General features: G+C 38.5%; 3 protein-coding genes and 2 non-coding genes across 6 annotated transcripts; 3 read left to right on the top strand and 2 right to left on the bottom strand.

The window, feature by feature from the left end:
• The first annotated feature begins 13,601 nt into the window (after positions 1-13,601).
• Positions 13,602-19,260, top strand: LOC130962159 (uncharacterized). 2 transcript variants are annotated; one of them, XM_057888272.1, is made up of 5 exons: positions 13,602-13,852; positions 14,497-14,585; positions 14,825-16,783; positions 17,159-17,345; positions 18,237-19,260. In XM_057888272.1, the coding sequence occupies exons 1-5, from the start codon at positions 13,780-13,782 to the stop codon at positions 18,854-18,856; spliced, it is 2,928 nt and encodes a 975-aa protein (XP_057744255.1). In that variant the 5' UTR covers positions 13,602-13,779; the 3' UTR covers positions 18,857-19,260. The 2 variants fall into 2 exon arrangements, with proteins under 2 accessions (XP_057744255.1, XP_057744257.1); XM_057888274.1 differs by lacking the exon at positions 13,602-13,852 and having other exon boundaries at positions 14,504-14,595.
• A 3,842-nt stretch (positions 19,261-23,102) lies between these two features.
• Positions 23,103-23,831, bottom strand: LOC130962787 (protein MAIN-LIKE 1-like). Its single transcript, XM_057888953.1, has one exon. It carries the CDS (start codon positions 23,829-23,831, stop codon positions 23,103-23,105), a length of 729 nt encoding a protein of 242 aa, XP_057744936.1.
• Positions 23,832-28,016: 4,185 nt separating this feature from the next.
• On the top strand, positions 28,017-29,462 carry LOC130962786 (uncharacterized). The gene has a single exon (XM_057888952.1). The coding sequence runs from the start codon at positions 28,017-28,019 to the stop codon at positions 29,460-29,462; it is 1,446 nt and encodes a 481-aa protein (XP_057744935.1).
• A 24,141-nt stretch (positions 29,463-53,603) lies between these two features.
• Positions 53,604-53,707, bottom strand: LOC130963817 (small nucleolar RNA R71). Its single transcript, XR_009079936.1, has one exon. It is a non-coding gene; the product is annotated as a small nucleolar RNA R71 (small nucleolar RNA).
• An 8,321-nt stretch (positions 53,708-62,028) lies between these two features.
• On the top strand, positions 62,029-62,132 carry LOC130964581 (small nucleolar RNA R71). Its single transcript, XR_009080669.1, has one exon. It is a non-coding gene; the product is annotated as a small nucleolar RNA R71 (small nucleolar RNA).
• The last annotated feature ends 9,957 nt before the right edge of the window (positions 62,133-72,089 follow it).

Raw genomic sequence — 72,089 nt, 5'->3', positions numbered from 1 at the left:
AATGGACAATTTATGGTCACAATTGAGGAGGATAACTAGGATAGGACTTCTAGTTCTCATATCTTGCCAAGAGCTTTGTTAGTTGTTAGTTAATTTTTTTTGCCATTTATATTTCTTGTCTAAAATCTCAAAAACCCCAAAATAACTCATAACAAATAACAAGACACTTTATTGTAATTCCTAGCGAGAACGACCCGAGGTTCAATACTTCGGTTTATAAATTTAGGGGTTTGTTTTAGTGACAAACAATCTTTTGTATGAAAGGATTATTGTTGGTTTAGAAACTATACTTTACAACGAGATTTCATTAGTGAAATTCTAAACCGTCAAAAATCCAATCATCAGACACCCGCGAGCATCCGACCTCTAAATCAACACAAAGATACCTCACAACTCCCAAATCCACGAGGTAATTAATCCAGTCGACGATTGTTCCGGACCTGGTCCCCAAGTCCCCTAAACGACCAAGCACTTCACATCACTGCCAGAGGATTTGGACGGCTCTCTGTCCTTCGTACCAGGCCCACGGCCATACGGTAAAGTGAACTCTCCAGCGATGAGAATAAGCAAACATACTCTCTCGCTCCGGGGGCAACTGTTCCGGATTCGATTCTTGGGTTCATATTGGAGCAACAACAACCTGATTATCCGGACCACCACGGTGGTCCAAACTGACCTAGGGATCTCAAATTCCTAACCCATATTCAAATTCAATTACTTTTCTTATCTTATCTTAACCAACAAGATAAGATAAGATAACGATTGCAAACTATATAAAAGGAGTCAAGGACTCTGTCAGGCACATGACTCACTCATAACTTTAACTTTTACTTCTTAAATTCATTCTAACTTAAACGTCGCAGTATCTTTATAGATACCTTTATTGTCGCTCTAAAAATCCAATCTTGTTATCACCAAATCCGACTAATCCCTGATTCATCTCAACTCGTATTAGCAAAATCTTGTACAACATTTATGTTATTCTAAACAAGCAAAAATATTAAAATAATATATAAGAAGCTTAACATCATAACATGCATATTCATTAAATAATTGAGAATAATAAAAAGAATATTATTAGACTAAGTACAATTTTTTTAAGGTTACATATGATGCAATAATACTTGATATTTAATGTCAATGTTTATAAATTGAATCAAGAGGTATATTAACTCATTATTGCCTCGGTTTATTAAATTTTCAGTATATAAATCGAATTGCACTTAGATAAATATTGGAACATTGAAGTGAGAATGTAAATATTTTTTTATTTTTACGATATTTTTTTATGTAATACTGAATTCTATTTAAGAATTTTTGGCTAGCTAATAAGTTAGTGCATGCAAAATTTAAATTTCTGATACTTATTTAAATAAATTAATGAATTAATTACTATACCAACCAATTTAGTTAATAAAAATGTAAATATGAAGGTACACTAATATTATGAGCATATTTGAGTCATTATTGGAGCCAAGAATTAAGTGAAATGATTATTTGTTATTTTGTTTAAATAATATTTATAAGGATGAAATATATTTTTTTATTTTTAAAATTTTTTAAAAATTTTAAAAATATTCTTAAAATTTAATTTGTTTTAGAAGTTTTTTATTTGTATTAAATATACTTCTCACTTACAGTTAATTTTTTAAAAAAGTTAGAATCAATTCATCAATAATTTTACAAGAATAATCTTTAACATAAGTTAATTAGACATAGTTATCATGTATTATTATTAGATTGATTCTAAAATTTTTAAAAATTTAACTATTAAAAATATATTTGATATAAATTAAAAATTTTAGAGATAAAATTAAAATAAAATAAAATTTAAAAATATTTTAAAAATTTTTAACAAATTTTACAGACAAAAAATATATTTTATCCCATTTATAAATTTGCCTCATCAATGGCTTTAGCTCTTGGTTGATTTTGCTTAGTAAAGATTATCCTTGCCGCATATTCCTTTCGAAAATTTTACGTTCAATCTGTCATTAACATTCAAATTTATCAATCTTAAATATAAATTACTCAAAGTATAAAAACCATATAGAATAAAACAACATAAAATTTAAGTCAAAGTACACCTATTACTTTAAGCCCAATGCATCCCCAATTTTCATTGTGGTGATAGAAATAGTTTCACCAAATAGGGTTGTGAATCAGACATTATATCTACTGGATTTTATTTTCTAATCCAATCAAATTTAAACTATTGTATTTTAGATGAATATAATATGTTTATCCGATTTTAAAAAAATATCATTTAGAAGTTGGATTGAATCAAGAAATCAATACAAATGGATACAAAACAAATCACAATCGCTTGAATTTGATCTCGGATGAAAACTAAAATTAAAACAATACAATTCAAATTACAACAAATTATATGGATTTTACTTTTAAAATTGATTCAAATTGTATTGTAAACGACTTTTTTTTCTCTATGTTATCTAGTTTTATCTCACATTGCGATGGAAGTTCGATTGAATAGCACCATGTTTATTAGTGAAATAAAAGTGTTTTTATATCAGTGAAACAAGAGCAGGTAATGGCGTTTAAATCCGCCAAAATCACTAAAACACTACCGCTTTCTATGAGTAAATTATGGCAGCTGCATAAACCGCCTAAAGTTATGAATATAACGACGGTTTTATTAAACCGCCATTATGTTGATGCCATTTTATACCCATTTTTTTGTAGTGGTACAAATGAGATATTTATAATTATTCATTTATATTTATCTCATTTACATTATAAAAATATTTGTTTTTTTTTTTCATTTTTGGTGCAAATGAAATTAATCGAAATAAAACGTAAATTTCTCCATAAATGTATATATGTGTGCATGTAATATGTATTTTTTTTATTTATTTAAAAAATCCTTGCACATTTACATCATTTTTGGGCCATATGTAAATCTTTTACTCTCATGTTTCTATGTAACATTTATTATTAAATTATCAAATTTCTCATACTTTATCAGGGATTTGAAAATCATTTTACTATTTTCTACTCTTAATTCAATTTTTCTTAATCATTATGTATGTGTTAGAATATTATTAGGATCAATTAGGATCAATTAGTATTATTTAGTACATCTGAATATTTATTATAGGAGATTACGTCCTTATTATTACGATTCTCTTAGTACTTATAAATATCCTTTCATATTGTATCATTCTAGACAATTTTGAATAGACATACAAATCCTTTCTCCAGTTTTGTCTCTTGTTTCTAACATGGTATCAGAGCCATGGTATCCTCCTTGAAGAGGATAGGTTGTTTTTCTTTCGGTGAAATCATCGTAATTTTTATTTTTTTTCTCTATGCCATTCTTCTTTCCCTTTTGTCACTCCTGTGTGCTGTTTTTTCACCTCACCGACTAGCCTATTTTCTTTGTTTTGTGTTTTTTTTCGAGTCGAATGATCAAACACCATTGTCACCTGCTGTTTACCTATTCTCATGAAGAAATCATATAGTTTTCGCTCTCTTTTGGCAGTTCCGTCTGCGTTCTCTTGTGGCAGTTCCGTCTGTGTTTTCTCGTGGCAGTTCCGTCTGCCTTCTCTCGTGGCAGTTTCGTCTGCATTCTCTCGTGGCAGTTCCATCTACGTTCTCTCATGGCAGTCCCGTCAGCGTTTTCTCGTGGCAGTTCCATCTGCCTTCTCTCGTGGCAGTTTCGTCTGCGTTTCGTCTGTGTTTCCTTGTGGCAGTTTCGTCTGCGTTTCTTTCCGGCAGTTCTGTCTGTATTTCCCTCAGATAGCGGCAGTTCCGTCTGCGCTTCCTTCAGACAAGCGGCAGTTCCGTCTGCGCTTCCTTCAGACAAGCGCCAGTTCCGTCTGCGCTTCCTTCCGGCAGTTCCGTCTGCACCTGTTTTATCAATTTATGCAATTTTTTCCCTTTTTTCGTTGTTTTAAATAAGTTTCAAACTCATGTTGTCACTTGAGTTTGAGGGGGGATGTTAGAATATTATTAGGATCAATTAGGATCAATTAGTATTATTTAGTACATCTGAATATTTATTATAGAAGATTACGTCCTTATTATTACGATTCTCTTAGTACCTATAAATATCCTTTCATATTGTATCATTCTAGACAATTTTAAATAGACATACAAATTCTTTCTCGAGTTTTGTCTCTTGTTTCTAACAGTATGTATTTAGTTAAATATCAAATAAGAATAAAAATATTTTATAGTCAATATTCTTTTTCTTACCATATTATTATGTCATGTTAATTATTAAGGTGGGGTTTATGATAGCAATACTTAAAAAACGTTGCTAAAATTAATGTCATACTTTTTTTATTTTACAACATATTTTATTTTCATTTTCATTTTTAAATTAAAGAGTATTTTTAAATATTAAAAATATTTCCTTAATTTTGAACTCTCTTTTAAATATTGTCAAAGTTGTATAATTACCATAATCACTATAATAATAACTAAAAAAAATAATATTATCACTTCTATTTTCGATAATGCTACTTCATGTGATCACACATCATTTTTTTTACCTTATATCCTTTTAAGAATTTGTAAAAAAATGATATTATAGAAAAAGAAATGATAATATTCATTTCCAAATAGTTATTTTAGCATTCACCTATTATAAGTAAACTACTAAAATTATACTTTAAAATTTATATTGTTGTCAAAAATAACAAAAAAGATACAAACAAAAAATAAGTTTCTAATAATTTAAAATTATCACACAAAAAAAAAACTAGAAATATCAAATTTTTTGAAAAGTGAAAAACGATTTTGGTATTTAGCAAGTAATTTGTCCATTTGATTCGAATTTTTTGTGTAAAAATATTTAGATAACTATTTAGAAGAGGCATACAAAAAGTGGAAGCAAAATTCAATTTCTATACCTTATTTAATTTTTTCTTAAAATTCAATCTTCCAAAAAAAACTTTAAAAATATTCACTTGATATAAAATCATCATATTTTAAGAATAAAAGTATCACATTTTTTTAATAATACTTGCAAAATTATTATATTAAAATATGATCTTTACAACATTTTTGATAATATTTTTTAGGTTTAATTACTTTATTAGTCTCTATAGTTTTACCAAATTTTTAATTAGATCCATTATATATATATATATATATATATATATATATATATATATATATATATATATATATATATATATACTTTTTTTCTTTCAATTAGGTTTTAAATCATTTTTTTTAATTACGTCCCTACCGTAACAAAAATATTTAGGTTAATAGAATATTTCATTCCCAAATTGAAGATACCCTAACTTTTTCCTAAATCCCTAATTGTCTCTCTCTTTCTATTTTCATAAAGATAAAATTAACCCTCTCCTCTCTCAAGTCATTCTCACATTTAGACGAAAACTTTTCTCCTTCACTCCCTCATTCCTTTCTTCGTTGTGCACATTGTCAACAGCCAAAATCAACTCCGCCACTAGAACATGACTCGATACTATCACTTTTCTATTGTGACCACCACCATTAAAGGTGTTTCCCTTCTCCTTCACTAAAATGTTTGTTTTTTACATTTGATATTTTGCTCAATTCTTTATTGGAATTTTTTTTTCCAAAAATACTTGAATAAAAATTTATTTTATTGTATTTTTTCTTTATTCATGTAGTTATGAGAAATTCGGATTTTATCATTGAGGTCTACCACGATGAAAAATTTGTTAATACAGGACAAGGGTTAGAGTATTTAGGTAGAATAGTTATGAAAGATTTACATTTTGATGTTGATGAATAATCTTAGTGAGAGATTGTGAATGAGATAAAATAAGTAAGATATAAAGGATATACCAAGTTATAGTACAAGAAACTAGGGATAAATTTAAAGTAAGATTTTAAAGAGATGAAATTTGATGAGGATGTAATGATAATGACTAAGTCATTAGTGTCAAGTTCTATGTAACATTGTGAAGTATATGCTGTTGATGGATTTAGAGAAGGCAATGGAATTCAAATTACTTCTAGTGATATTGATTATGTGCTAGCGGAAGGTGAGAACAATGTCAATGAATTTAAAGGTTAAAGTGGATGCTGAGTCAGACCTTTCTATTGAAAAAGAGGTATTTGATAATAGTGCGTTGATGATGGTAATAGTGAGAATCACTTTGATTTTAAAGTGGAGGCTAATAATCCACAATCAAATACCTTTGAGAAATTCAATAGCTCACTTAATGAAGAAAGAATTGCAGCTAGTATTGATCAAGATAATAAAGATTTAGAGGAGGTTAATTAGTAATTTGGAAACATTTCCGATGAACTAGAGAAAATTGGTGATTTAGAGCTGCAAGGCATCAATTACTTTTAGAATTCGCTTCAAGTATTACATTATAGTTGTGCCATGTTTTTTTATGGTCTTCAATTCAAATTTGAGTTGTTTGATTTTGATCTTTGATGTCTTGAAAAAATGTTCATGGATGTGTTTCGAAAAGAGATATCCATAGAGATAAAGAGACAAGATATCAAAAAATAAAGGGATAAGTATTGTTTTGGTCCCTAAGATTTAGGGTCAAAATCAAATTCGTTCCAACGTTATTTTGGATTTAAAATCATTCCCAATGTTTTATTTGATATTAAAATAATCTTTTTTAATAAAATTTTTAATTTTATTACTAAATTACTCCTAATAAAAAATTATAAAATAAAAAAAAAGAAAGAACGCGAGGGGAAGGAAGGAGAAAGGAAGAGGGAAAAGGAAGAGAGGGAAGGGGCAACGGAAAATGAGGAAAAAGAAGAAGAGGGGGAAGGAGGGACGGCGCCGGCGAAGTTTGGAGACACCGTCGCTGTCGGAAATCAGAACCAGAGGGAGAGAGAGCTCGCGAGGGAGATAGGAGACGCGAGCTAGGGAGAGAAGAGATGTGAGCTCCGCAACTTTGCGTCCTCGCGCATCGCGCTCCGCTACTGCTACCGCTGCTACTAACCTTGTTGCCACTTTACGTCCTCGCCCTGCTTTTGATTATGCTTCTGCTTCTGCTTTTGATTCTGCTTTTGCTTCTATTTTTGTTTCTGCTTTTACTTTTGCTTCTACGTCTGCTTCTACTTCTGATTCTGATTGTGCTTCTGTATTGAACTATTGATTTTGTTGTTGAATTTGATGTTGTTGTTTCTAAATTTGAATAATGTGTTATTTTTTGTGTTGAATAATGTGTTCTTGAAACTGATTATTAGTATTTGGTGGGAGTAAGGGAGGTCGTGGTGGTGGTGGTAAAGGTGATGGTGGTGGAGAGTATTTTTGTTTGTAAAAAGTCAAAAGGACAATTTTAATACCAAATGAAACATTGAGGATGATTTTAAATCCAAAATAATGTTGGGGACGAATTTGATTTAGACCCTAAATCTTAGGGACCAAAATAGTACTTAGGGCTTGTTTGGACGCCATTTTCGAAAAAGATATTTTTTAAAAGATCTTTTACAAAAGTAAAAGTGATTTTATGTTTGTATATCTCATGTAAAAAGATTTTTTTATCTATCAATTATGTTTAGGTAAAATAAGATAAAAGTACTTTTTTGTTCATTTATTATGTGAAAAATATTTTAAAAAAAATCTTTTAAAAAAAGATATAAATTATAACTTCTCAAAATAGATATTTTTTATTTTTCTAGTATTTTTATTTTTATTATTAAAAATTTATCAAACATATTAAAAAATAAAAAATTCTTTTTATTAAAAAAATATCTTTTTTATCGATTTAATAATGGTATCTAAACATACACTTATTCCAAAAATAAATGATCTTGAGTCTTCTGTCTTAAATGGCTCTTACTCAATCTCTAGTAGAATTTTGTCTTTGAGAAGATGGTCACTCAATAATTGTTGGCATTGATGAGATGGAGAGTAAGTGCTGTCAAGATTTGTATGAACAAGATGAATATTAGAATTAAAAGAATATTAAAGTTAAAATCTTTTAATTAGGTTCTTCTGCTATTTTAAATTTTATGATTAAATTTTTACCATATTAAAAATATTAGAATTAAAAAAATTCTGAAAATGAGATTATATTCTTAGAGATTTAAACTTTAATTTAAGCTAAGTATGAGTATTTTTAATTTGAATAAAAATATTTTTTAACTCTAGCAATGTAATTGATATAGCAATGATTAAATTATAAAATTTAAAATAAAATATAACCATAATTAAAATTTTTAATTTATAGATATTTAATTATAAATTTGATAAAATTTTAAAGACACAGAATAATTTAATCTTCTTTTAAACAAGGAGGAGAACTAACAAAGCTTATATCTGAACATAGTATCGGAAAATCCCTATGCATAAGATACAAATATACTGTCTCCAAATCATAATATGAGAATGTTTTTCATTAAACAAAAAGATGCTGCTTTTATTATTTTATTATTGGAGCTTTTTAACCCATATTTGGACATCATAAGTTGTTCAGTTATTATTATGTTTTTTTAGGTTAGTATGTAAGATTTGAAAATGGATTTTCTTAATTTTTTAATAATCAATTAATATTATTAAATATAATTTTTAAATACTCGTTATAAAGTATGATTTTTTATTAGAAAATTTAAAAGATAAAATATTATATAATAAAAAATTACACTTCACAATTATATTCATTTCCGTAAGAATCTTATAGATCAATTATTTACCATCTTTATTGATTGATATATATGCACTGTTAGTGTTTCATGTTTAATATTAAAAATAATTGATAAAGGACCAAAAAGAAAAAATAATATATATATTATGGAAAAATATTGTTTTTATTATTTTTATGAATACTTTTTAACAATTATAAAAACAATATTTTTCCATAACAGATGATAAATAGTTGACAGATTATATATCCTCACGATATACGAATCAGTGCTTGCTTTGCCACATGAAATTCGTTGTAGATGTGGCATCCTATGTAGGTCACATGTGTAAAGAGGTGGAAAATTGCAAGTGTTATAAATTCAATTCTTTGTTGGACAAATATTTATTATTTAGGGACAACAATATTCTCTTCCTCCATTATGTATATGTATATCTACTATTCAATACGTTTTTCTTCTCTTTCCATATGAAGAGCCAACATGTTTTATGAAAGACATTTCTGTTTTTCTTCTTTCGGATCATCAGGAAAGAATGGCTCTACAATATAGCAATATAGCAATATAGGTAAAGTCTTACTTGCATTATTGTGCATTAAATTTCCTTTATTTTTAACGAGTTATTGTTTTCATTTTCCATAAACTATAAACTGTTAATTAAATTATTTTCTATGCTTAGAAAATTTTTTATTTGTTTCGTTCTTGGACACTGTCTCGTTACCCAAAAAGGAAAAAAAAATCTTAAATAATATCACAAAGAAGAAGATTTTCAACGATTAATTTTTCATTTTTTGAATTTAACCACATAATATTTCGGTAAAACGTAAAACTCCAATTTGGTTATGACCGCTTCTATATTGCTACTTCAATTTGTAGGGTGTATTTCAATATGAATCCTTACAAAAAATTACAATAATCTTATACAGTTATACGTGGGTGAAAAGAAAACCAAATAACTTTGTAAATAATTTTAATAAGAGATTTATAGATCTCTAGCTAGCAGCATAAGATAAAAAATGAAAACGGTAGGAGATGTCTCTGGTAAGGGTTGAGAAATGGATTAGGAATTTGTGGGTCAAGACGGATGTTGGATTATTTGACTGAAGTAATGGGGGATGGTACCTATAAAGACACTCCAACGTACAAGTCAGAATGCATCTAAGAGATATAGGATGTGTGGAGTGAATGGCGTACCTGAGGGGGTCTGGGGCTCCCCTTTATATAGGTGATGGTAATTATCTTATCTTATCTTATTTGGTTAAGATAAGGGAGGTATTTGAATTTGATTGTTGGTTAGAAATTCTAGTGGGCCAATTTCGGACCTTCTAGAAGGGCGAATCGGGCCGGATCCGGGTAACCGACTTCGGAGACCGTTCCGGGTATGGAATCTGTGGGTCAGATTTGTAACAGTTGCCACTGGAGCGAGAGAGTGAGGGTGCTCGGTCTCATCGCTGTAGGAACCTTTTCCTCGCCGTTGTGGTTTGGCAAGGAGATTGTTGTTTGGTTTTTCCGGTCGAGGTTGAGGATTCGGGAAGTTCCTGGCCGTTTCATGGTCAGGCGAGGAGCGCGTTGTTTGAGCGTCTCATCACATGCCGGGTTTGATGACCGTTCTGAGGAAGGGCCCGGAGATCAAGTTTGGAACAGTTGTTCTCGGAGCATGAGAGTATGCTTTCTTATTCTCAATGCTAATTTGTTGGAGAGTCTGATTCTCTGTAGTTCGGGAGACTGTGAGGGGCCTGGAAAGGGCGTGACGTCATCCTACACCGATTGGGAGGATGTTAGTCAGTCTGGTTTTCCGTGAGTTGGAAGGCCGTCAGCTCATGCTTGTTTTGTGTGGCCTTTTTTGGGCCGTTATTGTGAACTTATTTTAGGCCTCTTGGTGGGCCGATTTCAAGACTTTGTTTATTTAGCTTATTTGGATTTTCGTTTTGTTGGCTTTGCAGGTGATCGATTCACGAGTTACTACTTTTGTTATTTGGATATCCGTTTTATTGGTTTCGGAGTGATCGATTCCCAGGTAGCCGTTTACTTATTTGGATATTCGTTTTATTATTTGGATATCCGTTTTATTGGCTTCGGGGTGATTGATTCCCGGATAGCCGTTTACTTATTTGGATATCCGTTTTATCATTTAGATATCCGTTTTGTTGGCCTCGGGGTGATCGATCCCTGGGTAGCCGTTTACTTATTTGGATATCCGTTTTGTTATTTGGATATCCGTTTTGTTGGCCTCGGGGTGATCGATCCCTGGTTAGCCATTTACTTATTTGGATATCCGTTCTATTGGCCTTGGGGTGATCGATCCTCGGACCATCATTTTTTGTTATTTGGATACCTATTTTGTTATTTGAATATCCGTTTTGTTGGCCTAGGGGTGATCAATTTCCGGGTAGCCGTTTACCTATTTGGATATCCATTTTGTTGGCCTCGGGTTATCAATCCCCGGGCCGCCATTTTTTGTGGTTTGGATATCCATTTTGTTATTTGGATATCCGTTTTATTGGCCACGGGGTGATTGATTCCCAGGTAGCCGTTTACCTATTTGGATATCCGTTTTATTGGCCTCGGGGTGATCGATCCCCCGAGGTAGCCGCATTTAGCTCGTGCCATCGGACGAGGCAATGCTTTTGAAAAAATGAATTTCATTTTTGGTTTGGGCCTCATTAAAACCTCTCGATGTGGGTAGGAAAGAGTGCGCAGTAAGAAAATATACGATTAAATAACTTAAGCAATAAATGAAAGTGAAAAAGGCAAAATATAAAGGGTAAAAAGATCATCTTGAATGGCCTCGATCTTGTTGCTTTGGGAGGATGTTTCTATGTATAGTAGTGCCATAAGTTGGTGGAATTTCAGGATCTTGGGAGCTTGGTCCCATCTAGTCTTTCGAGCCTGTAGGCTCTTGTTCCGGTTACTGTCTTGATTTAGTAGGGACCCTCCCAGTTGGGCGTGAGCTTTCCTTCTTCGGGAGTGGGTGGACCGATGTCATTTTGTCGTAAGGCGAGGTCTCTTAGTCCGAAGTCTCGTCGTACCGTGCTGCCATTGTACCTTAGGCTTATTCTCTATTTTAGGGCTAGTTCCCGTAGGTGTGCTTTACTCCTGACCTTGTCTGCAAGATCTCACTTTGCTTCTTTGTTGTTTCCTCCCACGGTTCTGCGCGGACTTTGGTCTTGGTGTGTATCGAGGTCGGCGAGGATGATGCCTGCCGCGTTTCGGGATCTCTTGCGGAGGGCCGAACTGGTGTTCTCACACTCTACCGTGACTTTCTGGTCTCTGTGTATTGTGCCGATAGTGCAGTCGTCGGCTTGGAACTTCATGAGTAAGAATTTGGTCAAGATGACCGTCGAGAGTTCGTTAATGGTCTTTCTCCCGAGGATGATGTTGTAGACGGTGGAGTCCTTGAGGACGACAAATTCGGAGAGGATGGTCTTTCTTTGGTTCCTGGCTCCGATGGTGAGGGGAAGTGTGATGGAGCCGTCCGATTGAAGGAAGTTATCCCCGAGCCTGGTTACCCCATTACGGTGGGTTTGTAGGTTTTCGTTTCAGAGCCCGAGTTTGTCGAAGGCTCCCTTGAAGAGGATGTTAGAATCTGCTCCGATGTCAGCCAATATCCTTTTGACCAGCCCTGTCCCGACCTTTGCCGAGATGATGAACGGGACATCTTCTGCTGAGGTGCTGTGTTGGCAGTTTTCGGGGAAAAACGTGATTGCTTCTGCAGTGGAGGGGGTCGGGGCTTGGTTCTTGACGGACAAGATTTTTAGGTCCTTCTTCAACGCTGATTTCGATTTTCTTGCGACGTCTTTTCTGGTGATAACATTTACGACTATGGTGGGATCCGTTTCTGGACTCTCCCAGGGTGTTTGTTGTTGCATCCTTAGGTTACGTCCTTCGCGTTCTGGTGATCTGTCCCTTTCTGTACGTTTAGGCTCTGATGATTTTGACGAACTCGGGGAGTTTGCCGTCTCGGATGGCTTGTTTGAGGACGTCCTTTCGGTTGAAATAGTCTTTGAGTTTTATGTTTGTATCCTCGGTGATAGTCGTAGTACAGGCTCCTGTTGCCGCCCGTTCGCTCCTTTAGTTGTCGAGCCTTCGAGATGATGCCCCACTCGGCTATTTGGTGGTAGATTTCTGGAATAGGAACTGACAGAGAGGTGCAGTTCGAGAATTTTCTGATCCTGGGTGGTATTTGTTGTATTTTTAAATTATTCAAAAATTATTTTGTCGATAATATTTTTTAAATTTTTTTTGTTATAGTCTAAAATTTTTTACATACTTAAATCTTTATAAATCTATTTAAATGTTTTATTTTCTAAAAGTTTGAATATAAAAAAGGCTAATTACTGTCATATTTAAAAAGAGCGGTCGAACTTATAAAAAAATTTAAAAATTAATATTTAATTTAAAAAATATAAAATAATATTTTTTAAATATTTAAAATTTACAATAAAAAATGAATTAGACAAAATTAGAGGGCAAATACTATAGAATTGGCGAAAAAGAAGTTTGGGTGTATGTAGTACAGTAGTAGCTAGTTGGAGGGGGCTAGGGGCGTTGAATGATGGAGTGTGCAGTTGCCCGCGCAAAGGGTAAGTGTGGTGTGCCAGCGTTACGGCATTCAAAAGTTCAAAATACTCCCTCAACTCACTCACTTACTCACACTCCCACCTCCCTCTCCCTCACGCTCACGCACTCTCTCTCTCTCTCTCTCTCTCTCTCTCTCTCTCTCTCTCTCTCTCTCTCTCTCACTTCCCACCCCCCCTCTCCCACGCTCTTAACGGACCTCCATTAATGCTTTCCCTCTCTCTCTTCTAACTTCTCTCTTTCCTTCCCACTTTCTTTCTTTCGCTCTCTACTACCTCAAAAATCAAACCCCCTTCCTTCAATAATCTCATTTCCATCTTCTTCTCTCTCTCTCTTACCTCACTTTTTTCCTTCCCTCTTTTCTGCGCCTATCACGCACTTTCTTTTTTCCCTTTCCTTTCCTTTCCTTTTTTTTGTTGTTTCTAGATTTGTTTGAATTTTAGCTCAGCATCCTAGGGGTTTTGTTTTTTTTTTCTTTCACTATTGTTTTTCCCTGCCCTAGTTCCTTCCTTCCTCAACCACCTTCTTCTTCTTCTTCTTCTTTCTACTAATTGAGTATCTCTTCTCGTCCGTACTCTCTCGATCTGCATGTTCTCCCCGGTTTCTCGTGTATGACTCGTCCACATGGAGAACTCTCGCCACCGCAGGTCCCCCGTTGCTTCCAGGAACCAACCGCACACTCTTGTTCTTCCTCAAGGTCTCTCTCTCTCTTTCAAATATTGTTTTCTCTCTCTAAATATGAAGTTGAAGCTTGGTTCATCTCAGAAGCAAGAACTTCAGCTCTTTCTTTACCATTTTCCCCCTTTTGACTCGAGCATTTACAGCATAAGCATAAGAACTGCTAGTTTTGGTGGGAAAAAAGGGGAAGATTTGAAATGAAGCGTTTCGAAGGCTGAAGAGTCTTAATTAGACCTTATTTTTTTTTAAAATTATTTTTGGGTTTATACAGGACTCATGAACTGGTTTTTTGTATTGTTCCTGGCGTGCTCTTGGTATAATTGCGTACACTTATTTATTTATTTATTTAAAATGAATTTGAGATTGTAATGATGCCTTTTGATCACAGTGCTTAATTTATTTACTGTTCAACTCCATGCTTCAATTATGCTTCTCGCAGTGTTAAGTTGACGGCAAAATATTGCATTATTTTTTTTAATTTTTATTTTGATTCTCAGTGAGAAGTTTGCTGATTCTTATTCTTGCCTTGATTATATTTCAGTAGTTTTGAACATTTTTTTTGTCGTCATTATTCTTATTTATTTCGTAATTGTTAAATTGTTAACTGCCGCTGACATCTGAATTTTCATTTCATACTAACTTTTGCTGTATAATTCATTTCAGGGAGTAAGCAAGTTCATAGGCAGCGACAAGTTCCCGATTTGTCTCCTGATTCTGTTTCTTGCGGTGGTGGGGTTGCAGACAAAGATTCCGTAAGTGTGTGTATGTATATATATTTTAATAATGATTTATGTCAGTGCACATTCATGAATGAAGAAGATCTAACTTTTGCAGTGTAAATTAATGGCTTTTTAAATTCGTGTGTTGATTGAATTTACACTGTTCTAATTTATGCGTAGTTATTTGTTATAGTTATATATATATATATATATATATATATATATAAGTAACAAAATCTAACTGTTATTACCAAATTTGCTGATTGTTGCAGTTCTCGTTCAAATTTGGGTGGAGATCTTCAAAACAACTATTCGGAACTCCAATTAAGAAGTTACTAGCTGATGAGATGTCGCAAGAAACCGAGTCAAAAAGAAGAAATCCAGGTGTTATTGCCCGTTTGATGGGTCTGGATGGCCTGCCTACTAACAAGCAGCAAAAGGATTCATCAGAAAATCCTGTAGAGAAAGTGCGAAACAGAGGAACATCATACGATGGTCGGTCCTCTAGGAGGAGCTCAAAGGATCAACAAGAATTTAAGGATGTGTTTGAGGTCTCAGAGATCCCAATGGTAGAGAGCAGCAGGTATTCATCACACGTGTCTGCAAATGACCTGAGGAATGCCAACGAAGAGATGTCATTCATTGAGCAGAAGTTTATGGATGCCAAACGCCTTGCAACTTATCAGGATTTACAGTCATCGAGGGATTTCCATGATACACTTGAGGTGCTTGACTCTAACAAGGAACTTCTTCTGAAGTACTTTAAGCGGCCAGATTCTTTGTTTAAAAAGCATCTAAGTGATCTTCAAGCTGATCCTTTCGAATCACATTTGGGTCACACAGAAGCTATGCAATTACCTGAAATTGAGAAGTATGGAAATGAGTTTGACTGGAGATTAGATACCGACACAGCACTGTTGAGTTATGATAAATCTCATCAAAGGCAACATGATGGATATCCTCGGCAATTCAACAGAAGACATGTGATGCATAGTTCACCGCGATATTCAAAGCTTCAGTCAAAGGGAAAACATGAGCAAGGTGCTTCCCCTACAAAGATAGTTGTCCTAAAGCCTAATCTTGGGAAATCCCAGAGTGCTGCCAGGAATGTTTCATCTCCTTGTTCTCCACATCTTTTTCAGTCTGAGCATGCAAATGATACTGAATTTTCAGATATCCGATATAGGGACTCCAAAATGTATCCGCAAAAGATTAATTTGCCTGATACTGCCCGGCCATTGAGGCACAACTCTTTGGAATCTAGAGAAATTGCTAAGGAAATCACTCGTCAAATGAAAAATAGTTTGAACAATGGTGGTTGCGTGATGTTGCCATCTTCCAGACTTAGAGGATATGCTGGGGATGATAGTTCTTGCAGTGTATCTGGAAATGAATCTACTGAGGAATCAGTTGGAACTCCTGCTACTTGGGGAAACTCTTCTGATCTTAATAATTGTAGCAGGAGGTCATCACATTCTGGTGAATCATCTGTGAGTAGGGAGGCAAAGAAGAGATTATCAGAAAGGTGGAAAATGGCGCACAAGTCTCAAGAGATACAAATTATCAGCAAGAGCAGCACACTTGCAGAAATGCTTGCTATCACTGATAAGGATGTCAAGACCACAAATTTTGATGGAAGGTTTACTGAGGAACGGCACCGTAATAAACCTGCTGGGTGGGTTGAACCATTGGGTATCAGCAGCAGGGATGGTTGGAAGGATGGATGTATTGGAAGTTTGCCAAGGTCAAGATCTCTACCTGCTTCTTCTAATGTCTTTGGAAGTCCTAGAACAATCATGCGCAATGAAGTGCTTCGTGATGATCGATTTAGGATGCCAAAGGAAGCCATTAGACGGGAGAGGAGAAGAGGAAGGAGTCATGATCAGAGGCATGGTGTAAATAGTAGAAGCACAAGATCTGGTCACAAGAAATCTTGGTCTATGCTTTCGTCTGAGTTGGAAGGTAATGAGTTTTCACCAAGCTTTAGTGCCATTGAGAATAAAATGGAAATCAATCTTGAAGAAGGTTCACCTAAACTAGATGTTCCGACCACTGAATCTCTTGCTGTGACCCTCAAAGATACAAGTGTGCTTCCTGATACTATTGTGAGTGTGGCAAATGAAGATGCAGACAGGTCTTGTGAACCTTCTGATAAAGTACTGCCTGAAACATCTCTTGTTTTGATCAAAGGTGACAACAGGATTGCTGACAAAGATAACTCAATTCAGCAGGTTAAGTTTCTAATATCCTCCATTGGTATTTTGATGTTTTATACAGTTTCTGCAAAATTTTCTTTCTTATCTCTTTTGTTTGCTTCAGCCTAACTCTCCTTGCACTTTGCAAATATTTTCATAGGTATTTCATCATTATTTTCGGACTTATGCACTAAATTGAGATGTGGAAAGCCTTGAAACTTGTTAATTTCTTAGAAATTGTGTTAAGTGCTTGCACAGCTAATTTTCCACTGTAATAGATGCTTCAATAAACTTTTTGTTGTCAGAGGATAGTTTTATTTTCTCATGATCTGATGGGGTGGCCTGCAATTATTAATAAAAAAATTGTAAACTTCTTCCTGTTCCATACTTGATGTGTTGTAATATTTTCAGGAACTATCTGCTGGGTCTTCTGATGGAACTTCAGACTGCTTTCAACCACCTGTACCTGGACTTGAATCATCATGTGGTAAAGATACTGATCAACCCAGTCCAGTCTCAGTCCTGGAACCTTCTTTTACAGATGATCTGTCATCATCATGTTCCGAGTGTTTTGAAAGTCTCAGTGCTGACCTGCAAGGTAATTGAACTGGGGATGTATTTCTATTTTTGCATATTGTGTTTAATACGCCATTTTCATGTCTAGCTCAATATTTAATTTCCTTTAGCCACTCAAACCTCATGCCATATGTTTATCACAATTACATCAACAATAAACAGGAAGAGTTAACTATGTTGATTCAACATCAGAGGCTTTTTTCAATTTTATATTTTTTGTTTTATTTCATAAGAAACAATCATGCAGATAGTTTGAGTTCCATCATCTATTAACCTTTGTTGTTTGCACGTTGGGCTGACAATATCTTTCCATCAGTATGGATTGTACACAATTTAGAAAATGGAGATCAATTAGTATTGTTCCATATTATTTGTTTGGTGTATCTATTTTGTAACAGTAGCATCCTAGTTTTGGAATAATAAGATGCAAAATGTAAATGCATTTCTAGGTCTATATCCTTTTTTTGGGGTTGATGGCTTACTTTTAAATTTTCGGTCAATTTGTCTATTAAATGTTACAAGTTAAATTTGATTATTTAATCATAACTATATCCTGAATCGCTATTACTTCATAAGTCATAATTACATTGACTACATTTAATTTAATAATAATTTGACTAAATCATCTATGACTTCATAATTACCACATCATTCTCCTGCCAATTTTGTTGATGGTTTTGAGCTTATATATCATAACAATCTCTTGCTAATCTTGTATGTGTGATCAAACTGATAATTGTGATTTGAATAAAATAGCTTTTTGACATGACAAATCACCAGCATATATATATGAATCTGATGCTCTCATACTCCTGGCTGTTGTGCTTGACTGAAGGAAATTATTCTAATCTTTTGTTGAGACTTTTATCTTTCACTCCATTCCATTGTTCTAATGAAACATTATTATTTACAGGGCTCCGAATGCAGCTCCAGTTGCTGAAGTTGGAATCCGAAGGATATGCGGAGGGATCTGTGCTAATTTCAAGCGATGAAGAGTGTGGGGAAGGATCTACTAGATTGTCATTGTCAGAAGACAATCGATTATGCAGAACTGAAGATAGCTGGGAGTCTTCCTACATTATTGATGTGTTGTCTGAATCTGGCATCGATGGCGCTCAACCTGATCCAAATTTTGAATTTTGGCATTCTCTGGAATCCCCTCTAAGTCTCTCAGTGTTTAATGAACTTGAAAAGAGGTACTGTGATTGGACCACTTGTTCAAGGTCTGAAAGACGGTTGCTTTTTGACCGCATAAATTCCGGAATTGTCAAGATCCACAATCAATCCATGAACTTGCAGCCATGGGTGAGCCGTGCAACAACAAATGTTGGTTCTAAACTGATCGAAAATCGGATCCAAGATGGTCTTTTCAGGTTGCTGGGAAGCCAGGGAAAAGTGAAGGATGATGCTTTGGGGAAGGTGTTGGTTAAGGAACCACAGTGGTTGGACTTAGGAGATGAAATTGATGTAATAGGTAGGGAAATTGAGAGATTGTTGTTAGAAGAACTAGTAGCAGAGATAGCTGGTGCATAGAAAATTTTGTACCGGGGCCATTATTTGTTCTTAGGAAGTTTCCCTATATTGTAAATCAAAGTTTCACAATGTTAAATTTCATCAGAAGATGAATAAAGGGATCATAATGTTTCTTCCCAAACCCATTAGGCATTAGATGAATGATTATGACTATCTGAGAATGTGGACAAGTTTACATGGCCCATTCATGGTGCATGTGGATTTCAAGGTTGCATTTAAGGCACTACGTGATAGACATAAAAGCCAGAATTTTTGTAGCTACATTAAGGGGTAGGGACTAGGGGTAGCAGCATATAACGACAATATTCAAATAACAACGCAATTCAAGGTGAATCAAATTATAAAATCATGCCAACGGTGTAATCTGCAAGAATTGATGGCGATTGACAAAGTTTCTTTCTACATATACTTCGGCCCTTCCAGGTACTGTCACTATCACTATTTATAGGTCATCATCTCGTAACGCTTCTAAAAGTGTAGTGTAACTAGTACTGTACAAAAATACATCAAAGAAATCTGACTTGAGGTTTCCTCTCCTTTGGTGCGGACTTGATGACAATAGAAAATAGATGAACTCACTCCACTTGTGTTGGTTTAGTAGTTAGCTTAGTTTGTTTAAACAAGTGTCAGAAATTCAAATTTCGTTTAAACAAGTGTCAGAAATTCAAATTTCGTTTTATACATGCAGAAGTTTATTGGCAACGACAAATTTTTAGGAATACCGTGGGAAAAAGATAAACAAAAGGGAGAAAATAGATGAATTTGCTTACTACTGAACCTATACAATGTTATAAACCATTCTAAGTTGCCGGAGTTATTCTATTTTCCATTTACCCATTAGTGCCATGCATAAATAATTAAATACCATTTAGAAAGTTTGTTTTTTTCTGCCTTCATATTTTATAGCAATGTTGACGGTCACATGGAGTTGTTTTTCTTTTCACCAAATATGTAGCATTCCTTAGTTGATGAGAGAAACGGATAAGTAGTCCCAACGGAAAAGTAGCACAAGTGGGAGAAATGTGCACTCACACACAGTTAAGTCTGAGGGTACAATTGCTGGTCCAAATTTTTGGACCATTGTTGTTATGGTCATGGACCTAACGTCTCAAGTAAGATGGCTGCTATCTCCAAATAAAAGGTGAATTTTGCTGCTATTTTCTGTGTAAATAATCAATTCAATTATGTTTGATGATCTTCTAGTAGTGATTCTTTTGTAAACACAAGTTAACTGCTTCAGTGCTTTATTTATCTATACGTGTTATAATGTAAATACACTTTTGTAACTGCTTGTTTTTAGTATTTTCAATTCTTTCTTCCAATTAGGTCTTATTTTAAGTGTGATATCAAATTTAAGATTGTCATTGATTACAAAAAAAGTATACACACCTCATTAGGAGAATTATTGATTACAAAAAAAGTACATTGTTATAAAATATCCTTTTCTGCCAACTTCGAAGCATATACAACAGAGAAATAATTCATACACACTGTAGTAAACTTAAAATTTCAAAAACAACTTCATTTAGTTTGTGTGTTGTTGGAAAAATAGCCACTAGCGACTTGATAGGGTTAACTTCACCGGACAAGGTTGAAGCTTGCATCCTTTGCCACATACAACAATTGCCCATAACTTACGGTTGCAGAATAAGCACCATCTGAATTAACTTTCCATTTCGATCTGTCGGTATTTGTGCCAAGGTTAGGTCTCTGCATTGTTTGAAGTTGATTGCCAATTTCGTGTGGGATCTACGAAAAGAGCCTTTGCATTTTCCAATTATCCAGATCCCAGATATCATTGACATTCATACAAGAAAAAGTCTGGAACCAATTCCACTATGAGCTAACTTGAACAACATTTAAAAAAAATTTATTTTAAAATTTCAAAAATTAGGATTAGGTTTATAAACCAACGCAGGGGTGGGCATGGGGACTGGGGAGAGAAGGGGAGTGCGGCTTCACTGCTTCAGTTGCTTTTGTTTTACTTAAGTGTGAATTAGTCAAAGATAAAATTAGGGTTAGATTTAAGTAAATGGAATGAAATGTTTTTTACTTTTTTTTCCCCCTTTAGTGGGTCTTAAAATACAGTCCAAATAGAAGTTGGAGAAAGCAGGTTGGACCCTATTTGCTTACCTAACGAAGATGTTCACAGAAATATATGTATATGCAAAATGCAATATGAATAAAAGAAACTTTTTGTGACTACAAACTAGACATTGACCGGTTACAATGCCAAAGAGGAGAAAAGTCATCATAAAGGCAAGTAAGACATTTTTTTTTTTAAATATGAAGAGAATAAAAAATACCGAAAATGAAAGAGTATGTCAAACAGTTGTACATGTGTGTATATTATAGGGTCTTGAAGGTGGTTGCCAATGTTCCATTGCTTTTATGGTGTAACGGTTATCCTATCCGAACTTTTGAATTTAGATCCCATGTGCAATCCCTTCACGAGTCACCATCAACAAACTGGTGCGTGTGTGTACTACATTCAGTGTACTACATTCATTGCTAACAAGTAACAACAATTCTAGCATTCCTTCATTCATTAGTTTAATTGTTAATTGTTATTAAGTTTGCATTTTTTTGGCTTTAGGTTTCATACTTTGTTGCTACCTATATGGAGATTATTACATGCATTATTGCTCGGTGACTGTAAAAGAAGAACGAACTATCTAATCCCTTTATTTCGATCTAGTTTCTTAATGTTGTTGGCAACTCAATATTAGATTATTAATATATTTTTTTTCTTCTAATGTGTACATAAAGATTCATGATCTTACAGGGATATGTGCTTATCATACCTAAGTTATTGTTAAAAAATAATATGTTTAGATTAATTACCTTTCTACTATATTAAACATTTTCTAACTTGTCCTGAAGTTGAGGTTCCAGCAAGTTTATTTTAATATAATAAATATATTTTTTTTTATTGTTTAGAGTATCTCCGAACTCGATAAGCTAATAACTAACTTGTTGCGGATCTAAACTTTATTTAAGAGTCATTGGCCAATAAATTACTGCACATACAAAATATGATTCAAATCTGTGATACTTACTTAAGCTGAACGGATCACTCGATCAACCAAATTAATTTTAATATAATAAATATATTACCTTGTATTATCCTTACTAAATACTAATCTCTTCATAATAAGTCTACTTTCAGGAAATTTCCACTAACTTCTAAATATGAAAGTTCATCTTTAGACTACAGGGAAACATATAATCGCCTGGTTGAATATATATATAATGCCAAAGTTCTTTTTTGTTTTTTGGCATACTATGCCAAAGTTCTTGTGTTTTTCTCATTTTTTGGTTTGATTGTTTGTTTTTTCTTAATGCACAGCAAAATTGTTGGGTATGTGAATATGAGAATGGGCCTCAGCTATTTATAGACTAGGCCTAACTCTATAATTTGATATTCATATCTTGGCTGATAAAAGACAAAACATGGAACCTCCAATGAAAATTAGTTTAGCCGAAATCGGCTAAATTTTGGGTGAACTTTACTATTCATATCTCGTTCTATTTTAACAAAATATTCTCTCTTTTATTTATTATATTTTACAAAAATATTAAGAGGTCAATATAATAAATAGCCAATACGTAAAGTCAATGTTTTATTTTTATATTATTAGAATTTAAAATTTAAAATTTAAAATTTAGCATTTAAAATTTAGTATTGATCAAATATTAATAAAAAATATAAATTTTAGGGTAAAAAACCATAATAAGCCAACTGACTCCAAAAATTACGTAAATAAGCCAAAGCAAAAATCGTTTCAGCAATAAGCCAGATCGTATTTTTATATAATTCGAACCAGGTTGGTTCGAACTGTATTTGTGAGTAAATCGAACTAGGTGAGTTCGAATTAGATGTTTTGGGTTGGTAATAAATCGAACCAGCTTGGTTCGAATTACGAATGAATGTAATTCGAACTAGGTTGGTTCGAATTATAGAGAGAGACGCTTCCGGTGTAATTCGAACCGGGCTGGTTCGAATTACACAAATCATAGTTCGAACCAGACCGGTTCGAATTAGTTTGAGACTGAGCTGTATATATATGGTTCTAAACGTGAGTTAGTCTCATTAGAGGGAGTAAGATGGCTAGTGAGGAGAGTTTTGTGGTTTTGGTGCACCACAGAGGATCTGTTAATAGAAAAACTCGTTCCGGAGTAAAGTTCACAGATAAGAATCCTCTATGTATTATCGTAACTTCTACGACGACTTATAATGACCTTGTTAGCGCTGTACTAATGAAGCTCGGTCTGGAAGGTGCGAAGCGGGCCCAGGAAAGCGAGGAAAGCGCCAAAAGATCCATGACTGAAGTAGCTGAAGCGGGCCCACTAACTTGACGACATGTCTGTTCGCCACTCGGCACATGCACCGGTACAACCAAGCCAGTGCGGCAGAACCCCAGCTGTAGGTACCCAGCTCCTCCAGCCTCGCTACATACGGAAGCCATCTGATGTGAATCCGCTTCCCTGACTTGTCCGCAAACAGCTGCGTGCCCAACAACATCATGATGTACGCACGGGCATATCGGCGCACAGTGTCATCATCAGCATCCTCAGGGCACTCACCGAAAGTCTCCTGAAACCAGCTGCAGTTCACTGCGTACTTCTGAACCTGACTGGGAGGAGGTATAACTCCGAGCAACTCCTGGAACCAGACCCAGGCTGGACGGCCACCCTCGATGTATATATGGAACTCTGACAAGCACCCGCTCACGTAACGGCCGTCCACTGGCAAACCCAGCTGGTATGCCACGTCCTGGAGTGTGATCGTGCACTCTCCGAACGGCATATGGAACGTGTGCGTCTCGGGACGCCATCGCTCCACGAATGCACTGACAAGGGCCTCGTCTAGCCGGAACCATCGGTCGTTCAGCCTTGCAAGATGGTATAGACCTGCCATCTGCAAGTACGGAACGTATCTGTCATCAAGTCGCATGCCCTGCTGCCGCCGCATGCTCCTAATGCATCGCTGGGGCTGCGCACAAAATGAACCGCATAGTTAGAACCAGCATAAAAACCAACCACAACCGTAAGCAGCACGATAAATCATCAACAAACCATTCTGCTAAATAAAACCACATACCCTAAACCACTCGCAAAAACCGCTAACATAAGCCACCAACATAAACCACCAACATAAACCACCAACAGAAACCACTAACTTAAACCACTAACATAAACCACTAACATAAACCACTTCCCTAAACCACAAACCTAAACCACTAGCATAAACCACTAACTTAAACCGCTAACTTAAACCACTAACATAAACTACTACCCTAAACCACAAACCTAAACCACTAGCATAAACCACTAACTTAAACCGCTAACTTAAACCACTAACATAAACCACCTACATAAACCACTAACATAAACCACCATCTAACCCACATGCAAAACCACTAAGGCACAAATACTGCTAGAATAAAAAATAGTTCCGTACTAACCTCCTCGTTGATGACCCGGCTATATGAACGACTCCGTCCAAGCGATATAACCGTGCCGGATCGTCCCCCATGAGCAGAGTATTCCGTTCAAGTCTTCCTCGGAGAGAATCTGGGTCGTTTTCTCTGAGATTTTGTGGGGTAGGGGGGAGGAATAATAGTTCGAATGAGGGTGATTCGAACTCCTTATATAGCCGAATCACCCCTAATTCGAACCACCTTGGTTCGAATTATGAAGGAGCACGTCAAGGGTAATTCGAACCAGGTTGGTTCGAATTACATGGTTTGGTTGCAAATGAATAATTCGAACTAGGCCAGTTCGAATTACGTGCATGAGGAGTTCGAACCACCTTGGTTCGAATTACGTTCAAACTTCCTCTCCCCTAATTCGAACCACCTTGGTTCGAATTATGAAGGAGCACGTCAAGGGTAATTCGAACCAGGTTGGTTCGAATTACATGGTTTGGTTGCGAATGAATAATTCGAACTAGGCCAGTTCGAATTATGTGCATGAGGAGTTCGAACCACCTTGGTTCGAATTACGTTCAAACTTCCTCTCCCCTAATTCGAACCACCCTGGTTCGATTTACTAAGGTTTGTAGTTCGAACCACCTTGGTTCGAATTACATAAAGATAGTGTTTGGCTTATTGCTGAAACGATTTTCGGTTTGGCATATTTACGTTACACACTTCTTACCTTGGCTTATTATGGTTTTTTACCCTAAATTTTATTAGTTATGTAGTATTATTTTATATTTTAAATCAACGATTATATAATCAGATTTAGAATTTAAGATTTAAAATTTAAATTCTATAGTATTTTATTTTTTTTACGATTTTGACTCTTTATTATATTTTATATTCGATAATGTTATACGTATACAACACAAAAATTTTTGTACATAGTAAAACTTTTATTGATATAGTAAAAAATTTTTTACATATAACAAATAAATTTTTATTGCGAATATATTTTGTTAATTAGGTGAGTTAATTGTAGTCATTTAAAAATTTGTGTTTTGCATAAAAAATTTATGTGTTATATACTAAAATTTTTTGTACTGTATGAATTTTGTTGGTTAGTTGTCCATTCTTTAAGTATATGGTCTTTTAAAATTTGTGTTGTACACCAAAATTTTTATATTATGAATTAAAATTTATGTGCTCTAGTTTTTTAAACATATATAAGAGAAAAAGAAAATGAAAAAGATGTCCATAATGATAATGATGATAATGATAATAAAAGAAGATAAAAAAAATAAAAATCAATGACCACCACGTTAAAAAAATGTGTATCTCATTGAGACTTGATCGATAAAATTGCTTGGTTATATAATTTTATTATTTTATATTTTCTTTTACGTTTCAATTTCATAGTAAGTTAATTTTTAGAGAACTTTAATTTCTTATTGTTTTTTGAAACGCATTAGTATTAGTTAAATCTTAACTACAAAGTCTAAATTTGAATTATGGAAAATTCTTTTGGAAGAGAACTATACCATTTATCACTTTAAGTGCTTAGAAACTTGACTTTCTTGCTTTTTTTTTAATTGAAATTAAATAATAAATAAAAAGTGTTACAATGTATTTTTACTTTCATATTAAAATTAATTTGTGGTCTTTTTACTTATTTATTTATTTGTGTAAACTAAGGTATTTAATTATCTCTAGCAATAGTGACTCGTCTCTCATTCGCTACCTCTCCAATTTTATGTACAATTAACATATTTTATGATAATAGCTGAAAATGAGAACTGAATGATTAATTTGACTGTGGTCACTGTAACTTCTGCTCTTTTGACAGTGAATTATTGGCACTACTCTTACCATATTTGTGTATGTTGATGGAACCGTATAAGTGGCGATTCTTTAATTTTGTAACAGGTGACAATAACAGAACGACCATATTCACCACGTAAAAACAATATTTAATTTGTCACCATGTATGGATAGTGACTTTGATGGATTTACTATTGGCCTGCATCATATACTTCACTCTGGATCACTGACTCTGACTCTGTCACAACATCTTTTTCTATGTATTTTTTTTTTTTTGCAATTTTTTTACATAAACAATATGGGCAGAGCATATGCCATACATGCATACTGTTACGGCCCGGCCCAAACCACTCGCGGGTCGACCCGACCTCATGACGACCCGACCCGAACGATTGGGTACGTACTGCTCGCTACGCGATTTGAACACGCGTTCTTGACAGCTCTCCGCTACAGCTGTGAGAAAGCTTTGAGGAAAGTGGGCCTGTCCTTGAGGGGCCCACCTCTGACACGGTATAAATGGGGAATGACCTGTCCTTCCCCCAAGGTACGTCACACTCTACCTTACCCCCCCTTTCGCCTGTACACTCAACTGACTTGAGCGTCGGAGTGTCATTGCAGGTGACACCTCCCCTCTCTTTTCGAAAGATCGGAATGTCGGTTCCTCGTCTCACCCTCGCGACCCATTCCAGGCCACGTCCCACCTATTCACACAGGTAGCGTTTGGTTACTGAGACATAGACACTGAGACATAGATACAGTGGTACACGGTGACACATGTCTACTGTTTGGTTTGGTGAGACACAGATTTTCGAAGGACACGGGAGGACACGGATGGACACGGAGACACTAAATTTGTATACCTCCAATTTGGTGAGACACTGAGACACAACTTGTGAGACACTAATTTTTTACTCTTTTACCCTTATTGAGTTTTTAAAATTTGTCCTCTTATCTTCCCAAATCTTTTTTTTTTCTCTTTCTCTTTTAGATTCTACAACTAAATTTACTTTTCTATTTTTTTCAAAAAAAATTTGTACATTTAATTTTTTTTATTTATTTAAATTTTGATTAATCTTTGATAAATTTTGAACTTTAATTTTCTATTTTTTTTCAAGAACAATTATATATTTAATATTTAAATGATAATTTAAGATGGTATTAGAAGAAATAAAAAATTATTAGAAGAAATAAAAATTTAATGATGATGACATGCGTTGTTTGGGATAATAGGTGTATTGTAATGGTGTAAAAACTTGTGGTTGAATGAAGGGTAATTCAGTCTTTTTTTAATATATGTGTCTTGTTTCTTATTTTTGCCAAACACAATACATAGACACAAATATTTTATGTCCATGTCTTTAATGTCTGTGTCTCTATGTCTATGTCTCATCAAATACATCAACCAAACGGAGCCACAAGGATCACCCCGAACCGTCCAGTACACGACCTACCGAACATTGGCGCCGTCTGTGGGGATCGTGCCACCGAAGCTGAATAGAGATCGTGCCGGGTCCAGGGGACCACGGACGCGCGGCGGCCCCCGAGGGGGCGGCCTCCGTTGCCTCGCCCCGCGAGCGATTAAGATCCCCTCCACGACGAACCGGGTTGCAGTCGAGAGCTCAAGAGAGGCGCCCCTTCGGGGGAACTGGCAGTGACAACGCCAGGATAATGCAGGAGCTGCGCCACTGGGTGCAGAACCTGGAACGCCAACTAGCAGACCAGGAGCATCGTCAGCAGACCTCCGACCCTGATTACTCTCAGTCTCCCGAGAGTCGGGAAAGAACCTCCCACCGAAGCAGTCGCTCCCGGCGCACCTCCATACCGAGATCAGAATCGGAAAGTAGCCGGAGGATCGGAAACGCCCTAGGAGGCGAAACGATACGATCATCTACGCTCGGGGAAAACGGGCGTGCGTCATGCGACGGGACCGTGAAAATGAAAGGTCTGAGAGAACACGGCAACCCGTCATCATGGGCGCCACCCGGTTCCACCGCTCCATCCTCGAGGTCCGGTTGCCGAAGCATTTCGTCAAACCAACGGACATGAGGTATGATGGGACGCAAAACCCGCAGGAGCACCTAACGGCTTTCGAGGCCCGAATGAACCTCGAAGGAGTGGGAGACAAGGTAAGGTTCCGCGCTTTCCCGGTCACCTTGGCAGGCCCGGCGATACGGTGGTTCAATAGCCTCCTGCAGGGTTCTGTGGCCGGTTTCTCGGACATCAACCGCGGCTTCTTGGCGCAATTCACTACCAGAATCACAAAGACAAAGCACCCAATCAATCTCCTCGGCGTGACCCAACGCACCGGGGAGATCACCAGGAAGTACCTAGATCGGTTCAACGATGAATGTCTGGAAATCGAGGGACTAACCGACTCTGTGGCCAGCCTTTGTTTGACGAACGATCTTCTTAATGAGGATTTTCGAAAATATCTCACCACCAAACCGGTCTGGACGATGCACGAGATCCATATCGTAGCCAAGGAATACATAAATGATGAGGAAGTCAGCCGAGTTGTGGTTGCCAACAAACGGCAACCCTCCTACAACCAACCCAGGCAACACGGTAATGGAGAAAGGCAGAAGGAGCAAGTCAGAGACGGGGGCCCAAGCAGAGCACCCAGACCGCCTCCCTGGGTCAGAAAATTCGCCAACTACACCCCACTCACCCTCCCCATCATAGAAGTTTACCAACAAATAGCCGAAAAGGGGATATTGTCGAAACCCCGACCTCTGAAAGATCGCACAGGGGGAAACAAGAGTCTCTACTGTGATTACTATAAAGGCTATGGACACCAAACACAAGACTGTTTCGACCTGAAGGACGCACTGGAGCAAGCGATCAGAGACGGTAAACTGACTGAATTCTCCCATCTCATAAGGGAACCGAGGAGACAACATAGTGACCACGGTGACGAGGGCAAGACCCGATCGACGAAATGGCGACAAGAGCCAGAAGACAACGATCACGGCCTCACCGTAATAAATGTGGTGACCGCCAAAAACACAGTGCCAAAGTCGAGATCTGCGCACAAGAAAGACGCCAAAGTCCTGGAAATTTCCTCCTCGCCGGCACGAAGCTCCAAGAGGTCCCCAACCATTTCCTTCGAGCCAGAAGATCATTGGTTCGACGAGGTCCCTGAGAACCCACCCACGGTCATTACGGCTAGGGTGGGAACCGGCCTCGTCAAACGAATCCTTGTGGACACGGGGACAGACTCGAACATTATGTTCCGCAACGTGTTTGATGCGCTGGGATTACGGGACGCCGATCTCATGACTCACCAACACGGTGTCATAGGGTTAGGTGACCACTTCATTAAGCCAGATGGGATAATATCTCTGCCGACCTCTGTGGGATAAGGACAAGGACGGAGGTCAATAATGGCCGAGTTCGTGGTTCTAAGGGTCTCCACTGCCTACAACATTATCCTGGGGAGGAAAACGATTAACGATGTTGAGGCGGTAATCAACACGAAGCTGCTGGTTATGAAGTTCGTTGCTGATGACGGATCGGTAGGATCCATAAGAGGAGATCTGGAAACGGCAGCGCTTGTGACAACGCCAGCCTCTCCTTGAGGAAGAAGTCTAAAGAAGCATCTGGAGTGTTTCTTGCCGACTTAGATGCCAGAGTCGACGATAAGCCAAGACCAGAACCAGAGGGGGATTTGGAAAAGTTCAGGGTCGGTGACACGGAGAAAAAGTTCACCTTTGTTTATAGAAACCTCCCACATGAGTTGAAAGAACCTCTAGTAGAAATGATTAGGGCCAATGGAGATCTATTCGCTTGGACACCCACCGATATACCGGGCATAGACCCCAGGGTCATGTCACATCACCTGGCCGTCAAGCCGGACGCCCGTCCAGTGGCCCAAAGGAGGAGGAAGATGTCCCAGGAGAGAGCAGAGGAGGTGGCTAGGCAGACGGCCAGCCTCCTAGAAGCAGGTTTCATACGAGAACTAGACTACTCGACCTGGCTGTCAAATGTAGTTCTGGTAAAGAAGCACAATGGTAGATGGAGAATGTGCGTGGACTATTCCGACCTCAACAAAGCATGCCCCAAGGACTGTTTTCCCCTTCCCAACATAGATGTGCTCGTCGACGCGGTGGCGGGGTACCGGTATTTGAGCATCATGGACGCCTATTTCGGCTACAATCAAATACCCATGCACCGACCCGACGAGGACAAAACAGCATTCATAACACCTGGGGGAATCTATTGCTACAAGATGATACCGTTCGGCCTGAAAAATGCAGGGAAAACATATCAAAGGCTGATGAACAAAATATTTGGCAGCCTCATAGGCAAGACAATAGAAGTCTACGTGGATGATATCCTCGCAAAGACTACGCAGCCTGACGACCTCCTGAACGACTTAGGAAGCGTGTTTGCATCTCTCCGACAACACGGCATAAGGCTCAACCCCCTCAAATGCGCTTTTGCCATGGAAGCCGGAAAGTTCCTAGGATTCATAATAACCCAAAGGGGAGTGAAAGCCAATCCTGAGAAATGCCAAGCAATACTCCAAATGAAGAGTCCGGGCTGTGTCAAAGATGTCCAGAGACTAGCAGGTTGCCTCACCTCATTATCCCGCTTCCTCGGAGCATCGATAGCAAAGGCCCTACCCTTCTTCAATCTGATGAGAAAAGGAATAGCATTTGAATGGACTCCTGCATGCGAGGAAGCGTTCAGACACTTCAAAGAAATCCTAGCAACACCCCCGGTGCTCGGAAAGCCCAAAGTTGGAGAGCCACTATACCTGTACCTAGCCATAACGGGGGAAGCCCTGGCAACGGTTTTGGTTCGAGAGGAGGAGAAGGCCCAACAACCAGTCTATTTCATGAGCAGGGCCCTACAAGGGGCAGAACTGAGGTACAGCAAACTAGAGAAGATAGCTCTGGCGCTCCTGACCTCTTCTCGAAGATTAAAACAATATTTCTAAGGCCACCAGATCGTTGTTAGAACGGACCAAGGAATCCGATAAGTACTCCAAAAACCTGATTTAGTGGGAAGGATGATGACTTGGTCCATCGAGCTCTCCCAATATGACATACGGTACGAACCTCGGCATGCGATCAAGGCGCAAGCAATGGCAGACTTTCTGGTAGAAGTAACGGGGGATCCAACCGAAGAGACGGACATACGGTGGAGGCTCCATGTTGACGGGCCCCCAACCAAACATTCGGGGGCACCGGGATCATCCTCGAGAATCCGGTTGGGGTCGTATACGAGCAGTCAATCAAATTCGAGTTCCCCGTTTCAAACAATCAAGCAGAATACGAAGCTCTCCTAGGAGGCTTAGCCCTGGCAAAGGAAGTCGAAGCGACAAGGCTGGAGATATACAGCGATTCACAAGTCGTTACCTCGTAAGTAAACGGGAGCTACCAAGCCAGAGACTCACTATTACATAAATATTTGGAAAAAGTCAAGGAATTGAGCAAAACATTCGAGGAGGTCACGATCCAACACGTCCCGAGAGAAAGGAACACACGGGCAGACCTCCTATCCAAGTTGGCCAGCACAAAACTAGGAGAAGGCAACTGATCTCTCATACAGGGCATGATGAAGGAGCCAGCAGTTACCCTACACCTGTCAAGACTAAGCCCCTCCTGGTTAGATCCCATCACTAGCTTTTTGGAAAGCGGCAAGCTCCCCAACGACGAAAAAGGTGCTAAAGCGTTGAGAAGGGAGGCGGCCAAGTACGCTATCATTCAGGGACAGTTGTTCAAAAAAGGATTCAGCCAACCCCTGCTGAAGTGCCTACATCCCGACCAGACAAACTACGTGCTCAGAGAAGTCCACGAAGGATGCTGTGTCCACTATATAGGAGGAAAAGCCCTAGCTAAGAAGCTAATCCGAGCAGGATATTACTGGCCATCGATGATGGCAGATTCTAAAGAATTCGTGAGGAAATGCGTTAAGTGTCAAGAGAACGCCAACTTCCACAAAGCACCAGCTTCGAAGCTAAGCCTGTTAACGTCCTCCCGACCTTTCTCGCAATGGGGAATCGACCTTTTGGGACCTTTCTCGGTCGGTCCAGGGCAGGTCAAGTACCTCATAGTCGCTATCGACTACTACACCAAATGGGTAGAGGCCGAGCTACTGGCCAGCATATCCTCATCCAACTGCAGGAAGTTCATGGGGAGACAAGTCATAACCCGGTTCAGCATTCCGGAAACCGTCATCTCGGACAACGGGACGCAGTTCACCGACAAGAAGTTCACAGAATTTCTCACCGGCCTAGGCGTAAAACAAAAATTCTCCTCGGTAGAGCACCCTCAGACAAACGGCCAGGTCGAGTCTGCAAACAAGATCATCCTACTAGGACTAAAGAAGCGGCTTGATAATAAAAAAGGTGCTTGGGTCGATGAACTCGCCTCGGTCCTCTGGTCCTACCGGACAACCGAGCAGTCATCCACGGGAGAAACACCTTTCCGACTAACGTATGGGCTAGATGCAGTAATACCTGTGGAGGTCGGTGAGCCGAGCCCGCGGCTACTCCTGAAGGGAGTAGAGGAAGCTGTAGAAAAGGATTTAGTGGACGAAACAAGGGAGATGGCCCACTTGTCAGAAACAGCACTCAAGCAAAGAATGGCCGTGCGATACAACGCCAAAATACTCAAAAGAGAATTTGAACAAAACGACCTCGTCCTAAGATGCAACGACATCAGTTTACCGGCCCCTAGAGAAGGCAAACTGGCGGCAAAATGGGAAGGTCCCTACAGAGTTAAAGAGGTGATCGGCAAGGGCGCCTACAAGTTGGAAAAGCTCAATGGCAAGGAGATTCCGAGAACATGGAATGCGGACAACCTGAGGAGGTTTTATTCCTAAGTTGTTTACTTTGTAACAATACCTTTGCTATGGTTATAGACTTGCTTGATTACCGATTAAATTATACTTGCCTATATTTTTGTTCTCTTTTGTTTACTTTCCTTGGCTAACTCATCGTGCAAACGAGTCCCACGCCATACGAGCCGAAAGACACAACGATATACGGCCCCGGGACTGATCACCCCGGGAGCCCCCTAGGCTAAGGCCATAACAAACGGCCATAATGAAGAGAGAACTCGACTTCGAAGAAATACCAACATAACGGTAAAACGAATAAGCCGGCTGGTGTACGAAATTGTGATCATCAATGGCGCCATCAACATGGTACGCTCATTGCAATCTCAACTCTTTATCACAACTCCGCACAACTAACCAGCAAGTGCACTGGGTCGTCCAAGTAATAAACCTTACGCGAGTAAGGGTCGATCCCACGGAGATTGTTAGTATGAAGCAAGCTATGGTCACCTTGTAAATCTCAGTCAGGCAGACTCAAATGGTTATGGATGATATATGACTAAAACATAAAGATAAAGATAGAGATACTTATGTAATTCATTGGTGAGAACTTCAGATAAGCGAATGGAGATGCTTTGTCCCTTCCGTCTCTCTGCTTTCCTACTGTCTTCATCCAATCCTTCTTACTTCTTTCCATGGCAAGCTTATGCAAAGGTTTCACCGTTGTCAGTGGCTACCTCCCATCCTCTCAGTGGAAATGTTCAACGCACCCTGTCATGGCACGGCTATCCAGCTGTCGGTTCTCGATCATGTCGGAATAGAATCCAGTGATTCTTTTGCGTCTGTCACTAACGCCCCACAATCGCGAGTTTGAAGCACGTCACAGTCATTCAATCATTGAATCCTACTCAGAATACCACAGACAAGGTTTAGACCTTCCGGATTCTCTTGAATGCCGCCATCAGTCCTAGCCTATACCACGAAGACTCTGATCTCACAGAATGGCTGGCTCGGTTGTCAGGCGAGCGCTCGGTTGTCAGGCGATCAACCATGCATCGTGTATCAGGAATCCAAGAGATATTCACCCAATCTAAGGTAGAACGGAGGTGGTTGTCAGTCACACGTTCATAGGTGAGAATGATGATGAGTGTCACGGATCATCACATTCATCAAGTTGAAGAACAAGTGATATCTTGGAACAAGAACAAGCGGAATTGAATAGAAGAACAATAGTAATTGCATTAATACTCGAGGTACAGCAGAGCTCCACACCTTAATCTATGGTGTGTAGAAACTCCACCGTTGAAAATACATAAGAACAAGGTCTAGGCATGGCCGAATGGCCAGCCTCCCAAAGAGGGTTCAATCATAAAAACATGATCAAAAGATGAAAATACACTAGTAAAAGGTCCTATTTATAGGGAACTAGTAGCTTAAGAATTACAAAGATGAGTAAATGACATAAAAATCCACTTCCGGGCCCACTTGGTGTGTGCTTGGGCTGAGCATTGAAGCATTTTCGTGTAGAGACTTTTCTTGGAGTTAAACGCCAGCTTTTATGCCAGTTTGGGCGTTTAACTCCCACTTTGGTGCCAGTTCCGGCGTTTAACGCTGGGAATTCTGAAGGTGACTTTGAACGCCGGTTTGGGCCATCAAATCTTGGGCAAAGTATGGACTATCATATATTGCTGGAAAGCCCAAAATGTCTACTTTCCAACGCCATTGAGAGCGCGCCAATTGGGCTTCTGTAGCTCCAGAAAATCCGCTTCGAGTGCAAGGAGGTCAGAATCCAACAGCATCTGCAGTCCTTTTCAGTCTCTGAATCAGATTTTTGCTCAAGTCCCTCAATTTCAGCCAGAAAATATCTGAAATCACAAAAAAACACACAAACTCATAGTAAAGTCCAGAAAAGTGAATTTTAACTAAAAACTAATAAAAATATAATAAAAACTAACTAAAATATACTAAAAACATACTAAAAACAATGCCAAAAAGCGTACAAATTATCCGCTCATCACAACACCAAACTTAAATTGTTGCTTGTTCTCAAGCAACTGAAAATCAGATAAGATAAAAAGAAGAGAATATGCAATGAACTCCAAAAACATCTATGAAGATCAGTATTAATTAGATGAGCGGGGCTTTTAGCTTTTTGCCTCTGAACAGTTTTGGCATCTCACTCTATCCTTTGAAATTCAGAATGATTGGCTTCTATAGGAACTCAGAATCCAGATAGTGTTATTGATTCTCCTAGTTAAGTATGATGATTCTTGAACACAGCTACTTTTTGAGTCTTGGCCGTGGCCCAAAGCACTCTGTCTTCCAGTATTACCACCGGATACATACATGCCACAGACACATAATTGGGTGAACCTTTTCAGATTGTGACTCAGCTTTGCTAAAGTCCCCAATTAGAGGTGTCCAGGGTTTTTAAGCACACTCTTTTTGCCTTGGATCACAACCTTATTTCTTTCTTTTTCTTTCTTTTTTCTTTCTCCCCTTTTTTTTTTCGTTTTTCTCCTTCTTTTTTTTCTTCTCTCTTTTTTTTTGTATTCACTGCTTTTTCTTGCTTCAAGAATCATTTTTATGATTTTTCAGATCCTCAGTAACATGTCTCCTTTTTCATCATTCTTTCAAGAGCCAACAATTTTAACATTCATGAACCACAAATTCAAAAGACATATGCACTGTTCAAGCATACATTCAGAAACAAAAGCATTGCCACCACATCAAAATAATTAACCTGTTATAAAATTCAAAATTCATGCAATTCTTCTCTTTTTTAATTAAGAACATTGTTTATTTAAGAGAGGTGATGGATTCATAGGACATTCATAACTTTAAGGCATAGACACTAAGACACTAATGATCATAAGACACAAACATAGATAAACATAAGCTTAGAAATTCGAAAAACAGAAAAATAAAGAACAAGGAGATTAAAGAACGGGTCCACCTTAGTGATGGCGGCTTGTTCTTCCTCTTGAAGGTCTTATGGAGTGCTTGAGCTCCTCAATATCTCTTCCTTGCCTTTGTTGCTCCTCTCTCATGATTCTTTGATCTTCTCTAATTTCATGGAGGAGGATGGAATATTCTTGGTGCTCCACCCTTAGTTGTCCCATGTTGGAACTCAATTCTCCTAGGGAGGTATTTAGTTGCTCCCAATAGTTTTGTGGAGGAAAGTGCATCCCTTGAGGCAATTCAGGGATTTCATGATGAGTGGGGTCTCTTGTTTGCTCCATCCTTTTCTTAGTGATGGGCTTGTCCTCATCAATGAGGATGTCTCCTTCTATGTCAACTCCTACTGAATAACAGAGGTGACAAATGAGATGAGGAAAGGCTAACCTTGCCAAGGTAGAGGACTTGTCCGCCACCTTATAGAGTTCTTGGGCTATAACCTCATGAACTTCTACTTCTTCTCCAATCATGATGCTATGGATCATGATGGCCCGGTCTAGAGTAACTTCGGACCAGTTGCTAGTGGGAATGATTGAGCGTTGGATAAACTCCAGCCATCCCCTAGCCACGGGCTTGAGGTCTTGCCTTCTCAATTGAACCGGCTTCCCTCTTGAATCTCTCTTCCATTGGGCGCCCTCTTCACAAATGATTGTGAGGACTTGGTCCAACCTTTGATCAAAGTTGACCCTTCTTGTGTAAGGATGTTCATCTCCTTGCATCATGGGCAAGTTGAATGCCAACCTCACATTTTCCGGACTAAAATCTAAGTATTTCCCCCGAACCATTGTAAGCCAATTCTTTGGGTCCGGGTTCACACTTTGATCATGGTTCTTGGTGATCCATGCATTGGCATATAACTCTTGAACCATTAAGATTCCGACTTGTTGAATGGGGTTGGTAAGAACTTCCCCAACCTCTTCTTCAGATCTCATGTCGGATCTCCGGATATTCACTCTTTTTGAGTTTGAAAGAGACCTCGGGGATCACCTTCTTCAAGGCCACAACTTCATAGAAGTGGTCTTGATGCACCCTTGAGATGAATCTCTCCATCTCCCATGACTCGGAGGAGGAGGCTTTTGCCTTCCCTTTCCTCTTTCTAGAGGTTTCTCCGGCCTTGGATGCCATAAATGGTTATGGAAAAACAAAAAGCAATGCTTTTACCACACCAAACTTAAAAGGTTTGCTCGTCCTCGAGCAAAAGAAGAAAGAATAGAGTAGAAGAAGAAGAAAATGGAGGAGATGGAGGAGGCTTAGGCTTCGGCCAAAGGGGGAGAAGTAGTGTTTAGGGTGTGTGAAAATGAAGGAGTGAAGATGGGTTTATATAGGGGTGAGGGGAGGGGTAGGGTTCGGCCATTATGGGTGGGTTTGGGAGGGAAAGTGGTTTGAATTTGAATGGTGAGGTAGGTGGGGTTTTATGAAGGATGGATGTGAGTGGTCAAGAGAAAGATGGGATTGGATAGGTGAAGGGTTTTTGGGGAAGAGGTATTGAGGTGATTGGTGAATGGGTGAAGAAGAAAGAGGGTGGTGGGGTTGGTGGGGATCCTGTGGGGTCCACAGATCCTGAGGTGTGAAGGAAAAGTCATCCCTGCACCAAATGGCATGCAAAAATGCGTTTTGAGCCAGTTCTGGCGTTAAACGCCGGGCTGGTGCCCATTTCTGGCGTTTAACGCCAAGTGCTTGCCCATTTCTGGCGTTTAACGCCAGTCTGGTGCCCCTTTCTGGCGTTAAACGCCCAGAATGGTGCCAGACTGGGCGTTAAACGCCCATCTGCTAGCCTTACTGGCGTTTAAACGCCAGTAGGTTCTTCCTCCAGGGTGTGTTGTTTTTCTTCCTGTTTTTCATTCTGTTTTTGCTTTTTCGATTGATTTTGTGACTTCTCATGATCATCAACCTACAGAAAACATAAAATAACAAAGGAAAATAAATAAAATATAACATTGGGTTGCCTCCCAACAAGCGCTTCTTTAATGTCAGTAGCTTGACAGAGGGCTCTCATGGAGCCTCACAGATACTCAGAGCAATGTTGGAACCTCCCAACACCAAACTTAGAGTTTGAATGTGGGGGTTCAACACCAAACTTAGAGTTTGGTTGTGGCCTCCCAACACCAAACTTAGAGTTTGACTGTGGGGGCTTTGTTTGACTCTGCTTCGAGAGAAGCTCTTCATGCTTCCTCTCCATGGTGACAGAGGGATATCCTTGAGCCTTAAACACAAAGGATCCTTCATTCACTTGAATGATCAGTTCACCTCTATCAACATCAATCACAGCCTTAGCTGTGGCTAGGAAGGGTCTGCCAAGGATGATGGATTCATCCATGCACTTCCCAGTCTCTAGGACTATGAAATCAGCAGGGATGTAATGGTCTTCAACCTTTACCAGAACATCCTCTACAAGTCCATAAGCTTGTTTCTTTGAATTGTCTGCCATCTCTAGTGAGATTCTTGCAGCTTGTACCTCAAAGATCCCTAGCTTCTCCATTACAAAGAGAGGCATGAGGTTTACACTTGACCCTAAGTCACACAGAGCCTTCTTGAAGGTCATGGTGTCTATGGTACAAGGTATTGAAAACTTCTTAGGATCTTGTCTCTTTTGAGGTAATCTCTGCCTGGACAAGTCTTCCAGTTCTTTGGTGAGCAAAGGAGGTTTGTTTTCCCAAGTCTCATTTCCAAATAACTTGTCATTTAGCTTCATGATTGCTCCAAGGTATTTAGCAACTTGCTCTTCAGTGACATACTCATCCTCTTCAGAGGAAGAATACTCATCAGAGCTCATGAAAGGAAGAAGTAAGTCCAATGGAATCTCTATGGTCTCATTTTGAGCCTCAGATTCCCATGGTTCCTCATTGAGCAACTCATTGGAGGCCAGTGGACGTCCACTGAGGTCTTCCTCAGTGGCGTTCACTTCCTCTTCCTCCTCTCCAAATTCGGCCATATTGATGGCCTTGCACTCTCCTTTTGGATTTTCTTCTGTATTGCTTGGAAGAGTACTAGGAGGGAGTTCAGTAACTTTCTTGCTCAGCTGTCCCACTTGTGCCTCCAAGTTTCTAATGGAGGACCTTGTTTCATTCATGAAACTTTGAGTGGTTTTGATTAGATCAGAGACCATGGTTGCTAAGTCAGAGTGGTTCTGCTTAGAATTCTCTGTCTGTTGCTGAGAAGATGTGGAAAAGGCTTGCCATTGCTAAACCTGTTTCTTCCACCATTATTATTGTTGAAACCTTGTTGAGGTCTCTGTTGATCCTTCCATGAGAGATTTGGATGATTTCTCCATGAAGAATTATAGGTGTTTCCATAGGGTTCTCCCATGTAATTCACCTCTTCCATTGAAGGGTTCTTAGGATCATAAGCTTCTTCTTCAGATGAAGCATCCTTAGTACTGCTTGGTGCATTTTGCATTCCAGACAGACTTTGAGAAATCAAATTGACTTGTTGAGTCAATATTTTGTTCTGAGCCAGTATGGCATTCAGAGTATAAATCTCAAGAACTCCTTTCTTCTGATTTGTCCCATTGTTCACAGGATTCCTTTTAGAAGTGTACATGAATTGGTTATTTGCAACCATTTCAATTAGCTCTTGAGCTTCTGTAGGCGTCTTCTTCAGATGAAGAGATCCTCCAGCAGAGCTATCCAAAGACATCTTGGACAAGTCAGATAGACCATCATAGAAAATACCTATGATGCTCCATTCAGAGAGCATGTCAGAAGGACATTTTCTGATTAATTGTTTGTATCTTTCCCAAGCTTCATAGAGGGATTCTCCTTCCTTATGTCTGAAGGTTTGGACTTCCACTCTAAGCTTACTCAATTTTTGAGGTGGAAAGAACTTTGCCAAGAAGGCATTGACTAGCTTTTCCCAAGAGTTCAGGCTTTCTTTAGGTTGTGAGTCCAACCATATCCTAGCTCTGTCTCTTACAGCAAAAGGGAATAGCATAAGTCTGTAGACCTCAGGGTCAACCCCATTAGTCTTGACAGTGTCACAGATTTGTAAGAATTCAGCTAAGAACTGATGAGGATCTTCCAATGGAAGTCCATGGAACTTGCAATTCTGTTGCATTAGAGAAACTAATTGAGGCTTAAGCTCAAAGTTGTTTGCTCCAATGGCAGGGATAGAGATGCTTCTCCCATAGAAGTCGGGAGTAGGTGTAGTAAAGTCACCCAGCACCTTCCTTGCATTGTTGGCATTGTTGTTATTTTCGGCTGCCATGGGTTCTTCTTCTTTGAAGATTTCTGTTAGGTCCTCTACAGAGAGTTGTGCCTTAGCTTCTCTTAGCTTTCGCTTCAAGGTCCTTTCAGGTTCAGGGTCAGCTTCAACAAGAATGCCTTTGTCTTTGTTCCTGCTCATATGAAAGAGAAAAGAACAAGAAAATATGAAATCCTCTATGTCACAATATAGAGATTCCTTGAGGTGTCAGAGAAAAAGAAAATTAGAAGGAAGAGGTAGAAGAATTCGAACTTAGTCAGATAGAGTTCGAATTGTGCATTGAGGAGGAGTGGTACTCCATAAATAGAAGGATGCGAGAAGAGGGGAAGAAATTAAATTAAAAAGATTTTAAAAACATTTTGAAAAACTTTAATTGATTTTCGAAAACCAAGAGTGGGAAAGAAATCAAGTAATTTTTGAAAAAGATTTTGAAATTAAAATTTAAAAAGATATGATTGAAAACTATTTTGAAAAAGATGTGATTAAAAAGATTTGATTGAAAAGTTATGCTTTTAAAAAGATATGATTGAAATGATATGATTTGAAAACAATTTTAAAAAGATTTGATTTTAAAAATTAATGACTTGGCTAACAAGAAAAGATATGATTCAAACATTAAACCTTTCTCAACAGAAAAGGCAACATACTTGAAATGTTGAACCAAATCATTAATTGTTAGCAAGTATCTTTGAAAAAGGAAAGAAATTGATTTTGAAAAAGATTTGATTTTGAAAAAAAAAAAGATTTGATTTTGAAAAATTTTGAAAACTTGGAAAAAAATTGATTTGAAAACAAAATCCTCCCTCTTGTGCCATCCTGGCGTTAAACGCCCAGAATGGTGCACATTCTGGCATTTAACGCCCAATGCACTACCTTTTTGGGCGTTAAACGCCCAACCAGGCACCCTAGCTGGCGTTTAAACGCCAGTCTGCCTTCTTCACTGGGCGTTTTCAACGCCCAGCTTTTTCTGTATAATTCCTCTGCTGCATGTACTGAATCTTCAGTTCTCTGTATTATTGACTTGAAAATAGAACCAAGATCAAATAAACAATGCATGCAAGACACCAAACTTAAAATAAGACACTAAACTCAAACAAGAAACATAAAATATTTTTTGGTTTTTATGAATTTGTAATTTTTTTGGATTTTTCGAAAATTAAGTGGAAGAAGAAAATAAAGGTATCAAAATTCTTAATGAGAATTCCAGGAATCATGCAATGTTAGTCTAAAGCTTCAGTCTAAAGGAATTAGACATGGATAGCCAAGCTTCAGCAGGGCATTGCATTCAAGAGCTAAATTGATGAGAATCAATCAGCTTTGGTGATGATAAGATCATCACCTTGAAACACTAGATTCATCCTTAAGAACTTTGAAAAATACCTAATCTAAGCAACAAGATGAACCGTCAGTTGTCCATACTCGAAACAATCCCCGGCAATGGCGCCAAAAACTTGGTGCACGAAATTGTGATCATCAATGGTGCCATCAACATGGTACGCTCATTGCAATCTCAACTCTTTATCACAACTCCGCACAACTAACCAGCAAGTGCACTGGGTCGTCCAAGTAATAAACCTTACACGAGTAAGGGTCGATCCCACGGAGATTGTTGGTATGAAGCAAGCTATGGTCACCTTGTAAATCTCAGTCAGGCAGACTCAAATGGTTATGGATGATATATGACTAAAACATAAAGATAAAGATATTGATACTTATGTAATTCATTGGTGAGAACTTCAGATAAGCGAATGGAAATGCTTTGTCCCTTCCGTCTCTCTGCTTTCCTACTGTCTTCATCCAATCCTTCTTACTCCTTTCCATGGCAAGCTTATGCAAGGGTTTCACCGTTGTCAGTGGCTACCTCCCATCCTCTCAGTGGAAATGTTCATCGCACCCTGTCACGGCACGGCTATCCAGCTGTCGGTTCTCGATCATGTCGGAATAGAATCCAGTGATTCTTTTGCGTCTGTCACTAACGCCCCACAATCGCGAGTTTGAAGCACGTCACAGTCATTCAATCATTGAATCCTACTCAGAATACCACAGACAAGGTTTAGACCTTCCGGATTCTCTTGAATGCCGCCATCAGTTCTAGCCTATACCACGAAGACTCTGATCTCACGGAATGGCTGGCTCGGTTGTTAGGCAAGCGCTCGGTTGTCAGGCGATCAACCATGCATCGTGTATCAGGAATCCAAGAGATATTCACCCAATCTAAGGTAGAACGGAGGTGGTTGTCAGTCACACGTTCATAGGTGAGAATGATGATGAGTGTCACGGATCATCACATTCATCAAGTTGAAGAACAAGTGATATCTTGGAACAAGAACAAGCGGAATTGAATAGAAGAACAATAGTAATTGCATTAATACTCGAGGTACAGCAGAGGTCCACACCTTAATCTATGGTGTGTAGAAACTCCACCGTTGAAAATACATAAGAACAAGGTCTAGGCATGGCCGAATGGCCAGCCTCCCAAAGAGGGTTCAATCATAAAAACATGATCAAAAGATGAAAATACACTAGTAAAAGGTCCTATTTATAGGGAACTAGTAGCTTAAGAATTACAAAGATGAGTAAATGACATAAAAATCCACTTCCGGGCCCACTTGGTGTGTGCTTGGGCTGAGCATTGAAGCATTTTCGTGTAGAGACTTTTCTTGGAGTTAAACGCCAGCTTTTATGCCAGTTTGGGCGTTTAACTCCCATTTTGGTGCCAGTTCCGGCGTTTAACGCTGGGAATTCTGTAGGTGACTTTGAACGCCGGTTTGGGCCATCAAATCTTGGGCAAAGTATAAACTATCATATATTGCTGGAAAGCCCAGAATGTCTACTTTCCAACGCCTTTGAGAACGCGCCAATTGGGCTTCTGTAGCTCCAGAAAATCCACTTCGAGTGCAGGGAGGTCAGAATCCAACAGCATCTGCAGTCCTTTTCAGTCTCTGAATCAGATTTTTGCTCAAGTCCCTCAATTTCAGCCAGAAAATACCTGAAATCACAGAAAAACACACAAACTCATAGTAAAGTCCAGAAAAGTGAATTTTAACTAAAAACTAATAAAAATATAATAAAAACTAACTAAAATATACTAAAAACATACTAAAAACAATGCCAAAAAGCGTACAAATTATCCGCTCATCACCGGCAAATGGGAAACGAAAGCAACATAATAAGCAAAGAAACGTGTCAACAAACCAACTGAACTACTAACAAAGGCGTAAAAGTTTTAGTACCAAAAAGTTCTACAACCCATAAAAACATAAGTTACAAGAAATCACTTCTTCGGCATATCGACAACCTTGCCGTCCTTGATTGTCTTGAAAACACCAATTGCCGATATGTCGAAATCAGGAGCAATAATCTTCACTTGAGCCTTGAGAGCCTCCTCGGTCATGAAAATCGCATTCTTGCCTTGCTCTCTAACTTCCTTGTGCTTCCTCTTGAATGCATCGGCCTCATCTCGAGTAGTCTTAGCGGCTGCAACGGCTGTGTCCCGCTCTTTCTCCAAAACGACCACTCGACCTTGTGCAGCACTTAACTGGCTCTTCAAAGTCATTTTTTGCTCCGTCAGACGAGACCCGAAAGCGTCGGCAGTCTTCAACTTTTCTTCGGCCGACGCGGTCTTCTTCTCGGCAGCCTCAAGCTTATTCTCTGCCTCGGCCAGCTGCTCCTGATGTGTTTCAACTTGAGCCTTGAGCTTATTATTGGCTGTGGCAATGGTCTCGAGTTTCCGACAAAGCAACGCCATTCCTGACAGCTCGAACTCAGCCTTCCGAGCTATGGCCGCGCTGCGAAGAAGGGTGCGATACATCCATCGTGCTTGCCCGGAAAGGTCGGTACCATGGAAATGTTCCTCCGTGCCGGGAAGCAATTGGGTATCTATGAATGACCCGGCATCGAAGTTCCTTTCTATAACGGTAAGGACCCCCTCAGGGCTAGACTGCGACCTTTGTCTTTTGGGAGTGGGGATGACCCTCAACTCCTCATCCTCCTCCCGATGAACGGAAGACGAGTGCCCAGTACCCGTCACTTCCTGGAGAACGGGGGAACCATGTATTGGATCGATGATTTTATCTGCCATGACTACGTCGGGAGGCGTGGGCGCTGTTTGTGTCCCCTCGTCCTCGGGAGGCGCCACTGATTGCCCTCTGGCCTCCTCACCATCCTCTTCCTCCAAGAAAGTCTTGTACAAGTTCTCAAGGCCGGTGACTTCATCAGACATCCCCACTGTAAACAAGAAATGAACAAATTAGTAACCAGCATACTAAGACAAAACAAGCAACCATGCAAAAGAAAAACACGACATAGGCGACTCACGAATATAATCTCGGGCGACCTCCCGACTACCCATGAGGAGGTGGGGATTTACATGGTTTCTCCCAAAAAAATGGCCCATAACACGTCGGCTATCTTCCGATCTACAGCCGACATCCCCTTGTAGGCGACTTTAATAAAAGTATTGGATCCCGCCCCGTAACTCCAATACGTCGGGATGAGGCATTCTCTCTCCAATGACAACCAAAAGGGGTGACGACCCTTGACCGGTCGAACCTTAAAGTATTTATCCTTGAACCCATGGTAGGAGTCCTCGAACAAACCAAATATTCTCCGCCCCTGGGCAGATCGGAAAGACATAAACCCCTTCCTCGCTTTCCCCTCCTTGGAAGGGTTCGTAAGGTTGAAGAAGAAGAGGAAGACATCAACAGACGCCGGCAGCTCCAGATACTCGCATACCATCTCGAAACAGCGAATCGACGCCCAACTATTCGGATGCAGCTGCGACGGCGCCACAGAAATCCGACTTAAAAGCCCCATCTGGAAGGCGGAAAGAGGAACGCGAACTCCCACTTGGGTAAACATGGCTTTATAGAACCAAATCCAATCGGGGACCCGGGGAGTATGGAAGTTGAGCTCATATAGCTGCTCGTGAGGAGCAGGGACGTATACGTCGTAATTAGCCTCCTCGTCGGTACCCCCACATAGATAGTTGGCCTGACGAAACTCGGTGAGCTTCTCCTCACCCATTTGGTTTGGGGAATCCCTGAGGTCGGAGACCACCCAAGCATACGGGTCATAACTCGCGTCGGAGGTGGAAGCCCGAGCGACAACACGAGGCATACCTACAATGGGGGCACCACTCAATTAGTCTATGAGGTCGGGAACCCGAAAAAAAAACCCAGAAACTACGTCTACCCTACAACCCGAACTAAACATGCCTGAAGTCAATATCAAATAAGGCCTATTCCAGAATGGCAACCCCCTAGCACACCTACTCGACATTGAAGAGGTATCCATTTTACAGGAACCAAACAACAAAGCAGCAACCACGCATAGTAAACATGCAAAGAGACATTAAAGAGAAGAAAAAGGATCGATGGTTACCTGGACTGATTGCAAGAACTTGAAAGAGAAAGGAACGCATAGGAATTCTGGAACAAGTCTTTGATGATAGGGAATGCAGAAGGAATATGGGGAAAAGCAAGAATGAGAAAGGAGAACCCATGCAAAACCGTTTAAAACTGCTGAAAAGGGAGCGCGAAAATCCTGGGGGCAAAATGGTCTTTGCGTACAGAATTTTCCAACCCATTATGAGCATTTAATGCCCTACGCGAGGTACGAGGCGACGGATGATCGTCCCAACAATGAACGGGCACGAACACAGGAGGCGCGTTCCCTCCACGAGCGACCGACCCGACGACAACGAGCAAAAAGATAACACGCCACCAACAGCCCGTGCAGCTAATTGCCGGCGCGTTGGGGGCACTGTTACGGCCCGGCCCAAGCCACTCGGGGGTCAACCCGACCCCATGATGACCCGACTCGAACGGTCGGGTACGTACCGCTTGCTACGCGACCCGGACACGCGTCCTTGATAGCTTTCCGCTACAGCTGTGAGGAAGCTTCGAGGAAAGTGGGTAGTGGACGAAATTATGATCATTAACAATGGCTCCAAAGACTTGGTGCTCTCAAACATGAATCACACTTTGTCAGAACTCCGCATAACTAACCAGCAAGTGTACTGGGTCGTCCAAGTAATAAACCTTACGTGAGTAAGGGTCGATCCCACAGAGATTGTTGGTATAAAGCAAGCTATGGTCATCTTGTAAATCCCAGTCAGGCGGATTCAACTGTGTTAAGAAATTATAGTATACGCGAAGGAATAAAATAGGATAGAGATACTAATGTAAATTAATAGTGGAAATTTCAGACAAGAGCATGGAGATGTTTGTGCCTTCTGAATCTCTGCTTTCCTACTGCTTTCCTTCAATCCTTCTTACTCCTTTCCACGGAAAGCTGTATGTAGGGCATCACCGTTGTCAATGGCTACATCCCATCCTCTCAGTGAAAATGGTCCAAATGCTCTGTCACAGCACGACTAATCATCTGTCGGTTCTCGATCATGTTGGAATAGAATCCCTTGATTCTTTTGCGTTTGTCATCACGCCTAGCAATCGGGAGTTTGAAGCTCGTCATAGTCATTCAATTTCGGAATCCTACTCGGAATACCACAGAAAAGGTTAGACTTTCCGGATTCCCATGAATGCCGCCATCAATTCCAGTTTATACCACGAAGATTCTGATTAAGGAATCCAAGAGATATGCGCCCGGTCTAAGGTAGAACGGAAGTGGTTGTCAGTCACACGTTCATAGGTGAGAATGATGATGAGTGTCACGGATCATCACATTCATCATGTTGAAGTGCAACGAATATCTTAGAATAGAAATAAGTCGAATTGAATAGAAAATAGACGTAATTGCATTGAAACTTGAGGTACAGCAGAGCTCCACACCCTTAATCTATGGTGTGTAGAAACTCCACCGTTGAAAATACATAAGTGATGAAGGTTCAGGCATGGCCGAATGGCCAGCCCCCATGAAAGACCGAATGGTTAAAAGAACTAGATAGTCCAAGACGACTAGTACAATAGCAGAATGTCCTATTTATACTAGACTAGCTACTAGGGTTTACAGAAGTAAGTAATTGATGCATAAATTCACTTCCGGGACCCACTTGGTGTGTGCTTAGGCTGAGCTTGATCTATCCACGAGCTGAGGCTTCTCTTGGAGTTGAATGCCAAGTTGTAACGTGTTTTGGGCGTTCAACTCTGGTTCGTGACGTGTTTTTGGCGTTTGACTCCAGAATGCAGCATGGAATTGGCGTTGAGCGCAAGTTTACGTCATCAAATCTCGAATAAAGTATAAACTATTATATATTTCTGGAAAGCTCGGGATGTCTACTTTTCAACGCCTTTGAGATCGCGCTATTTGGAGTTCTGTAGCTCCAGAAAATCCATTTCGAGTGCAAGGAGGTCAGATTCCAGCATCAGCAGTCTTTTGTTAGCCTTCTTATCAGAGTTTTGCTCAGGTCCCTCAATTTCAGCCAGAAAATACCTGAAATCACAGAAAAACACACAAACTCATAGTAAAGTCCAGAAATGTGAGTTTAGCATAAAAACTAATGAAAACATCCCTAAAAGTAGCTAGATTATACTAAAAATTACCTAAAAATAATGCCAAAAAGCGTATAAATTATCTGCTCATCACAACACCAAACTTAAATTGTTGCTTGTCCCCAAGCAACTGAAAAATTAATTAGGATAAAAAGAAGAGAATATACTATAAATCCCAAAATATCAATGAAATTAGTTCTAATTAGATGAGCGGGACTTGTTGCTTTTTGCTTCTGAACAGTTTTGGCATCTCACTTTTTCCTTTGAAGTTCAGAATGATTGGCTTCTCTAGGAACTTAGAATTTGGGATAGTGTTATTGCTTCTCCTAGTTAAGTATGTTGATTCTTGAACACAGCTACTTTTATGAGTCTTGGCCGTGGCCCTAAGCACTTTGTTTTCCAGTATTACCACCGGATACATAAATGCCACAGACACATGACTGGGTGAACCTTTTCAGATTGTAACTCAGCTTTGCTAGAGTCCCTAGTTAGAGGTGTCCAGAGCTCTTAAGCACACTCTTTTTGCTTTGGATTACGACTTTAACCACTCAGTCTCAAGCTTTTCACTTGGACCTGCATGCCACAAGCACATGGTTAGGGACAGCTTGATTTAGCCGCTTAGGCCTGGATTTATTTCCTTGGGCCCTCCTATCCATTGATGCTTAAAGCCTTGGATCCTTTTTACCATTGCCTTTTGGTTTTAAGGGCTATTTGCTTTTTCTTTTTCTTTCTAAAAATTTTTTTTCGCCACTTTTTTTTCGCAAGCTTTTGCTATTCACTGCTTTTTCTTACTTCAAGAATCAATTTTATGATTTTTCAGATCATCAATAACATTTCTCTTTTTTCATCATTCTTTCAAGAGCCAACAATTTTAACATTCATAAACAACAATATAAAAAATATGCACTGTTCAAGCATTCATTCAGAAAACAAAAAGTATTGTCACCACATCAATATAATTAAGCTAAATTCAAGGATAAATTCGAAATTCATGTACTTCTTGTTCTTTTGAATTTAAAAACATTTTTCATTTAAGAGAGGTGAAGGATTCATGGAATTATTCATAACTTTAAGACATAATTACTAACTACTAATGATCATGAAGTAGAGGCACAAAACATAGATAGACATATAACATAAAAACCGAACAACAGAAAAAAAATGAGAACAAGGAATAAGTCCACCTTAGTGGCGTCTTCTTCTTGAAGGACCAATGGTGCTTTTTGAGCTCCTCTATGTTTCTTTCTTGCCTTTGTTGCATGATCTCTAATGATTTTGGTGCTCTTATCCTTAGTTGCTCCCAATAATTGTGTGGAGAAAAATGTATTCCCTGAGGTATCTCAAGGATTTCTTGATGAGGTCCATGAGTGGGATCTCTTGATGTGTAGTCAAATGCTCTATTATTGAGCTATAGACCCTTGAGCTGGAAGCTTTTGTCTTCCCTTTCCTCTTTCTAAAGGTTTCTCTGGCCTTAGGTGCCATCAATGGTTATGGAAAAATAAAAAAAACTATGCTTTTACCACACCAAACTTAGAATGTTGCTCGCTCTCGAGCAAAGGAAGAAAGAATAGAAGAAGAAGAAGAAGATATGGAAGAGATGGATGAATGTGAGTGGTGAATGGAAAACAGAAGGGATGACCATGAATGGAGAGAGAGAGGGTGAGGTAGGTGGGGATCCTGTGAGGTCTACAGATCCTGAGGTGATCCTGTGGGGTCCACAGATCCTGAGGTATCAAGGATTTACATCCCTGCACCAATGAGGCATGTAAAATGCCTTTGCATACAATTCTGGCATTTAAACGCCGAAGTGATGCTCATTTTGGGCGTTCAACGCCCAAGTGTAGCATGTTTCTGGCGTTGAACGCCAGTTCCATGCTTGTTACTGGCGTTCAGCGCCAGCTCTCCTCAGGGCATATTCCTGGCGTTTAAATGCCAGGATGTTGCTTGTTTCTGGCGTTTAGCGCCAGATCCATGCTCTGTTCTGGTGTTGAACGCTAGCCAGATGCTCCTTATTGGCGTTTAAATGCCAGTAAGTCCTTCCTCCAGGGTGTGCTGTTTCTTCTGCTGTTTTTGATTCTGTTTTTAATTTTAGTATTTTTTTTCGTGACTCCACATGATCATGAACCTAATAAAACATAAAATAACAATAAAATAAAAATAAAATTAGATAAATAAAAATTGGGTTGCCTCCCAATAAGCGCTTCTTTAATGTAAATAGCTTGACAGTGGGCTCTCATGGAGCCTCACAGGTGATCAGTTCAATGTTGTATAGTGATGAGCGGATAATTTATACGCTTTTTGGCATAGTTTTTATATAGTTTTTAGTAAGTTTAAGCTACTTTTAGGGATGTTTTCATTAGTTTTTATGTTAAATTCACATTTCTGGACTTTACTATGAGTTTGTGTGTTTTTCTGTGATTTCAGGTAAATTCTGACTGAAATTGAGGGATTTGAGCAAAACTCTGAAAAAGGCTGACAAAAGGACTGCTGATGCTGTTGGATTCTGACCTCCCTGCACTCGAAATAGATTTTCTGGAGCTACAGAACTCCAAATGGCGCGCTCTCAACGGTGTTGGAAAGTAGACATCCAGGGCTTTCCAGCAATATATAATAGTCCATACTTTATTCGAAGAATGACGACGTAACTTGGCGTTAAACGCCAAGTTCATGCTGCTGTCTGGAGTAAAACGCCAGAAAAACGTCATGATTCGGAGTTAAACGCCCAAAACACGTCATAACCTGGAGTTTGACGCCAAGAAATGCCTCTACACGTGGATTGATCAAGCTCAGCCCAAACACACACCAAGTGGGCCCCGGAAGTGGATTTATGCATCAATTACTTACTCATGTAAACCCTAGTAGCTAGTCTAGTATATATAGGACCTTTTACTATTGTATTAGACATCCTGGATTGTATTTTCTATCCTGTGATCACGTTTAGGGGGCTGGCCATTCGGCCATGCCTGGACCTCTTGCTTATGTATTTTCAACAGTGGAGTTTCTGCACACCATAGATAAAGGGTGTGGAGCTCTGCTGCACCTCAAAGATTAATGAAGTTCTATTTTCTTTTATTCAATTCCTCTTTTATTCTTATTCCAAGATATTCATTCGTACCCAAGAACATGATGAATGTGATGAGTTAATAACCCTCATTAACGTTCTCACTCATGAACGCGCGTGATTGACAACCACTTACGTTCTACATGCAACACAAGCTTGAATGTGTATCTCTTAGATTCCCCAACAGAATCTTCGTGGTATAAGCTAGATAGATGGCGGCATTTATCTGGATCCGGAAAGTCCAACCTTGTCTGTGGTGTTCCGAGTAGGATCCTGGGAATCCGGAAAGTCTCACCTTGTCTGTGGTATTCCGAGTAGGATTCCGTTCATGAATGACTGTGACGTGCTTCAAACTTTAACCTGCTGGGCGTTAGTAACAAACGCAAAAGAGGGATTCTATTCCAGTAGGAGCGGGAACCAACCGGTGATTGGCCGCACTGTGACAGAGTGCGTGCATTAGCTTTCACTGCGAGGATGGGATGTAGCTATCAACCATGGGTGATGCCTCCAGACTGGTTAGCTGTGCGAGTGACAGCCGCACAGGTTATTTCCCCGAGAGGAATGAAAGTAGCCACAGCTGATAGTGAACCCCTATACAAAGCTTGCCATGGAAAGGAGTAAGAAGGATTGAGTAGAAGGAATAGGAGAGCAGGCGTCCGTGAGCTCTACAGCACCTCCATTCCACTTATCTGAAATTCCTACCAATGAATCTGCATAAGTATTCTATCCCTTTTTATTATTTATTTTATTATTAATATTCGAACTCACCATAAACAGATTTAATCTGCCTAACTGAGATTTGCAAGGTGACCATAGCTTGCTTCATACCAACAATCTCTGTGGATTCGACCCTTACTCACGTAAGGTTATTACTTGGACGACCCAGTACACTTGCTGGTTAGTTGAACGGAGTTGTGAAGAACATAAACAGTGCCAATTTCTAAAATCCAATTACAATGAATCAGATCCAAGAATAAGAATCACAATTTCGTCCAACAAATTTTTGGCGCCGTTGCCGGGGATTGTTCGAGTATGGACAACTGACGGTTCATCTTGTTGCTCAGATTAGGTAATTTTCTTTTCAAAAATATTTTTCAAAATTTTTCTTTTTCTTTTTCGTTTTTTTTCAAAATATTTTCGAAAAAAAAAATAATTAATAAAAATACAAAAAAATTAGAAAATCATAAAAATCAAAAATTATTTTGTGTTTCTTGTTTGAGTCTTGAGTCAATTTTTAAATTTGGTGTCAATTGCATGCTTTAAAAATTTTTTTTTTCTTGCATTTTTTCGAAAATCCCATGCATTCATAGTGTTCTTCATGATCTTCAAGTTGTTCTTGATAAGTCCTCTTGTTTGATCTTGATGATTTCTTGTTTTGTGTCTTTTCTTGTTTTTCATGTGCATTTTTGCATTCATATTTTTCATGCATTAAAGATTTCTAAGTTTGGTGTCTTGCATGTTTTCTTTGCATCAAAAATTTTTCAAAATTATGTTCTTGATGTTCATCATGATCTTCATAGTGTTCTTGGTGTTCATCTTGACATTCATAACATTCTTGCATGCATTCATGATTTTGATCTAAAAATTTCATGCATTGAGTATTTTTGTTGTTTTTCTCTCTCTTAATTAAAAATTCAAAAATCAAAAAAATATCTTTTCCTTAATTCTCTCCAAAATTTCGAAATTTTGGTTTGACTTGGTCAAAAATTTTCAAAATTAGTTGTTTCTTACAAGTCAAGTCAAAATTTCAATTTTAAAAATCTTATCTTTTCAAAATCTTTTTCAAAAATCATATCTTTTTCATTTTTTTTCTATTTTTCGAAAATTTCAAAAATCTTTTTCAAATTATTTTCAAAATCTGTTTTCTTATCTTTACATGTAATTTTCGAAAAATTAACTAAACAAGTAATGTGATTGGTTCAAAAATTTGAAGTTTGTTACTTTCTTGTTAAGAAAGGTTCAATCTTTAAGTCCTAGAATCTTATCTTGTAGTTTCTTGTTAGTGAAGTAAACAATTTCAAAATTTTTAAAATTAAAATCTTTTTATCTTTTATTTTATCTTTTTCAAAATTTTGATTTTAAAATATCTTATCTAACTTCTTATCTTCTTATCTTTCTTAAATTTGATTTCAAATCTTTTTCAATCAAACTAACTAACTTTTTGTTTGTTTCTTATCTTTTTCAAAACCACTTAACTAATTCTCCCTCTAATTTTTCGAAAATTATCCCTCTCTTTTTCAAAAATTCTTTTTGTTTTAAATTTTAATTTTAATTACATTTTATCTTTAATTTTCGAAAATCACTAACTTCTTTTTCAAAATTATTTTCGAAACCTCCCTTCTCTCTTCTTCTTCTATTTAATTATTTAATTACTAACACTTCTCTTCACCTCTCTTCATCCATAAATCCGAATCCATTCCTCACTCTCCTACCCCTTTCTTTTTCTACTAAACATAAAGGAATCTCTATACTGTGACATAGAGGATCCCTCTTTCTTTTCTTGTTTTCTTCTCTTTCATATGAGCAGGAACAAGGATAAAGGCACTCTTGTTGAAATTGATCCAGAACCTGAAAGGACTCTGAAGAGAAAATTAAGAGAAGCTAAATTCCAACAATCCAGAAACAACCTTTCAGAAACATTAGAACAAGAGGTGATGGCCGAAAATAATAATAATGCAAGGAGAATGCTTGGGGACTTCACAAAACCAACGTCCAAGTTTGATGGAAGAAGCATCTCCATTCCTGCCATTGGAGCCAATAACTTTGAGCTTAAGCCTCAACTAGTTGCTTTAATGCAACAAAACTGCAAGTTTTATGGACTTCCATCTGAAGATCCTTACCAGTTTCTAACTGAGTTTTTGCAGATCTGTGACACTGTAAAGACAAATGGAGTTAATCCTGAAGTCTACAGACTCTTGCTTTTCTCTTTTGCTGTAAGAGACAGAGCTAGAGTATGGTTGGATTCACAACCCAAGGATAGCCTGGACTCATGGGATAAGCTTGTCACTGCATTCTTAGACAAGTTCTTTCCTCCTCAAAAGCTGAGCAAGCTGAGAGTGGATGTTCAAACTTTTAAACAAAAAGATGGTGAATCCCTCTATGAAGCTTGGGAAAGATACAAGCAGCTGACCAAAAGATGTCCATCTGACATGTTTTCAGAATGGACCATATTAGATATATTCTATTATGGTCTCTCTGAGTTTTCGAAAATGTCACTAGACTATTCTGCAGGTGGATCTATTCACCTGAAGAAAACGCCTGAAGAGGCTCAAGAACTCATTGACATGGTTGCAAACAACCAGTTTATGTACACCTCTGAGAGGAATTCCGTGAATAATGGGGTACCTCAGAAGAAAGGAGTTCTTGAAATTGATGCTCTGAATGCCATATTGGCTCAGAACAAAGTGTTGACTCAACAGGTCAACATGATCTCTCAAAATCTGAATGGATTGCAACATGCATCCAACAGTACTAGAGAGGCAGCTTCTGAAGAAGCTTATGATCCTGAGAACCCTGCCATGGCAGAGGTTAATTACTTAGGTGAACCTTATGGAAACACCTATAACTCATCATGGAGAAATCATCCTAATTTCTCCTGGAAGGATCAACAAAAACCTCAACAAGGTTTTAACAATGGTGGACGTAATAGGCTGAATAATAGTAAGCCATATCCATCATCTTCTCAGCAACAGACAGAGAATTCTGAACAAAACAATTCTAATTTAGCAAATATAGTCTCTGATCTGTCAAAGGCCACTTTCAGTTTCATGAATGAAACAAGATCCTCCATTAGAAATCTGGAGGCACAAGTGGGCCAGCTGAGTAAGAAAGTCATTGACACTCCTCCCAGTACTCTCCCAAGCAATACAGAAGAAAATCCAAAAGGAGAGTGCAAGGCCATTGATTTAATCAAAGTGGCCGAATGCACAAAGGAGGAAGAGGACGAAAATCCCAGTGAGGAAGACCTCCTGGGACGTTCCTCAAGCAAGAAGGAGTTTCCTATTAAGGATCCTGAGGAATCTGAGGCTCATCTAGAGACCATAGAGATTCCTTTAATTCTCCTTCTGCCATTCATGAGCTCTGAAGAATATGCATCCTCTGAAGAGGATGAAGATGTGACTGAAGAGCAAGTTGCTCAATACTTAGGAGCTATCATGAAGCTGAATGCCAAGCTGTTTGGTAATGAGACCTGGGAAAGTGAACCTCCCTTGCTCATTAGTGAACTAGATACTTGGATTCAGAGAACTCTACCTCAAAAGAAACAAGATCCTGGCAAGTTCTTAATACCTTGCACCATTGGCACTATGAGCTTTGAAAAAGCTCTATGTGATCTGGGGTCAGGAATAAACCTTATGCCACTCTCTGTAATGGAGAAGCTGGGAATCATTGAGGTACAACCTGCCTTGTTCTCATTACAATTGGCAGATAAGTCCATAAGACAAGCTTATGGGATGGTAGAGGACGTGCTAGTAAAGGTTGAAGGCCTTTACATCCCTACTGATTTCATTATCCTAGACACTAGGAAGGAAGATGATGAATGCATCATCCTAGGAAGACCTTTCCTAGCCACAGCAGGAGCTGTGATAGATGTCAATAGAGGTGAGTTAGTCCTTCAATTGAATGGGGACTACCTTGTGTTTCAGGCACATGGCCATCCCTCTGTGACAAAAGAGAGTAAGCATGAAGAGCTTCTCTCAGTTCAGAGTCAAGAAGAACCCACACAGTCAAACTCTAAGTTTGGTGTTGTGAAGCCACAACCAAACTCTAAGTTTGGTGTTCAAACCCCATATCCAAACTCTAAGTTTGGTGTTGGGACTACACTAACATTGACCTGATCACCTTGCGGAGCACTGTCAAGCTAATGACATTAAAGAAGCGCTTGTTGGGAGGCAACCCAATTTTATTTATCTAATTTTATTTTATTTTATTTTGGTGTTATTTTTGTGTTGAATTAGGTACATGATCATGAGAAGTCACGAAAAAAATCAAAAAAATTAAAAACAGAGTCAAAAACAGAAGAAAAAATTTTTCACCCTGGAGGACGCACAGGCTGGCGTTCAGCGCCCAGAAGGAGCATCTGGCTGGCGTTCAACGCCAGAACAGAGCATCTTTCTGGCGCTGAACGCCCAAAACAAGCTACATCCTGGCGTTTAACGCCAGAATGCGCAGACAGAGGACAATCTGGCGCTGAACGCCAGAAACAAGCTTGAAACTGGCGTTCAACGCCAGAAACAAGTATCACATGGGCGTTTAACGCCCAGAACGTGCACCAATGGGCGTCTAAACGCCAGAATGATACATGAAGGCATGTTACATGCCTATAGGGAGAAGGAATGGTATTTCTTTTCACCTCAGGATCTGTGGACCCCACAGGATCCTCACCTCAGGATCTGTGGACCCCACAGGATCCTCACCTAACATATTCCCACCTTACTTCCCAATCCTAGTTTTTGTGATGTGATTCCCCATGTCACAATTCCCAATATCTTCTTCATCAATCACCTCAATTCCTCCTCCCAATTTACCCATTCACCATTCACATCAACCTCCTCTTCCCCATACACCCCACCTACCTCCATAAAATTTCAAATTCAATTTCCCACCCATTCCCACCCAAAATGGCCGAACCTATACCCTCCCCCCTCCCTATAAATACCCTTCTTTTCTTTTCCATTTTCACACAACACAACCCCACATTCTCCCACATAGCCGAACCCTCTCTTCTCCCTCTCTACCATATTTTCTTCTTCTTCTTCTACTCTTCTTTTCTTTTCTTGCTTGGGGACAAGCAAATTTTAAGTTTGGTGTGGTAAAAAGCCTAAGCTTTTTGTTTTTCATTCACCATCAATGGCACCCAAGACCGGAGTTTCCTCAAGAAAAGGGAAAGGGAAAGCAAAAGCTTCCACTTCCGAGTCATGGGAGAAGGAGAGATTCATCTCCAAAAGCCATCAAGACCACTTCTATGATGTTGTGGCAAAGAAGAAAGTGATCCCTGAGGTCCCTTTCAAGCTCAAGAAAAACGAGTATCCGGAGATCCGACATGAAATTCAAAGAAGAGGTTGGGAAGTCTTAGCCAACCCCATGCAACAAGTCGGAATTCTCATGGTTCAAGAATTCTATGCCAATGCATGGATCACTAGGAACCATGACCAAAGTATGAACCCAAGCCCAAAGAATTATCTCACAATGGTTAGGGGGAAATACTTGGATTTCAGTCCGGAAAATGTGAGGTTGGCGTTTCATTTGCCTATGATGCAAGGTGATGAACGCCCTTACACAAGAAGGGTCAACTTTAACCAAAGGTTGGACCAAGTCCTTAGGGACATATGTGTGGAAGGCGCCCAATGGAGAGTAGACTCCAAAGGCAAGCCAGTCCAACTAAGAAGACTGGACCTCAAGCCTGTAGCTAGAGGATGGTTGGAGTTCATTCAAAGATCCATCATCCCTACAAGCAACCGATCTGAAGTTACTGTGGATCGGGCCATCATGGTTCATAGCATCATGATTGGTGAAGAAGTAGAGGTTCATGAAGTCATCTCCAATGAACTCTACAAAATAGCTGACAAGCCTTCATACATGGCACGGCTAGCCTTCCCCCACCTTATATGCCATCTATGTTACTCAGCTGGAGTTATCATAGAAGAAGATGTCTCCATTGAAGAAGACAAGCCCATTACCAAGAGAAAGATGGAGCAAACAAGGGAAGCTCCTCACGGCCTCCAAGAAGAACATGAGGAAGTGCATCATCAACAAATGCCTCAAGGAATGCACTTTCCCCCTAACAACTATTGGGAGAAACTCAACACCTCCTTGGAGGATTTGAGCCATAATGTTGAACAACTAAGGGTGGAACATCATGAACACGCCCTCACTCTCCAAGAAATAAGAGAAGATCAAAGAGCAATGAGGGAGGAGCAACAAAGGCAAGGAAGGGACATAGAAGAGTTGAAGAACATCATTGGTCCTTCAAGAAGAAGACGCCACTAAGGTGGATTCATTCCTTGTTCTTTATTTCTTTCTGTTTTCGGTTTTTAATGCTATGTTTATTTATGTTTTTTTTGTGTCTCTACTTCATGATCATTAGTATGTAAACCATGCCTTAAAGCTATGAAATAAAATCCATTAGTCCTTCACCTCTCTTAAAAGAAAAATGTTTTAATTCAAAAGAACAAGAAGTACATAATTTTCGAAATTATTAGTGAATTTAGTTTAATTATATTGATGTGGTGGCAATAATTTTTGTCTTCTGAATGAATGATTGAACAGTGCATATGTCTTTTGATCTTGTTGTTTATGAGTGTTTAAAATTGTTGGTTCTTGAAAGAATGAGGAACAAAGAGAAATGTTATTGATGATCTGAAAAATATCATGAAATTGATTCTTGAAGCAAGAAAAAGCAGTGAAAAAAAAAAAGGGCGAAAATTCCAAAGCAAGGATCCAAGGCTTTGAGCATCAATGGATAGGAGGGCCCAAGGGAATTTAATCCGGGCCTAAGCGGCTAAATCAAGCTGTCCCTAACCATGTGCTTGTGTCATGAAGGTCCAAGTGAAAAGCTTGAGACTGAGTGGTTAAAGTCGTGATCTAAAGCAAAGAGTGTGCTTAAGAGCTCTGGACACCACTAATTGGGGACTTTAGCAAAGCTAAGTCACAATCTGAAAAGGTTCACCCAGTTATGTGTCTGTGGCATTTGTGTATCTGGTGGTAATACTGGAAGACAAAATGCTTAGGGCCACAGCCAAGACTCATAAGTAGCTGTGTTCAAGAATCAACATGCTTAACTAAGAAAGTCAATAACACTATCCCAAATTCTAAATTCCCCCAGAGACGCCAATACCTCTAAACTACAAAGGAAAAAGTGAGATGCCAAAGCTGTTCAGAAGCAAAAAGCTACAAGTCCCGCTCATGTAATTAAATTAATATTCATTGATATTTTGGACTTTCGAGTATATTCTCTTCTTTTTATCCTATTTGATTTTCAGTTGCTTGGGGACAAGCAACAATTTAAGTTTGGTGTTGTGATGAGCGGATAATTTATACGCTTTTTGGCATAGTTTTTATATAGTTTTTAGTAAGTTTAAGCTACTTTTAGGGATGTTTTCATTAGTTTTTATGTTAAATTCACATTTCTGGACTTTACTATGAGTTTGTGTGTTTTTCTGTGATTTCAGGTAAATTCTGACTGAAATTGAGGGATTTGAGCAAAACTCTGAAAAAGGCTGACAAAAGGACTGCTGATGCTGTTGGATTCTGACCTCCCTGCACTCGAAATAGATTTTCTGGAGCTACAGAACTCCAAATGGCGCGCTCTCAACGGTGTTGGAAAGTAGACATCCAGGGCTTTCCAGCAATATATAATAGTCCATACTTTATTCGAAGAATGACGACGTAACTTGGCGTTAAACGCCAAGTTCATGCTGCTGTCTGGAGTAAAACGCCAGAAAAACGTCATGATTCGGAGTTAAACGCCCAAAACACGTCATAACCTGGAGTTTGACGCCAAGAAATGCCTCTACACGTGGATTGATCAAGCTCAGCCCAAACACACACCAAGTGGGCCCCGGAAGTGGATTTATGCATCAATTACTTACTCATGTAAACCCTAGTAGCTAGTCTAGTATATATAGGACCTTTTACTATTGTATTAGACATCCTGGATTGTATTTTCTATCCTGTGATCACGTTTAGGGGGCTGGCCATTCGGCCATGCCTGGACCTCTTGCTTATGTATTTTCAACAGTGGAGTTTCTGCACACCATAGATAAAGGGTGTGGAGCTCTGCTGCACCTCAAAGATTAATGAAGTTCTATTTTCTTTTATTCAATTCCTCTTTTATTCTTATTCCAAGATATTCATTCGTACCCAAGAACATGATGAATGTGATGAGTTAATAACCCTCATTAACGTTCTCACTCATGAACGCGCGTGATTGACAACCACTTACGTTCTACATGCAACACAAGCTTGAATGTGTATCTCTTAGATTCCCCAACAGAATCTTCGTGGTATAAGCTAGATAGATGGCGGCATTTATCTGGATCCGGAAAGTCCAACCTTGTCTGTGGTGTTCCGAGTAGGATCCTGGGAATCCGGAAAGTCTCACCTTGTCTGTGGTATTCCGAGTAGGATTCCGTTCATGAATGACTGTGACGTGCTTCAAACTTTAACCTGCTGGGCGTTAGTAACAAACGCAAAAGAGGGATTCTATTCCAGTAGGAGCGGGAACCAACCGGTGATTGGCCGCACTGTGACAGAGTGCGTGCATTAGCTTTCACTGCGAGGATGGGATGTAGCTATCAACCATGGGTGATGCCTCCAGACTGGTTAGCTGTGCGAGTGACAGCCGCACAGGTTATTTCCCCGAGAGGAATGAAAGTAGCCACAGCTGATAGTGAACCCCTATACAAAGCTTGCCATGGAAAGGAGTAAGAAGGATTGAGTAGAAGGAATAGGAGAGCAGGCGTCCGTGAGCTCTACAGCACCTCCATTCCACTTATCTGAAATTCCTACCAATGAATCTGCATAAGTATTCTATCCCTTTTTATTATTTATTTTATTATTAATATTCGAACTCACCATAAACAGATTTAATCTGCCTAACTGAGATTTGCAAGGTGACCATAGCTTGCTTCATACCAACAATCTCTGTGGATTCGACCCTTACTCACGTAAGGTTATTACTTGGACGACCCAGTACACTTGCTGGTTAGTTGAACGGAGTTGTGAAGAACATAAACAGTGCCAATTTCTAAAATCCAATTACAATGAATCAGATCCAAGAATAAGAATCACAATTTCGTCCACCATATAGTCCCAACACCAAACTTAGAGTTTGGTTGTGGGGATTCAACACCAAACTTAGAGTTTGGTTGTGGCCTCCCAACAGCAAACTTATAGTTTGACTGTGGGGGCTCTGTTTGACTCTGTATTGAGAGAAACTCTGCATGCTTACTCTCCCTTGTTACAGAAGGATAGCTGTGTGCCTTAAACACAAGGTAGTCCCCATTCAATTGAAGGACTAATTCTCCTCTGTTAACATCTATCACAACTTCTACTGTGGCTAGGAAAGGTCTTCCAAGGATGATGCATTCATCCTCCTCTTTTCTAGTGTCTAAGATTATGAAATCAGCAGGGATGTAAAGGCCTTTAACCTTTACTAACACATCCTCTACTAATCCATAAGCTTGTCTTACTGACTTGTTTGCCAATTGTAATGAGAATAAGGCAGGCTGTACCTCAATGATCCCCAGCTTCTCCATTATAGAGAGTGGCATAAGATTTATGCCTGACCCTAGGTCACACAGAGCTTTCTCAAAGGTCATGGTGCCTATGGTACAGGGTATTAAGAATTTCCCAGGATCTTGTTTCTTTTGAGGTAAAGTTTGCTAAACCCATGTATCAAGTTCACTAATGACCAAGGGAGGTTCATCTTCCCAAGTCTCATTACCAAATAACTTGGCATTCAGCTTCATGATGGCTCCTAGATATTGAGCAACTTGCTCTCCAGTTACATCTTCATCCTCTTCAGAGGACGAATAATCTTCAGAGCTCATGAATGGCAGAAGGAGATTTAATGGAATCTCTATGGTCTTTATATGAGCCTCAGATTCCTTTGGATCCATAATAGGGAACTCCTTCCTGCTTGAGAGACGTCCCATGAGGTCTTTCTCATTGGGATTCACATCCTCTCCCTCCTCCTTGCATTCGGCCATATTGACTATGTCAATGGCCTTGCACTCTCTCTTAGGATTCTCTTCAGTATTGCTTGGGAGAGTACTGAGAGGTGTTTCAGTGACCTTCTTGCTCAGCTGGCCTACTTGTGCCTCCAAATTTCTGATGGAGGATCTTGTTTCACTCATGAAACTTAAAGTGGCCTTAGATAGATCAGAGACTATATTTGATAAGTTAGAGGGACTCTGTTCAGAATTCTCTGTCTGTTGCTGAGAAGATGATGTAAAAGGCTTGCTATTGCTAAACCTGTTTCTTCCACCATTATTAAAGCCTTGTTAGGGCTTTTGTTGATCCTTCCATGAGAAATTTGGATGATTTCTCCATTATGAATTATAGGTGTTTTTATAAGGTTCACCCATGTAATTTACCTCTGCTATTGCAGGGTTTTCAGGATCATAAGCTTCTTCAGAGGCTGCCTCTTTAGTACTGTTGGATGCATTTTGCCATCCATTCAGACTTTGAGAAATCATGTTGACTTGCTGAGTCAACACTTTGTTCTGATCCAATATGGCATTCAGAGCATCAATTTCAAGAACTCCCTTCCTCTGAAGCGTCCCATTATTCACGGAATTCCTCTCAGAAGTGTACATGAATTGGTTATTTGCAACCATGTCAATAAGTTCCTGAGCTTCTGCAGGCATTTTCTTTAGGTGAATAGATCCACCTGCAGAGTGGTCCAATGACATCTTGGAAAACTCAGATAGACCATAATAGAATATATCTAATATGGTCCACTCTGAAAACATGTCAGAAGGACACTTTTTGGTCATCTGCTTGTATCTTTCCCAAGCTTCATAGAGGGATTCACCATCTTTTTGCTTGAAGGTCTGAACATCCACTCTAAGCTTGCTCATCTTTTGAGGAGGAAAGAATTTATCCAAGAAGGCCGTGACCAGCTTATCCCAGGAGTCCAGGCTATCTTTAGGTTGTGAGTCCAACCATGTTCTAGCTCTGTCTCTTACAACAAAAGGGAAAAGCATGAGCCTGTAGACTTCAGGATCTACTCCATTCGTCTTAACAGTCTCACAAATCTGCAAGAATTCAGTTAAAAACTGGTAAGGATCTTCAGATGGAAGTCCATGAAACTTGCAGTTTTGTTGCATTATAGCAACTAATTGAGGTTTCAGCTCAAAATTGTTTGCTCCAATAGCAAGAATTGAGATGCTTCTTGATGAGCGGATAATTTATACGCTCTTTGGCATTGTTTTTAGGTAGTTTTTAGTATGATCTAGCTACTTTTAGGGATATTTTCATTAGTTTTTATGTTAAATTCACATTTCTGGACTTTACTATGAGTTTGTGTGTTTTTCTGTGATTTCAGGTATTTTCTGGCTGAAATTGAGGGACCTGAGCAAAACTCTGATAAGAAGGCTGACAAAGGACTACTGATGCTGTTGGAATCTGACCTCCCTGCACTCGAAAGGGATTCTGGAGCTAAAGAACTCCAAACGGCGCGCTCTCAACAGTGTTGGAAAGTATACATCTAGAGCTTTTCAGCAATATATAATAGTCCATACTTTATTCGGGAATTGACGACGTAAACTGGCGCTCAACGCCAGTTCCATGCTGCATTCTGGAGTCAAACGCCAGAAACACGTCACGAACCAGAGTTGAATGCCCAAAACACGTTACAACTTGGCGTTCAACTCCAAGATAAGCCTCAGCTCGTGTAACATTCAAGCTCAGCCCAAACATACACCATGTGGGCCCCGGAAGTAGATTTATGCACCAATTACTTACTTCTGTAAACCCTAGCAGCTAGTTTATTATAAATAGGACTTTTTACTAGTGTATTAGACATCTTTGAACGTTTAGTTCTTAGACCTTGGGGGCTGGCCTCTCGGCCATGCCTGAACCTTCATCACTTATGTATTTTCAACGGTGGAGTTTCTACACGCCATAGATTAAGGGTGTGGAGCTCTGCTGTACCTCAAGTTTTAATGCAATTACTATTATTTTCTATTCAATTCGATTTATTCCTGTTCTAAGATACCATTCGTACTTCAACCTGATGGATGTGATGATCCGTGACACTCATCATCATCCATCCGTATGAACGCGTGCCTGACAACCACTTCCGTTCTACAAGCGAAAGCTAGAGTGCGTATCTCTTGGATTCCTTAATCAGAATCTTCGTGGTATAAGCTAGAATTGATGGCGGCATTCATGAGAATCCGGAAAGTCTAAACCTTGTCTGTGGTATTTTGAGTAGGATTTTGGGATTGAATGACTGTGACGAGCTTCAAACTCGCGATTGCTGGGCGTGATGACAAACGCAAAAGAATCAAGGGATTCTATTCCAACATGATCGAGAATCAACAGATGATTAGCCGTGCCGTGACAGAGCATTTGGACCTTTTTCACTGAGAGGATGGGATGTAGCCATTGACAACGGTGATGCCCTACATACAGCTTGCCATGGAAAGGAGTAAGAAGGATTGGATGGATGCAGTAGGAAAGCAGAGATTCAAAAGGAATACAGCATCTCCATACACTTATCTGAAATTCCTACCAATGAAATTACATAAGTATTTCTATCCTTTATTAATAAATTAATTATCTCTTTATATTTTCGAAAACCCAATAATCAATTATTATCCGCCTGACTGAGATTTACAAGATGACCATAGCTTGCTTCATACCAACAATCTCTGTGAGCTCGAACCTTACTCACGTAAGGTATTATTTGGACGACCCAATACACTTGCTGGTTAGTTGAGCGAAGTTGTGAGGTTATATTTAGACCATGGTATTGAGCACCAAGTTTTTTGGAGCTATTACTGGGGAATTAATTTTGAACAACAATTCAAGCATAAATCACAATTTCGTCCACCAAGTTTTTGGTGCCGTTGCCGGGGATTGTTCGAGTATGGACAACTGACGGCTCATCTTGTTGCTCAGATTGGGTAATTTTATTTTATTTTATTTTGTTTTATTGTTCTTAAATTTCGAAAAAAAAATTTATATTACTTATCCTGTTCTTCAGAATTTTTAAGAATGAATTCTAGAGTTTCATGAAGCATGTTGAAGCCTGGCTGGCTATAAAGCCATGTCTAAATTTTTTTGGACTGAGGCTTCAAAACCATCTTCATAGAGGCAAGTTAATTGGAATATTAGTTGTATGCTAAAGCTTGGCTGGCTATTGACCATGTCTAGTGTTTTAGATCGGAGCTTTCACATAAAGCTTAGCCGGCTATTATGCCATGTCTAATTCCTAGACCGGAACTTTAGACAAACATTGCATGATTCCTGGAATTCATTTTAAAAATTTAGAATTTCTTATTTTATTTTTCCTATATGTTTTCAAAAAAATATAAAAATAAAATACAAAAAAATTAGAAAATCATAAAAATAAAAAATATTTTGTGTTTCTTGTTAGAGTCTTGTGTCAAGTTTTAAGTTTGGTGTCAATTGCATATTCATCATGAATTTTTCGAAAATTGCATTCATGCATTGCATTCATCATGATCTTCAAGTTGTTCTTGATGAACTTTCTTGTTTGATCTTCATATTTTCTTGTTTTGTGTTGTATGGTGTTTTTCATGTGCATTTTTACATTCATAGTGTCTAAACATGAAAGATTTCTAAGTTTGGTGTCTTGCATGTTTTCTTTACATTGAAAATTTTTCAAAAATATGTTCTTGATATTCATCATGATCTTCAAAGTGTTCTTGGTGTTCATCTTGACATTCATAGTGTTCTTGCATGCATCATGTGTTTTGATCCAAAATTTTCATGCATTAAGTATTTTTAGTGTTTTTCTCTCTCATAAAAATAAATTTCAAAAATAAAAAATATCTTATCTTTTAAAAATTCTTATCTTTTTAAAATCTTTTTCAAAAATCATATCTTTTCCATTTTTTATCATATTCGAAAATTTCAAAAATCTTTTTCAAAATATTTTCAAAATCTTTTCCTTATCTTTACATCATATTTTCGAAAATATCATCAACAATTAATGTTTTGATTCAAAAATTACAAGTTTGTTACTTTCTTGTTAAGAAAGATTCAAACTTTAAGTTCTAGAATCATATCTTGTGATTTCTTGTGAGTCAAGTCATTAATTATGATTTTAAAATTCAAATATTTTTTAAAACTAACTTCAATTATATATTTTTAAAACCATATCTTTTAAAATCATATCTTTTCAAAAAATATCTTTTCAATCTTATCTTTTTAAAAATCATATCTTTTTATCATATCTTTTTAAAAATTTTATCTTTTTCGAAAATTTGATTTTAAAATATCTTAACTAACTTCTTATCTTCTTATCTTTTCAAATTTGATTTCAATATCTTTTTCAACTAACTAACTAACTTTTTGTTTGTTTCTTATCTTTTTCAAAACCACCTAACTACTTTTTCCTCTCTAATTTTCGAAAATACCTCCCTCTTTTTCAAAAATTCTTTTTAATTAATTAATTGTTTCAAATTTTAATTTTAATTTTATTTCTTCCTTTAATTTTCGAAATTACTAACCCATTTTTCAAAATTATTTTCGAATTTCTCTCCCCCTCATCTCTTTCTATTTATTTTATTTATTTACTAACACTTCTCTTCATCCTAAAATTCGAACCCCCCTCTCTCTGATTTCGAATTTTCCTCTTCTCCTTCCTATTCTTCTTCTTTTCTACTCACATAAAGGAACCTCTATATCTAGACAAAGAGGATCCCTATTAATATTTTCTGTTCCCTTCTTTTTCATATGAGCAGGAGCAAGGACAAGAACATTCTTATTGAAGCAGATCCTGAACCTGAAAGGACTCTGAAGAGGAAGTCAAGAGAAACTAAAATTCAACAATTCAGAGAAAACTTTACAGAAATTTTTGAAAAAGAAGAGGAGATGGAAGCCAAAAATAATAACAATGCAAGGAGGATGCTTGGTGATTATACTACACCTAAGGCCAGAGAAACCTCAAAAGAAAAAAAAAGAAAAAAAAAAGAGAAAAGGGAAGACAAAAAGCTTCCACCTCCAAGTCATGGGAGATGGAGAGATTCATCTCAAGGGTCCATAGCTCAGTAGAGGAGCATTTGACTGCACATCAAGAGAACATGAGGAATTCCCTCATCAAGAAATTCCTGAGATACCTCAGGGGATACATTTTCCTCCACATAATTATTAGGAGCACCAAAATCACTAGGGAGGTGCAACAAAGACAAGGAAGAGACATAGAAGAGCTCAAGGACATCAATGGTCCTTCAAGAAGGTGCCACCCTCACTAAGGTGGACTCATTCCTTGTTCTTAAATTTTTTTCTGCCTTTCGTTTTTTTATGTTATATGTTTATCTATGTTTGTGTCTTTATTACATGATCATTAGTAGTTAGTAACTATGTCTTAAGGCTATGAATAATTCTATGAATCCTTCACCTCTCTTAAATGAAAAATGTTTTTAATTCAAAAGAACAAGAAGTACATGAATTTCGAATTTATCCTTGAATTTAGTTTAATTATATTGATGTGGTGACAATACTTTTTGTTTTCTGAATGAATGCTTGAACAGTGCATATTTTTTATCTTGTTGTTTATGAATGTTAAAATTGTTGGCTCTTGAAAGAATGATGAATAAGAAAAATGTTATTGATGATCTGAAAAATCATGAAATTGATTCTTGAAGCAAGAAAAAGCAGTGAAAAACAAAAGCTTGCGAAAAAAAATATTGGCGAAAAAAAATTTAGAAAGAAAAAGAAAAAGCAAGCAGAAAAAGCCAATAGCCCTTAAAACCAAAAGGCAAGGGTAAAAAGGATCCAAGGCTTTGAGCATCAATAGATAGGAGGGCTCAAGGAAATAAAATCCAGGCCTAAGTGGCTAAATCAAGCTGTCCCTAACCATGTGCTTGTGGCATGCAGGTCCAAGTGAAAAGCTTGAGACTGAGTGGTTAAAGTCGTGATCCAAAGCAAAAAGAGTGTGCTTAAGAGCTCTGGACACCTCTAACTGGGGACTCTAGCAAAGCTGAGTCACAATCTGAAAAGGTTCACCCAGTCATGTGTCTGTGGCATTTATGTATCCAGTGATAATACTGGAAAACAAAGTGCTTAGGAACACGGCCAAGACTCATTAAAGTAGATGTGTTCAAGAATCAACATACTTAACTAGGAGAATCAATTAACACTATTTGAACTCTGAGTTCCTATAGATGCCAATCATTCTGAACTTCAAAAGAAAAAAGTGAGATGACAAAACTGTTCAGAAGCAAAAAGCTACAAGTCCCGTTCATCTAATTAGAATTAATATTCATTGATATTTTGAGATTTATAGTATATTCTCTTCTTTTAATCCTAATTGATTTTCAGTTGCTTGGGGACAAGCAACAATTTAAGTTTGGTGTTGTGATGAGCGGATAATTTATACGCTTTTTGGCATTGTTTTTAGGTAGTTTTTAGTATGATCTAGCTACTTTTAGGGATGTTTTCATTAATTTTTATGTTAAATTCACATTTCTGGACTTTACTATGAGTTTGTGTGTTTTTCTGTAATTTCAGGTATTTTCTGGCTGAAATTGAGGGACCTGAGCAAAACTCTGATAAGAAGGCTGACAAAGGACTGCTGATACTGTTGGAATCTAACCTCCCTGCACTCGAAATGGATTTTCTAGAGCTACAGAATTTCAAATGGCGCGCTCTCAGTGGCGTTGGAAAGTAGACATCCAGAGCTTTCCCGCAATATATAATAGTCCATACTTTATTTGGGAATTGACGACGTAAACTGGCGCTCAACGCCAGTTCCATGCTGCATTTTGGAGTCAAACGCCAGAAACACGTCACGAACCAGAGTTGAATGCCCAAAACATGTTACAACTTGGCGTTCAACTCCAAGATAAGCCTCAGCTCGTGTAACATTCAAGCTCAGCCCAAACATACACCAAGTAGGTCCCGGTAGTGGATTTATGCATCAATTACTTACTTCTGTAAACCCTAGCAGCTAGTTTATTATAAATAGGACTTTTTACTAGTGTATTAGACATCTTTGAATGTTTAGTTCTTAGACCTTGGGGGTTGGCCTCTCGGCCATGCCTGAACCTTCATCACTTATGTATTTTCAACGGTGGAGTTTCTACACACCATAGATTAAGGGTGTGAAGCTCTGCTGTACCTCAAGTTTTAATGCAATTACTATTATTTTCTATTCAATTCGATTTATTCCTATTCTAAGATACCATTCATACTTCAACCTGATGGATGTGATGATCCGTGACACTCATCATCATCCATCCGTATGAACGCGTGCCTGACAACCACTTCCGTTCTACAAGCGAAAGCTAGAGTGCGTATCTCTTGGATTCCTTAATTAGAATCTTCGTGGTATAAGCTAGAATTGATGGCGGCATTCATGAGAATCCGGAAAGTCTAAACCTTGTCTGTGGTATTCCGAGTAGGATTCTGGGATTGAATGACTGTGACGAGCTTCAAACTTGCGATTGCTGGGCGTGATGACAAACGCAAATGAATCAAGGGATTCTATTCCAACATGATCGAGAATCAACAGATGATTAGCCGTGCCGTGACAGAGCATTTGGACCTTTTTCACTGAGAGGATGGGATGTAGCCATTGACAATGGTGATGCCCTACATACAGCTTACCATGGAAAGGAGTAAGAAGGATTGGATGGATGCAGTAGGAAAGCAGAGATTCAAAAGGAATACAGCATCTCCATACACTTATCTGAAATTCCTACCAATGAAATTACATAAGTATTTCTATCATTTATTAATAAATTAATTATCTCTTTATATTTTCGAAAACCCAATAATCAATTATTATCCGCCTGACTGAGATTTACAAGATGACCATAGCTTGCTTCATACCAACAATCTCTGTGGGATCGACCCTTACTCACGTAAGCTATTACTTGGACGACCCAGTACACTTGCTGGATAGTTGAGCAAAGTTGTGAGGTTATATTTAGACCATGGTATTGAGCACCAAGTTTTTTGGAGCCATTACTGGGGAATTAATTTCGAACAACAATTCAAGCATAAATCACAATTTCGTCCACCACTTCTTCCATCAAACTTGGACGTGGGTTTAGTAAAATCACTAAGCATCCTCCTTGCATCATTGTTGTTTGGTTCGGCTGCCATCTCCTTCTCTTGTTCAAAAATTTCAGAGAGGTTGCCTCTAAATTGTTGTAATTTAGCTTCTCTTAGTTTCCTCTTCAGAGTCCTTTCAAGTTCAGGATCAGCTTTAACAAGAGTGCCTTTTTTCTTGTTCCTGCTCATATGAAAGAGAAGAGAAAAAGAAAAGGAAGAGGAATCCTCTATGTCACAGTAGAGAGGATCCTTATTATTAGTAGAAGAAGAAAGGGGATACAGATTAAGAAGAAGGAATAATCCAAACACAAGGGTAAGGATAGAGGTAGTGATTGGAGATGAAGAGAGGTGAAGAGAAGTGTTAGTAAATAAATAAATAAATAGAAGAAGACGAGAGAGAGAATTCGAAAATTAATTTTGAAAAGGAGTTAATGATTTTCGAAAATTAAAGATGAGATAGAATTTAAAATTAAAATTTAAAACAACTAGTTAATTTAAAAAGAATTTTGAAAAAGTGATGAGATATTTTCGAAAATTAGAGAGGGAAAAGTAGTTAGGTGGTTTTGAAAAAGATAAGAAACTAACAAAAAGTCAAATAGTTAGTTGAAAAAGATTTGAAAATCAAATTTGAAAAGATAAGAAGATAAGAAGTTAGAAAAGATATTTTAAAATCAAATTTTTGAAAAAGATAAAATTTTGAAAAAGATATGATATAAAAGATAAGATAAGATAGATTTAATTTTTAAAATTAAAATTAATTACTTTGACTAACAAGAAACTAAAAGATATGATTTTAGAATTTAAAGATTGAACCTTTCTTAACAAGCAAGTAACAAACTTCAAAATTTTGAATCAATCACATTAATTGTTAGTGTAATTTTCGAAAATAAAGATAAAATTAAGAAAAAGATTTTTGAAAAAGATTTTTAAATTTTCGAAAATCATAAGATAAAAATGAAAAAGATTTGATTTTTGAAAAAGTTTTGAAAAGATAGGATTTTTTAAAATTGAAAATTTGACTTGACTTGTAAGAAACAACTAATTTTAAAAATTTTTAACTAAGTCAACTCAAATTTTCAAAAATTATGAGAAGATTAAGGAAAATATATTTTTTTGATTTTTGAATTTTTAATGATGAGTGAGAAAAACACAATTATGACCCAAAACATAAAAATTTTGGATCAAAACACATTATACATGCAAGAACACTATGAATGTCAAGATGAACACCAAGAACACTTTGAAGATCATGATGAACATCAAGAACATATTTTTGAAAAATTTTTGATGCAAAGAAAACATGCAAGACACCAAACTTAGAAATCTTTAATGTTTAGACACTATGAATGCAAAAATGTACATGAAAAACAATAAAAGACACACAACAAGAAAACATCAAGATCAAACAAGAAGACTTACCAAGAACAACTTGAAAATCATGAAGAACACCATGAATGCATGAATTTTCGAAAAATGCAAGAAACATTTTAAAGCATGCAATCGACACCAAACTTAAAAATTGACACTAGACTCAAACAAGAATCACAAAATATTTTTGATTTTTATGATTTTATTATTTTTTTGTATGTTTATTATTTTTTTTCGAAAATATTCTTTAGAAAAACGAAAATAAAGAAAATTTTTGAAAACTTTTTTTTTGAAAAGAAAATAAAAAGAAAATTACCTAATCTGAGCAACAGGATGAACCGTCAGTTGTCCATACTTGAACAATCCTCGGCAACGGCGCCAAAAACTTGGTGGACGAAATTGTGATCATTAACAATGGCTCCAAAGACTTGGTGCTCTCAAACGTGAATCACACTTTGTCACAACTCCGCACAACTAACCAGCAAGTGTATTGGGTCGTCCAAGTAATAAACCTTACGTGAGTAAGGATCGATCCCACAGAGATTGTTGGTATGAAGCAAGCTATGGTCATCTTGTAAATTCCAGTCAGGCGGATTCAACTGTGTTAAGAAATTATAGTATACGCGAAGGAATAAAATAGGATAGAGATACTTATGTAAATTAATGGTGGGAATTTCAGACAAGCGCATGGAGATATTTGTGCCTTCTGAATCTCTGCTTTCCTACTACTTTCCCTCAATCCTTCTTACTCCTTTCCATGGAAAGCTGTATGTAGGGCATCACCGTTGTCAATGGCTACATCCCATCCTCTCAATGAAAATGGTCCAAATGCTCTGTCATAGCACGGCTAATCATCTGTCGGTTTTCGATCATGTTGGAATAGAATCCCTTGATTCTTTTGCGTTTGTCATCACGCCCAGCAATCGCGAGTTTGAAGCTCGTCACAGTCATTCAATTCCAGAATCCTACTCGGAATACCACAGACAAGGTTAGACTTTCCGGATTCCCATGAATGCCGCCATCAATTCTAGCTTATACCACGTAGATTCTGATTAAGGAATCCAAGAGATATGCGCCCAGTCTAAGGTAGAACGGAAGTGGTTGTCAGTCACGCGTTCATAGGTGAGAATGATGATGAGTGTCACGGATCATCACATTCATCATGTTGAAGTGCAACGAATATCTTAGAATAGGAATAAGTCGAATTGAATAGAAAATAGTAGTAATTGCATTGAAACTTGAGGTACAGCAGAGCTCCACACCCTTAATCTATGGTGTGTAGAAACTCCACCGTTGAAAATACATAAGTGATGAAGGTTCAGGCATGGCCGAATGGCCAGCCCCCACGAAAGACTGAATGGTCAAAAGAACTAGATAGTCCATGACGACTAGTACAATAGCAAAATGTC

This window comes from Arachis stenosperma, chromosome 2, assembly GCF_014773155.1.
Source record: "Arachis stenosperma cultivar V10309 chromosome 2, arast.V10309.gnm1.PFL2, whole genome shotgun sequence".
NCBI classification, from domain to species: Eukaryota; Viridiplantae; Streptophyta; class Magnoliopsida; order Fabales; family Fabaceae; genus Arachis; species Arachis stenosperma.
The sequence above is the reverse complement of the archived record's forward strand: the minus strand, read 5'-3'. Positions and strand labels throughout refer to the sequence as shown.

Coding starts and splice junctions, on each gene's coding strand:
- LOC130962787 (XM_057888953.1), bottom strand. CDS start 23,831: ATGCGGCGGCAGCAGGGCATGCGACTTGATGACAGATACGTTCCGTAC.
- LOC130962159 (XM_057888272.1), top strand. CDS start 13,780: ATGGAGAACTCTCGCCACCGCAGGTCCCCCGTTGCTTCCAGGAACCAA. Junction 16,784..17,158: donor AAGATAACTCAATTCAGCAG/GTTAAGTTTCTA, acceptor TAATATTTTCAG/GAACTATCTGCTGGGTCTTC. Junction 17,346..18,236: donor TCTCAGTGCTGACCTGCAAG/GTAATTGAACTG, acceptor TATTATTTACAG/GGCTCCGAATGCAGCTCCAG.
- LOC130962786 (XM_057888952.1), top strand. CDS start 28,017: ATGCGACGGGACCGTGAAAATGAAAGGTCTGAGAGAACACGGCAACCC.